Genomic DNA, 72,089 nt, shown 5'->3' on the forward strand with positions numbered 1-72,089 from the left:
CCCTTTGCCAATTCCACAAGAACAGCCTTAGCGAAAGGCTTCTTGAAGGGAAAGATGTAACTCTGTGAGATGAATTAACAGAACACAGAGCAGTTTCTCAGAAAGCTTCTTTCCAGTTTTGAACGGAAGATATTTCCTTTTTCACCATAGCCCTCTATGGGCTTCCAAATATCCCTTTGCCAATTCCACAAGAACAGCCTTAGCGAAAGGCTTCTTGAAGGGAAAGATGTAACTCTGTGAGATGAATTAACAGAACACAGAGCAGTTTCTCAGAAAGCTTCTTTCCAGTTTGGAACGGAAGATATTTCCTTTTTCACCATAGCCCTCTATGGGCTTCCAAATATCCCTTTGCCAATTCCACAAGAACAGCCTTAGCGAAAGGCTTCTTGAAGGGAAAGATGTAACTCTGTGAGATGAATTAAAAGAACACAGAGCAGTTTCTCAGAAAGCTTCTTTCCAGTTTTGAACGGAAGATATTTCCTTTTTCACCATAGCCCTCTATGGGCTTCCAAATATCCCTTTGCCAATTCCACAAGAACAGACTTAGCGAAAGGCTTCTTGAAGGGAAAGATATAACTCTGTGAGATGAATTAACAGAACACAGAGCTGATTCCCAGAAAGCTTCTTTCCAGTTTTGAATGGAAGATATTTCCTTTTTCACCATAGCCCTCTATGGGCTTCCAAATATCCCTTTTCCAATTCCACAAGAACAGCCTTAGCGAAAGGCTTCTTGAAGGGAAAGATGTAACTCTGTGAGATGAATTAACAGAACACAGAGCAGTTTCTCAGAAAGCTTCTTTCCAGTTTTGAACGGAAGATATTTCCTTTTTCACCATAGCCCTCTATTGGCTTCCAAATATCCCTTTGCCAATTCCACAAGAACAGCCTTAGCGAAAGGCTTCTTGAAGGGAAAGATGTAACTCTGTGAGATGAATTAACAGAACACAGAGCAGTTTCTCAGAAAGCTTCTTTCCAGTTTTGAACGGAAGATATTTCCTTTTTCACCAGAGCCCTCTATGGGCTTCCAAATATCCCTTTGCCAATTCCACAGGAACAGCCTTAGCGAAAGGCTTCTTGAAGGGAAAGATGTAACTCTGTGAGATGAATTAACAGAACACAGAGCAGTTTCTCAGAAAACTTCTTTCCAGTTTTGAACGGAAGATATTTCCTTTTTCACCATAGCCCTCTATGGGCTTCCAAATATCCCTTTGCCAATTCCACAAGAACAGCCTTAGCGAAAGGCTTCTTGAAGGGAAAGATGTAACTCTGTGAGATGAATTAACAGAACACAGAGCAGTTTCTCAGAAAGCTTCTTTCCAGGTTGGAAGGGAAGATATTTCCTTTTTCACCATAGCCCTCTATGGGCTTCCAAATATCCCTTTGCCAATTCCACAAGAACAGCCTTAGCGAAAGGCTTCTTGAAGGGAAAGATGTAACTCTGTGAGATGAGTTAACAGAACACAGAGCAGTTTCTCAGAAAGCTTCTTTCCAGTTTTGAACGGAAGATATTTCCTTTTTCACCATAGCCCTCTATGGGCTTCCAAATATCCCTTTGCCAATTCCACAAGAACAGCCTTAGCGAAAGGCTTCTTGAAGGGAAAGATGTAACTCTGTGAGATGAATTAACAGAACACAGAGCAGTTTCTCAGAAAGCTTCTTTCCAGTTTTGCACGGAAGATATTTCCTTTTTCACCATAGCCCTTTATGGGCTTCCAAATATCCCTTTGCCAATTCCACAAGAACAGCCTTAGCGAAAGGCTTCTTGAAGGGAAAGATGTAACTCTGTGAGATGAATTAACAGAACACAGAGCAGTTTCTCAGAATGCTTCTTTCCAGTTTTGAACTGAAGATATTTCCTTTTTCACCATAGCCCTCTATGGGCTTCCAAATATCCCTTTGCCAATTCCACAAGAACAGCCTTAGCGAAAGGCTTCTTGAAGGGAAAGATATAACTCTGTGAGATGAATTAACAGAACACAGAGCAGTTTCTCAGAAAGCTTCTTTCCAGTTTTGAACGGAAGATAATTCCTTTTTCACCATAGCCCTCTATGGGCTTCCAAATATCCCTTTGCCAATTCCACAAGAACAGCCTTAGCGAAAGGCTTCTTGAAGGGAAAGATGTAACTCTGTGAGATGAATTAACAGAACGCAGAGCAGTTTCTCAGAAAGCTTCTTTCCAGTTTTGAACGGAAGATATTTCCTTTTTCACCATAGCCCTTATGGGCTTCCAAATATCCTTTTGCCAATTCCACAAGAACAGCCTTAGCGAAAGGCTTCTTGAAGGGAAAGATGTAACTCTGTGAGATGAATTAACAGAACACAGAGCAGTTTCTCAGAAAGCTTCTTTCCAGTTTTGAACGGAAGATATTTCCTTTTTCACCATAGCCCTCTATGGGCTTCCAAATATCCCTTTGCCAATTCCACAAGAACAGCCTTAGCGAAAGGCTTCTTGAAGGGAAAGATGTAACTCTGTGAGATGAATTAACAGAACACAGAGCAGTTTCTCAGAAAGCTTCTTTAGAGTTTTGCACGGAAGATATTTCCTTTTTCACCATAGCCCTCTATGGGCTTCCAAATATCCCTTTGCCAATTCCACAAGAACAGCCTTAGCGAAAGGCTTCTTGAAGGGAAAGATGTAACTCTGTGAGATGAATTAACAGAACACAGAGCAGTTTCTCAGAAAACTTCTTTCCAGTTTTGAACGGAAGATATTTCCTTTTTCACCATAGCCCTCTATGGGCTTCCAAATATCCCTTTGCCAATTCCACAAGAACAGCCTTAGCGAAAGGCTTCTTGAAGGGAAAGATGTAACTCTGTGAGATGAATTAACAGAACACAGAGCAGTTTCTCAGAAAGCTTCTTTCCAGGTTGGAACGGAAGATATTTCCTTTTTCACCATAGCCCTCTATGGGCTTCCAAATATCCCTTTGCCAATTCCACAAGAACAGCCTTAGCGAAAGGCTTCTTGAAGGGAAAGATGTAACTCTGTGAGATGAATTAACAGAACACCGAGCAGTTTCTCAGAAAGCTTCTTTCCAGTTTTGAACGGAAGATATTTCCTTTTTCACCATAGCCCTCTATGGGCTTCCAAATATCCCTTTGCCAATTCCACAAGAACAGCCTTAGCGAAAGGCTTCTTGAAGGGAAAGATGTAACTCTGTGAGATGAATTAACAGAACACAGAGCAGATTCTCAGAAAGCTTCTTTCCAGTTTTGAATGGAAGATATTTCCTTTTTCACCATAGCCCTCTATGGGCTTCCAAATATCCCTTTGCCAATTCCACAAGAACAGCCTTAGCGAAAGGCTTCTTGAAGGGAAAGATGTAACTCTGTGAGATGAATTAACAGAACACAGAGCAGTTTCTCAGAAAGCTTCTTTCCAGTTTTGAACGGAAGATATTTCCTTTTTCACCATAGCCCTCTATGGGCTTCCAAATATCCCTTTGCCAATTCCACAAGAACAGCCTTAGCGAAAGGCTTCTTGAAGGGAAAGATGTAACTCTGTGAGATGAATTAACAGAACACAGAGCAGTTTCTCAGAAAGCTTCTTTAGAGTTTTGCACGGAAGATATTTCCTTTTTCACCATAGCCCTCTATGGGCTTCCAAATATCCCTTTGCCAATTCCACAAGAACAGCCTTAGCGAAAGGCTTCTTGAAGGGAAAGATGTAACTCTGTGAGATGAATTAACAGAACAGAGAGCAGTTTCTCAGAATGCTTCTTTCCAGTTTTGAACGGAAGATATTTCCTTTTTCACCATAGCCCTCTATGGGCTTCCAAATATCCCTTTGCCAATTCCACAAGAACAGCCTTAGCGAAAGGCTTCTTGAAGGGAAAGATGTAACTCTGTGAGATGAATTAACAGAACACAGAGCAGTTTCTCAGAATGCTTCTTTCCAGTTTTGAACGGAAGATATTTCCTTTTTCACCATAGCCCTCTATGGGCTTCCAAATATCCGTTTGCCAATTCCACAAGAACAGCCTTAGCGAAAGGCTTCTTGAAGGGAAAGATATAACTCTGTGAGATGAATTAACAGAACACAGAGCAGTTTCTCAGAAAGCTTCTTTCCAGTTTTGCACGGAAGATAATTCCTTTTTCACCATAGCCCTCTATGGGCTTCCAAATATCCCTTTGCCAATTCCACAAGAACAGCCTTAGCGAAAGGCTTCTTGAAGGGAAAGACGTAACTCTGTGAGATGAATTAACAGAACACAGAGCAGTTTCTCAGAAAGCTTCTTTCCAGTTTTGAACGGAAGATATTTCCTTTTTCACCATAGCCCTCTATGGGCTTCCAAATATCCCTTTGCCAATTCCACAAGAACAGCCTTAGCGAAAGGCTTCTTGAAGGGAAAGATGTAACTCTGTGAGATGAGTTAACAGAACACAGAGCAGTTTCTCAGAAAGCTTCTTTCCAGTTTTGAACGGAAGATATTTCCTTTTTCACCATAGCCCTCTATGGGCTTCCAAATATCCCTTTGCCAATTCCACAAGAACAGCCTTAGCGAAAGGCTTCTTGAAGGGAAAGATGTAACTCTGTGAGATGAATTAACAGAACACAGAGCAGTTTCTCAGAAAGCTTCTTTCCAGTTTTGCACGGAAGATATTTCCTTTTTCACCATAGCCCTTTATGGGCTTCCAAATATCCCTTTGCCAATTCCACAAGAACAGCCTTAGCGAAAGGCTTCTTGAAGGGAAAGATGTAACTCTGTGAGATGAATTAACAGAACAAAGAGCAGTTTCTCAGAAAGTTTCTTTCCAGTTTTGAACGGAAGATATTTCCTTTTTCACCAGAGCCCTCTATGGGCTTCCAAATATCCCTTTGCCAATTCCACAAGAACAGCCTTAGCGAAAGGCTTCTTGAAGGGAAAGACGTAACTCTGTGAGATGAATTAACAGAACACAGAGCAGTTTCTCAGAAAACTTCTTTCCAGTTTTGAACGGAAGATATTTCCTTTTTCACCATAGCCCTCTATGGGCTTCCAAATATCCCTTTGCCAATTCCACAAGAACAGCCTTAGCGAAAGGCTTCTTGAAGGGAAAGATGTAACTCTGTGAGATGAATTAACAGAACACAGAGCAGTTTCTCAGAAAGCTTCTTTCCAGTTTGGAACGGAAGATATTTCCTTTTTCACCATAGCCCTCTATGGGCTTCCAAATATCCCTTTGCCAATTCCACAAGAACAGACTTAGCGAAAGGCTTCTTGAAGGGAAAGATGTAACTCTGTGAGATGAATTAACAGAACACAGAGCAGATTCCCAGAAAGCTTCTTTCCAGTTTTGAATGGAAGATATTTCCTTTTTCACCATAGCCCTCTATGGGCTTCCAAATATCCCTTTTCCAATTCCACAAGAACAGCCTTAGCGAAAGGCTTCTTGAAGGGAAAGATGTAACTCTGTGAGATGAATTAACAGAACACAGAGCAGTTTCTCAGAAAGCTTCTTTCCAGTTTTGAACGGAAGATATTTCCTTTTTCACCATAGCCCTCTATTGGCTTCCAAATATCCCTTTGCCAATTCCACAAGAACAGCCTTAGCGAAAGGCTTCTTGAAGGGAAAGATGTAACTCTGTGAGATGAATTAACAGAACACAGAGCAGTTTCTCAGAAAGCTTCTTTCCAGTTTTGAACGGAAGATATTTCCTTTTTCACCAGAGCCCTCTATGGGCTTCCAAATATCCCTTTGCCAATTCCACAGGAACAGCCTTAGCGAAAGGCTTCTTGAAGGGAAAGATGTAACTCTGTGAGATGAATTAACAGAACACAGAGCAGTTTCTCAGAAAACTTCTTTCCAGTTTTGAACGGAAGATATTTCCTTTTTCACCATAGCCCTCTATGGGCTTCCAAATATCCCTTTGCCAATTCCACAAGAACAGCCTTAGCGAAAGGCTTCTTGAAGGGAAAGATGTAACTCTGTGAGATGAATTAACAGAACACAGAGCAGTTTCTCAGAATGCTTCTTTCCAGTTTTGAACGGAAGATATTTCCTTTTTCACCATAGCCCTCTATGGGCTTCCAAATATCCCTTTGCCAATTCCACAAGAACAGCCTTAGCGAAAGGCTTCTTGAAGGGAAAGATATAACTCTGTGAGATGAATTAACAGAACACAGAGCAGTTTCTCAGAAAGCTTCTTTCCAGTTTTGAACGGAAGATAATTCCTTTTTCACCATAGCCCTCTATGGGCTTCCAAATATCCCTTTGCCAATTCCACAAGAACAGCCTTAGCGAAAGGCTTCTTGAAGGGAAAGATGTAACTCTGTGAGATGAATTAACAGAACGCAGAGCAGTTTCTCAGAAAGCTTCTTTCCAGTTTTGAACGGAAGATATTTCCTTTTTCACCATAGCCCTCTATGGGCTTCCAAATATCCTTTTGCCAATTCCACAAGAACAGCCTTAGCGAAAGGCTTCTTGAAGGGAAAGATGTAACTCTGTGAGATGAATTAACAGAACACAGAGCAGTTTCTCAGAAAGCTTCTTTCCAGTTTTGAACGGAAGATATTTCCTTTTTCACCATAGCCCTCTATGGGCTTCCAAATATCCCTTTGCCAATTCCACAAGAACAGCCTTAGCGAAAGTCTTCTTGAAGGGAAAGATGTAACTCTGTGAGATGAATTAACAGAACAGAGAGCAGTTTCTCAGAAAGCTTCTTTAGAGTTTTGCACGGAAGATATTTCCTTTTTCACCATAGCCCTCTATGGGCTTCCAAATATCCCTTTGCCAATTCCACAAGAACAGCCTTAGCGAAAGGCTTCTTGAAGGGAAAGATGTAACTCTGTGAGATGAATTAACAGAACACAGAGCAGTTTCTCAGAAAACTTCTTTCCAGTTTTGAACGGAAGATATTTCCTTTTTCACCATAGCCCTCTATGGGCTTCCAAATATCCCTTTGCCAATTCCACAAGAACAGCCTTAGCGAAAGGCTTCTTGAAGGGAAAGATGTAACTCTGTGAGATGAATTAACAGAACACAGAGCAGTTTCTCAGAATGCTTCTTTCCAGTTTTGAACGGAAGATATTTCCTTTTTCACCATAGCCCTCTATGGGCTTCCAAATATCCCTTTGCCAATTCCACAAGAACAGCCTTAGCGAAAGGCTTCTTGAAGGGAAAGATGTAACTCTGTGAGATGAATTAACAGAACACAGAGCAGTTTCTCAGAATGCTTCTTTCCAGTTTTGAACGGAAGATATTTCCTTTTTCACCATAGCCCTCTATGGGCTTCCAAATATCCGTTTGCCAATTCCACAAGAACAGCCTTAGCGAAAGGCTTCTTGAAGGGAAAGATATAACTCTGTGAGATGAATTAACAGAACACAGAGCAGTTTCTCAGAAAGCTTCTTTCCAGTTTTGCACGGAAGATAATTCCTTTTTCACCATAGCCCTCTATGGGCTTCCAAATATCCCTTTGCCAATTCCACAAGAACAGCCTTAGCGAAAGGCTTCTTGAAGGGAAAGACGTAACTCTGTGAGATGAATTAACAGAACACAGAGCAGTTTCTCAGAAAGCTTCTTTCCAGTTTTGAACGGAAGATATTTCCTTTTTCACCATAGCCCTCTATGGGCTTCCAAATATCCCTTTGCCAATTCCACAAGAACAGCCTTAGCGAAAGGCTTCTTGAAGGGAAAGATGTAACTCTGTGAGATGAATTAACAGAACACAGAGCAGTTTCTCAGAAAGCTTCTTTCCAGGTTGGAACGGAAGATATTTCCTTTTTCACCATAGCCCTCTATGGGCTTCCAAATATCCCTTTGCCAATTCCACAAGAACAGCCTTAGCGAAAGGCTTCTTGAAGGGAAAGATGTAACTCTGTGAGATGAATTAACAGAACACCGAGCAGTTTCTCAGAAAGCTTCTTTCCAGTTTTGAACGGAAGATATTTCCTTTTTCACCATAGCCCTCTATGGGCTTCCAAATATCCCTTTGCCAATTCCACAAGAACAGCCTTAGCGAAAGGCTTCTTGAAGGGAAAGATGTAACTCTGTGAGATGAATTAACAGAACACAGAGCAGATTCTCAGAAAGCTTCTTTCCAGTTTTGAATGGAAGATATTTCCTTTTTCACCATAGCCCTCTATGGGCTTCCAAATATCCCTTTGCCAATTCCACAAGAACAGCCTTAGCGAAAGGCTTCTTGAAGGGAAAGATGTAACTCTGTGAGATGAATTAACAGAACACAGAGCAGTTTCTCAGAAAGCTTCTTTCCAGTTTTGAACGGAAGATATTTCCTTTTTCACCATAGCCCTCTATGGGCTTCCAAATATCCCTTTGCCAATTCCACAAGAACAGCCTTAGCGAAAGGCTTCTTGAAGGGAAAGATGTAACTCTGTGAGATGAATTAACAGAACACAGAGCAGTTTCTCAGAAAGCTTCTTTACAGTTTTGCACGGAAGATATTTCCTTTTTCACCATAGCCCTCTATGGGCTTCCAAATATCCCTTTGCCAATTCCACAAGAACAGCCTTAGCGAAAGGCTTCTTGAAGGGAAAGATGTAACTCTGTGAGATGAATTAACAGAACAGAGAGCAGTTTCTCAGAATGCTTCTTTCCAGTTTTGAACGGAAGATATTTCCTTTTTCACCATAGCCCTCTATGGGCTTCCAAATATCCCTTTGCCAATTCCACAAGAACAGCCTTAGCGAAAGGCTTCTTGAAGGGAAAGATGTAACTCTGTGAGATGAATTAACAGAACACAGAGCAGTTTCTCAGAATGCTTCTTTCCAGTTTTGAACGGAAGATATTTCCTTTTTCACCATAGCCCTCTATGGGCTTCCAAATATCCGTTTGCCAATTCCACAAGAACAGCCTTAGCGAAAGGCTTCTTGAAGGGAAAGATATAACTCTGTGAGATGAATTAACAGAACACAGAGCAGTTTCTCAGAAAGCTTCTTTCCAGTTTTGCACGGAAGATAATTCCTTTTTCACCATAGCCCTCTATGGGCTTCCAAATATCCCTTTGCCAATTCCACAAGAACAGCCTTAGCGAAAGGCTTCTTGAAGGGAAAGACGTAACTCTGTGAGATGAATTAACAGAACACAGAGCAGTTTCTCAGAAAGCTTCTTTCCAGTTTTGAACGGAAGATATTTCCTTTTTCACCATAGCCCTCTATGGGCTTCCAAATATCCCTTTGCCAATTCCACAAGAACAGCCTTAGCGAAAGGCTTCTTGAAGGGAAAGATGTAACTCTGTGAGATGAGTTAACAGAACACAGAGCAGTTTCTCAGAAAGCTTCTTTCCAGTTTTGAACGGAAGATATTTCCTTTTTCACCATAGCCCTCTATGGGCTTCCAAATATCCCTTTGCCAATTCCACAAGAACAGCCTTAGCGAAAGGCTTCTTGAAGGGAAAGATGTAACTCTGTGAGATGAATTAACAGAACACAGAGCAGTTTCTCAGAAAGCTTCTTTCCAGTTTTGCACGGAAGATATTTCCTTTTTCACCATAGCCCTTTATGGGCTTCCAAATATCCCTTTGCCAATTCCACAAGAACAGCCTTAGCGAAAGGCTTCTTGAAGGGAAAGATGTAACTCTGTGAGATGAATTAACAGAACACAGAGCAGTTTCTCAGAATGCTTCTTTCCAGTTTTGAACGGAAGATATTTCCTTTTTCACCATAGCCCTCTTTGGGCTTCCAAATATCCCTTTGCCAATTCCACAAGAACAGCCTTAGCGAAAGGCTTCTTGAAGGGAAAGATATAACTCTGTGAGATGAATTAACAGAACACAGAGCAGTTTCTCAGAAAGCTTCTTTCCAGTTTTCAACGGAAGATAATTCCTTTTTCACCATAGCCCTCTATGGGCTTCCAAATATCCCTTTGCCAATTCCACAAGAACAGCCTTAGCGAAAGGCTTCTTGAAGGGAAAGATGTAACTCTGTGAGATGAATTAACAGAACGCAGAGCAGTTTCTCAGAAAGCTTCTTTCCAGTTTTGAACGGAAGATATTTCCTTTTTCACCATAGCCCTCTATGGGCTTCCCAATATCCTTTTGCCAATTCCACAAGAACAGCCTTAGCGAAAGGCTTCTTGAAGGGAAAGATGTAACTCTGTGAGATGAATTAACAGAACACAGAGCAGTTTCTCAGAAAGCTTCTTTCCAGTTTTGAACGGAAGATATTTCCTTTTTCACCATAGCCCTCTATGGGCTTCCAAATATCCCTTTGCCAATTCCACAAGAACAGCCTTAGCGAAAGGCTTCTTGAAGGGAAAGATGTAACTCTGTGAGATGAATTAACAGAACAAAGAGCAGTTTCTCAGAAAGCTTCTTTCCAGTTTTGAACGGAAGATATTTCCTTTTTCACCAGAGCCCTCTATGGGCTTCCAAATATCCCTTTGCCAATTCCACAAGAACAGCCTTAGCGAAAGGCTTCTTGAAGGGAAAGATGTAACTCTGTGAGATGAATTAACAGAACACAGAGCAGTTTCTCAGAAAACTTCTTTCCAGTTTTGAACGGAAGATATTTCCTTTTTCACCATAGCCCTCTATGGGCTTCCAAATATCCCTTTGCCAATTCCACAAGAACAGCCTTAGCGAAAGGCTTCTTGAAGGGAAAGATGTACCTCTGTGAGATGAATTAACAGAACACAGAGCAGTTTCTCAGAAAGCTTCTTTCCAGGTTGGAACGGAAGATATTTCCTTTTTCACCATAGCCCTCTATGGGCTACCAAATATCCCTTTGCCAATTCCACAAGAACAGCCTTAGCGAAAGGCTTCTTGAAGGGAAAGATGTAACTCTGTGAGATGAATTAACAGAACACCGAGCAGTTTCTCAGAAAGCTTCTTTCCAGTTTTGAACGGAAGATATTTCCTTTTTCACCATAGCCCTCTATGGGCTTCCAAATATCCCTTTGCCAATTCCACAAGAACAGCCTTAGCGAAAGGCTTCTTGAAGGGAAAGATGTAACTCTGTGAGATGAATTAACAGAACACAGAGCAGATTCTCAGAAAGCTTCTTTCCATTTTTGAATGGAAGATATTTCCTTTTTCACCATAGCCCTCTATGGGCTTCCAAATATCCCTTTGCCAATTCCACAAGAACAGCCTTAGCGAAAGGCTTCTTGAAGGGAAAGATGTAACTCTGTGAGATGAATTAACAGAACACAGAGCAGTTTCTCAGAAAGCTTCTTTCCAGTTTTGAACGGAAGATATTTCCTTTTTCACCATAGGCCTCTATGGGCTTCCAAATATCCCTTTGCCAATTCCACAAGAACAGCCTTAGCGAAAGGCTTCTTGGAGGGAAAGATGTAACTCTGTGAGATGAATTAACAGAACACAGAGCAGTTTCTCAGAAAGCTTCTTTACAATTTTGCACGGAAGATATTTCCTTTTTCACCATAGCCCTCTATGGGCTTCCAAATATCCCTTTGCCAATTCCACAAGAACAGCCTTAGCGAAAGGCTTCTTGAAGGGAAAGATGTAACTCTGTGAGATGAATTAACAGAACAGAGAGCAGTTTCTCAGAATGCTTCTTTCCAGTTTTGAACGGAAGATATTTCCTTTTTCACCATAGCCCTCTATGGGCTTCCAAATATCCCTTTGCCAATTCCACAAGAACAGCCTTAGCGAAAGGCTTCTTGAAGGGAAAGATGTAACTCTGTGAGATGAATTAACAGAACACAGAGCAGTTTCTCAGAATGCTTCTTTCCAGTTTTGAACGGAAGATATTTCCTTTTTCACCATAGCCCTCTATGGGCTTCCAAATATCCCTTTGCCAATTCCACAAGAACAGCCTTAGCGAAAGGCTTCTTGAAGGTAAAGATATAACTCTGTGAGATGAATTAACAGAACACAGAGCAGTTTCTCAGAAAGCTTCTTTCCAGTTTTGCACGGAAGATAATTCCTTTTTCACCATAGCCCTCTATGGGCTTCCAAATATCCCTTTGCCAATTCCACAAGAACAGCCTTAGCGAAAGGCTTCTTGAAGGGAAAGATGTAACTCTGTGAGATGAATTAACAGAACACAGAGCAGTTTCTCAGAAAGCTTCTTTCCAGTTTTGAACGGAAGATATTTCCTTTTTCACCATAGCCCTCTATGGGCTTCCAAATATCCCTTTGCCAATTCCACAAGAACAGCCTTAGCGAAAGGCTTCTTGAAGGGAAAGATGTAACTCTGTGAGATGAATTAACAGAACACAGAGCAGTTTCTCAGAAAGCTTCTTTCCAGTTTTGAACGGAAGATATTTCCTTTTTTACCATAGCCCTCTATGGGCTTCCAAATATCCCTTTGCCAATTCCACAAGAACAGCCTTAGCGAAAGGCTTCTTGAAGGGAAAGATGTAACTCTGTGAGATGAATTAACAGAACGCAGAGCAGTTTCTCAGAAAGCTTCTTTCCAGTTTTGAACGGAAGATATTTCCTTTTTCACCATAGCCCTCTATGGGCTTCAAAATATCCCTTTGCCAATTCCACAAGAACAGCCTTAGCGAAAGGCTTCTTGAAGGGAAAGATGTAACTCTGTGAGATGAATTAACAGAACGCAGAGCAGTTTCTCAGAAAGCTTCTTTCCAGTTTTGAACGGAAGATATTTCCTTTTTCACCATAGCCCTCTATGGGCTTCCAAATATCCTTTTGCCAATTCCACAAGAACAGCCTTAGCGAAAGGCTTCTTGAAGGGAAAGATGTAACTCTGTGAGATGAATTAACAGAACACAGAGCAGTTTCTCAGAAAGCTTCTTTCCAGTTTTGAACGGAAGATATTTCCTTTTTCACCATAGCCCTCTATGGGCTTCCAAATATCCCTTTGCCAATTCCACAAGAACAGCCTTAGCGAAAGGCTTCTTGAAGGGAAAGATGTAACTCTGTGAGATGAATTAACAGAACACAGAGCAGTTTCTCAGAAAGCTTCTTTCCAGTTTTGAACGGAAGATATTTCCTTTTTCACCATAGCCCTCTATGGGCTTCCAAATATCCCTTTGCCAATTCCACAAGAACAGCCTTAGCGAAAGGCTTCTTGAAGGGAAAGATGTAACTCTGTGAGATGAATTAACAGAACACAGAGCAGTTTCTCAGAAAGCTTCTTTAGAGTTTTGCACGGAAGATATTTCCTTTTTCACCATAGCCCTCTATGGCCTTCCAAATATCCCTTTGCCAATTCCACAAGAACAGCCTTAGCGAAAGGCTTCTTGAAGGGAAAGATGTAACTCTGTGAGATGAATTAACAGAACAGAGAGCAGTTTCTCAGAATGCTTCTTTCCAGTTTTGAACGGAAGATATTTCCTTTTTCACCATAGCCCTCTATGGGCTTCCAAATATCCCTTTGCCAATTCCACAAGAACAGCCTTAGCGAAAGGCTTCTTGAAGGGAAAGATGTAACTCTGTGAGATGAATTAACAGAACACAGAGCAGTTTCTCAGAATGCTTCTTTCCAGTTTTGAACGGAAGATATTTCCTTTTTCACCATAGCCCTCTATGGGCTTCCAAATATCCGTTTGGCAATTCCACAAGAACAGCCTTAGCGAAAGGCTTCTTGAAGGGAAAGATATAACTCTGTGAGATGAATTAACAGAACACAGAGCAGTTTCTCAGAAAGCTTCTTTCCAGTTTTGCACGGAAGATAATTCCTTTTTCACCATAGCCCTCTATGGGCTTCCAAATATCCCTTTGCCAATTCCACAAGAACAGCCTTAGCGAAAGGCTTCTTGAAGGGAAAGACGTAACTCTGTGAGATGAATTAACAGAACACAGAGCAGTTTCTCAGAAAGCTTCTTTCCAGTTTTGAACGGAAGATATTTCCTTTTTCGCCATAGCCCTCTAGGGGCTTCCAAATATCCCTTTGCCAATTCCACAAGAACAGCCTTAGCGAAAGGCTTCTTGAAGGGAAAGATGTAACTCTGTGAGATGAATTAACAGAACACAGAGCAGATTCTCAGAAAGCTTCTTTCCAGTTTTGAATGGAAGATATTTCCTTTTTCACCATAGCCCTCTATTGGCTTCCAAATATCCCTTTGCCAATTCCACAAGAACAGCCTTAGCGAAAGGCTTCTTGAAGGGAAAGATGTAACTCTGTGAGATGAGTTAACAGAACACAGAGCAGTTTCTCAGAAAGCTTCTTTCCAGTTTTGAACGGAAGATATTTCCTTTTTCACCATAGCCCTCTATGGGCTTCCAAATATCCCTTTGCCAATTCCACAAGAACAGCCTTAGCGAAAGGCTTCTTGAAGGGAAAGATGTAACTCTGTGAGATGAATTAACAGAACACAGAGCAGTTTCTCAGAAAGCTTCTTTCCAGTTTTGAACGGAAGATATTTCCTTTTTCACCATAGCCCTTTATGGGCTTCCAAATATCCCTTTGCCAATTCCACAAGAACAGCCTTAGCGAAAGGCTTCTTGAAGGGAAAGATGTAACTCTGTGAGATGAATTAACAGAACACAGAGCAGTTTCTCAGAATGCTTCTTTCCAGTTTTGAACGGAAGATATTTCCTTTTTCACCATAGCCCTCTTTGGGCTTCCAAATATCCCTTTGCCAATTCCACAAGAACAGCCTTAGCGAAAGGCTTCTTGAAGGGAAAGATATAACTCTGTGAGATGAATTAACAGAACACAGAGCAGTTTCTCAGAAAGCTTCTTTCCAGTTTTGAACGGAAGATAATTCCTTTTTCACCATAGCCCTCTATGGGCTTCCAAATATCCCTTTGCCAATTCCACAAGAACAGCCTTAGCGAAAGGCTTCTTGAAGGGAAAGATGTAACTCTGTGAGATGAATTAACAGAACGCAGAGCAGTTTCTCAGAAAGCTTCTTTCCAGTTTTGAACGTAAGATATTTCCTTTTTCACCATAGCCCTCTATGGGCTTCCAAATATCCTTTTGCCAATTCCACAAGAACAGCCTTAGCGAAAGGCTTCTTGAAGGGAAAGATGTAACTCTGTGAGATGAATTAACAGAACACAGAGCAGTTTCTCAGAAAGCTTCTTTCCAGTTTTGAACGGAAGATATTTCCTTTTTCACCATAGCCCTCTATGGGCTTCCAAATATCCCTTTGCCAATTCCACAAGAACAGCCTTAGCGAAAGGCTTCTTGAAGGGAAAGATGTAACTCTGTGAGATGAATTAACAGAACACAGAGCAGTTTCTCAGAAAGCTTCTTTCCAGTTTTGAACGGAAGATATTTCCTTTTTCACCAGAGCCCTCTATGGGCTTCCAAATATCCCTTTGCCAATTCCACAAGAACAGCCTTAGCGAAAGGCTTCTTGAAGGGAAAGATGTAACTCTGTGAGATGAATTAACAGAACACAGAGCAGTTTCTCAGAAAGCTTCTTTCCAGTTTTGAACGGAAGATATTTACTTTTTCACCATAGCCCTCTATGGGCTTCCAAATATCCCTTTGCCAATTCCACAAGAACAGCCTTAGCGAAAGGCTTCTTGAAGGGAAAGATGTAACTCTGTGAGATGAATTAACAGAACACAGAGCAGTTTCTCAGAAAGCTTCTTTCCAGGTTGGAACGGAAGATATTTCCTTTTTCACCATAGCCCTCTATGGGCTTCCAAATATCCCTTTGCCAATTCCACAAGAACAGCCTTAGCGAAAGGCTTCTTGAAGGGAAAGATGTAACTCTGTGAGATGAATTAACAGAACACCGAGCAGTTTCTCAGAAAGCTTCTTTCCAGTTTTGAACGGAAGATATTTCCTTTTTCACCATAGCCCTCTATGGGCTTCCAAATATCCCTTTGCCAATTCCACAAGAACAGCCTTAGCGAAAGGCTTCTTGAAGGGAAAGATGTAACTCTGTGAGATGAATTAACAGAACACAGAGCAGATTCTCAGAAAGCTTCTTTCCATTTTTGAACGGAAGATATTTCCTTTTTCACCATAGCCCTCTATGGGCTTCCAAATATCCCTTTGCCAATTCCACAAGAACAGCCTTAGCGAAAGGCTTCTTGAAGGGAAAGATGTAACTCTGTGAGATGAATTAACAGAACACAGAGCAGTTTCTCAGAAAGCTTCTTTCCAGTATTGAACGGAAGATATTTCCTTTTTCACCATAGCCCTCTATGGGCTTCCAAATATCCCTTTGCCAATTCCACAAGAACAGCCTTAGCGAAAGGCTTCTTGAAGGGAAAGATGTAACTCTGTGAGATGAATTAACAGAACACAGAGCAGTTTCTCAGAAAGCTTCTTTACAGTTTTGCACGGAAGATATTTCCTTTTTCACCATAGCCCTCTATGGGCTTCCAAATATCCCTTTGCCAATTCCACAAGAACAGCCTTAGCGAAAGGCTTCTTGAAGGGAAAGATGTAACTCTGTGAGATGAATTAACAGAACAGAGAGCAGTTTCTCAGAATGCTTCTTTCCAGTTTTGAACGGAAGATATTTCCTTTTTCACCATAGCCCTCTATGGGCTTCTAATATCCCTTTGCCAATTCCACAAGAACAGCCTTAGCGAAAGGCTTCTTGAAGGGAAAGATGTAACTCTGTGAGATGAATTAACAGAACACAGAGCAGTTTCTCAGAATGCTTCTTTCCAGTTTTGAACGGAAGATATTTCCTTTTTCACCATAGCCCTCTATGGGCTTCCAAATATCCCTTTGCCAATTCCACAAGAACAGCCTTAGCGAAAGGCTTCTTGAAGGGAAAGATATAACTCTGTGAGATGAATTAACAGAACACAGAGCAGTTTCTCAAAAAGCTTCTTTCCAGTTTTGCACGGAAGATAATTCCTTTTTCACCATAGCCCTCTATGGGCTTCCAAATATCCCTTTGCCAATTCCACAAGAACAGCCTTAGCGAAAGGCTTCTTGAAGGGAAAGATGTAACTCTGTGAGATGAATTAACAGAACACAGAGCAGTTTCTCAGAAAGCTTCTTTCCAGTTTTGAACGGAAGATATTTCCTTTTTCACCATAGCCCTCTATGGGCTTCCAAATATCCCTTTGCCAATTCCACAAGAACAGCCTTAGCGAAAGGCTTCTTGAAGGGAAAGATGTAACTCTGTGAGATGAATTAACAGAACACAGAGCAGTTTCTCAGAAAGCTTCTTTCCAGTTTTGAACGGAAGATATTTCCTTTTTTACCATAGCCCTCTATGGGCTTCCAAATATCCCTTTGCCAATTCCACAAGAACAGCCTTAGCGAAAGGCTTCTTGAAGGGAAAGATGTAACTCTGTGAGATGAATTAACAGAACACAGAGCAGTTTCTCAGAAAGCTTCTTTCCAGTTTTGCACGGAAGATATTTCCTTTTTCACCATAGCCCTTTATGGGCTTCCAAATATCCCTTTGCCAATTCCACAAGAACAGCCTTAGCGAAAGGCTTCTTGAAGGGAAAGATGTAACTCTGTGAGATGAATTAACAGAACGCAGAGCAGTTTCTCAGAATGCTTCTTTCCAGTTTTGAACGGAAGATATTTCCTTTTTCACCATAGCCCTCTTTGGGCTTCCAAATATCCCTTTGCCAATTCCACAAGAACAGCCTTAGCGAAAGGCTTCTTGAAGGGAAAGATATAACTCTGTGAGATGAATTAACAGAACACAGAGCAGTTTCTCAGAAAGCTTCTTTCCAGTTTTGAACGGAAGATAATTCCTTTTTCACCATAGCCCTCTATGGGCTTCCAAATATCCCTTTGCCAATTCCACAAGAACAGCCTTAGCGAAAGGCTTCTTGAAGGGAAAGATGTAACTCTGTGAGATGAATTAACAGAACGCAGAGCAGTTTCTCAGAAAGCTTCTTTCCAGTTTTGAACGGAAGATATTTCCTTTTTCACCATAGCCCTCTATGGGCTTCCAAATATCCTTTTGCCAATTCCACAAGAACAGCCTTAGCGAAAGGCTTCTTGAAGGGAAAGATGTAACTCTGTGAGATGAATTAACAGAACACAGAGCAGTTTCTCAGAAAGCTTCTTTCCAGTTTTGAACGGAAGATATTTCCTTTTTCACCATAGCCCTCTATGGGCTTCCAAATATCCCTTTGCCAATTCCACAAGAACAGCCTTAGCGAAAGGCTTCTTGAAGGGAAAGATGTAACTCTGTGAGATGAATTAACAGAACAAAGAGCAGTTTCTCAGAAAGCTTCTTTCCAGTTTTGAACGGAAGATATTTCCTTTTTCACCAGAGCCCTCTATGGGCTTCCAAATATCCCTTTGCCAATTCCACAAGAACAGCCTTAGCGAAAGGCTTCTTGAAGGGAAAGATGTAACTCTGTGAGATGAATTAACAGAACACAGAGCAGTTTCTCAGAAAACTTCTTTCCAGTTTTGAACGGAAGATATTTACATTTTCACCATAGACCTCTATGGGCTTCCAAATATCCCTTTGCCAATTCCACAAGAACAGCCTTAGCGAAAGGCTTCTTGAAGGGAAAGATGTAACTCTGTGAGATGAATTAACAGAACACAGAGCAGTTTCTCAGAAAGCTTCTTTCCAGGTTGGAACGGAAGATATTTCCTTTTTCACCATAGCCCTCTATGGGCTTCCAAATATCCCTTTGCCAATTCCACAAGAACAGTTTAGCGAAAGGCTTCTTGAAGGGAAAGATGTAACTCTGTGAGATGAATTAACAGAACACCGAGCAGTTTCTCAGAAAGCTTCTTTCCAGTTTTGAACGGAAGATATTTCCTTTTTCACCATAGCCCTCTATGGGCTTCCAAATATCCCTTTGCCAATTCCACAAGAACAGCCTTAGCGAAAGGCTTCTTGAAGGGAAAGATGTAACTCTGTGAGATGAATTAACAGAACACAGAGCAGATTCTCAGAAAGCTTCTTTCCATTTTTGAATGGAAGATATTTCCTTTTTCACCATAGCCCTCTATGGGCTTCCAAATATCCCTTTGCCAATTCCACAAGAACAGCCTTAGCGAAAGCTTCTTGAAGGGAAAGATGTAACTCTGTGAGATGAATTAACAGAACACAGAGCAGTTTCTCAGAAAGCTTCTTTCCAGTTTTGAACGGAAGATATTTCCTTTTTCACCATAGCCCTCTATGGGCTTCCAAATATCCCTTTGCCAATTCCACAAGAACAGCCTTAGCGAAAGGCTTCTTGAAGGGAAAGATGTAACTCTGTGAGATGAATTAACAGAACACAGAGCAGTTTCTCAGAAAGCTTCTTTCCAGTTTTGCACGGAAGATATTTCCTTTTTCACCATAGCCCTCTATGGGCTTCCAAATATCCCTTTGCCAATTCCACAAGAACAGCCTTAGCGAAAGGCTTCTTGAAGGGAAAGATGTAACTCTGTGAGATGAATTAACAGAACAGAGAGCAGTTTCTCAGAATGCTTCTTTCCAGTTTTGAACGGAAGATATTTCCTTTTTCACCATAGCCCTCTATGGGCTTCCAAATATCCCTTTGCCAATTCCACAAGAACAGCCTTAGCGAAAGGCTTCTTGAAGGGAAAGATGTAACTCTGTGAGATGAATTAACAGAACACAGAGCAGTTTCTCAGAATGCTTCTTTCCAGTTTTGAACGGAAGATATTTCCTTTTTCACCATAGCCCTCTATGGGCTTCCAAATATCCCTTTGCCAATTCCACAAGAACAGCCTTAGCGAAAGGCTTCTTGAAGGGAAAGATATAACTCTGTGAGAAGAATTAACAGAACACAGAGCAGTTTCTCAGAAAGCTTCTTTCCAGTTTTGCACGGAAGATAATTCCTTTTTCACCATAGCCCTCTATGGGCTTCCAAATATCCCTTTGCCAATTCCACAAGAACAGCCTTAGCGAAAGGCTTCTTGAAGGGAAAGATGTAACTCTGTGAGATGAATTAACAGAACACAGAGCAGTTTCTCAGAAAGCTTCTTTCCAGTTTTGAACGGAAGATATTTCCTTTTTCACCATAGCCCTCTATGGGCTTCCAAATATCCCTTTGCCAATTCCACAAGAACAGCCTTAGCGAAAGGCTTCTTGAAGGGAAAGATGTAACTTTGTGAGATGAATTAACAGAACACAGAGCAGTTTCTCAGAAAGCTTCTTTCCAGTTTTGAACGGAAGATATTTCCTTTTTTACCATAGCCCTCTATGGGCTTCCAAATATCCCTTTGCCAATTCCACAAGAACAGCCTTAGCGAAAGGCTTCTTGAAGGGAAAGATGTAACTCTGTGATATGAATTAACAGAACGCAGAGCAGTTTCTCAGAAAGCTTCTTTCCAGTTTTGAACGGAAGATATTTCCTTTTTCACCATAGCCCTCTATGGGCTTCAAAATATCCCTTTGCCAATTCCACAAGAACAGCCTTAGCGAAAGGCTTCTTGAAGGGAAAGATGTAACTCTGTGAGATGAATTAACAGAACGCAGAGCAGTTTCTCAGAAAGCTTCTTTCCAGTTTTGAACGGAAGATATTTCCTTTTTCACCATAGCCCTCTATGGGCTTCCAAATATCCTTTTGCCAATTCCACAAGAACAGCCTTAGCGAAAGGCTTCTTGAAGGGAAAGATGTAACTCTGTGAGATGAATTAACAGAACACAGAGCAGTTTCTCAGAAAGCTTCTTTCCAGTTTTGAACGGAAGATATTTCCTTTTTCACCATAGCCCTCTATGGGCTTCCAAATATCCCTTTGCCAATTCCACAAGAACAGCCTTAGCGAAAGGCTTCTTGAAGGGAAAGATGTAACTCTGTGAGATGAATTAACAGAACACAGAGCAGTTTCTCAGAAAGCTTCTTTCCAGTTTTGAACGGAAGATATTTCCTTTTTCACCATAGCCCTCTATGGGCTTCCAAATATCCCTTTGCCAATTAAACAAGAACAAGTTTAGCGAAAGGCTTCTTGAAGGGAAAGATGTAACTCTGTGAGATGAATTAACAGAACACAGAGCAGTTTCTCAGAAAGCTTCTTTCCAGTTTGGAACGGAAGATATTTCCTTTTTCACCATAGCCCTCTATGGGCTTCCAAATATCCCTTTGCCAATTCCACAAGAACAGCCTTAGCGAAAGGCTTCTTGAAGGGAAAGATGTAACTCTGTGAGATGAATTAACAGAACACAGAGCAGTTTCTCAGAAAGCTTCTTTCCAGTTTTGCACGGAAGATATTTCCTTTTTCACCATAGCCCTCTATGGGCTTCCAAATATCCCTTTGCCAATTCCACAAGAACAGCCTTAGCGAAAGGCTTCTTGAAGGGAAAGATGTAACTCTGTGAGATGAATTAACAGAACACAGAGCAGTTTCTCAGAAAGCTTCTTTCCAGTTTTGAACGGAAGATATTTCCTTATTCACCATAGCCCTCTATGGGCTTCCAAATATCCCTTTGCCAATTCCACAAGAACAGCCTTAGCGAAAGGCTTCTTGAAGGGAAAGATGTAACTCTGTGAGATGAATTAACAGAACACAGAGCAGTTTCTCAGAAAGCTTCTTTCCAGTTTTGAACGGAAGATATTTCCTTTTTCACCATAGCCCTCTATGGGCTTCCAAATATCCCTTTGCCAATTCCACAAGAACAGCCTTAGCGAAAGGCTTCTTGAAGGGAAAGATATAACTCTGTGAGATGAATTAACAGAACACAGAGCAGTTTCTCAGAAAGCTTCTTTCCAGTTTTGCACGGAAGATAATTCCTTTTTCACCATAGCCCTCTATGGGCTTCCAAATATCCCTTTGCCAATTCCACAAGAACAGCCTTAGCGAAAGGCTTCTTGAAGGGAAAGATGTAACTCTGTGAGATGAATTAACAGAACACAGAGCAGTTTCTCAGAAAGCTTCTTTCCAGTTTTGAACGGAAGATATTTCCTTTTTCACCATAGCCCTCTATGGGCTTCCAAATATCCCTTTGCCAATTCCACAAGAACAGCCTTAGCGAAAGGCTTCTTGAAGGGAAAGATGTAACTCTGTGAGATGAATTAACAGAACACAGAGCAGTTTCTCAGAAAGCTTCTTTCCAGTTTTGAACGGAAGATATTTCCTTTTTTACCATAGCCCTCTATGGGCTTCCAAATATCCCTTTGCCAATTCCACAAGAACAGCCTTAGCGAAAGGCTTCTTGAAGGGAAAGATGTAACTCTGTGAGATGAATTAACAGAACGCAGAGCAGTTTCTCAGAAAGCTTCTTTCCAGTTTTGAACGGAAGATATTTCCTTTTTCACCATAGCCCTCTATGGGCTTCAAAATATCCCTTTGCCAATTCCACAAGAACAGCCTTAGCGAAAGGCTTCTTGAAGGGAAAGATGTAACTCTGTGAGATGAATTAACAGAACGCAGAGCAGTTTCTCAGAAAGCTTCTTTCCAGTTTTGAACGGAAGATATTTCCTTTTTCACCATAGCCCTCTATGGGCTTCCAAATATCCTTTTGCCAATTCCACAAGAACAGCCTTAGCGAAAGGCTTCTTGAAGGGAAAGATGTAACTCTGTGAGATGAATTAACAGAACACAGAGCAGTTTCTCAGAAAGCTTCTTTCCAGTTTTGAACGGAAGATATTTCCTTTTTCACCATAGCCCTCTATGGGCTTCCAAATATCCCTTTGCCAATTCCACAAGAACAGCCTTAGCGAAAGGCTTCTTGAAGGGAAAGATGTAACTCTGTGAGATGAATTAACAGAACACAGAGCAGTTTCTCAGAAAGCTTCTTTCCAGTTTTGAACGGAAGATATTTCCTTTTTCACCATAGCCCTCTATGGGCTTCCAAATATCCCTTTGCCAATTCCACAAGAACAAGTTTAGCGAAAGGCTTCTTGAAGGGAAAGATGTAACTCTGTGAGATGAATTAACAGAACACAGAGCAGTTTCTCAGAAAGCTTCTTTCCAGTTTGGAACGGAAGTTATTTCCTTTTTCACCATAGCCCTCTATGGGCTTCCAAATATCCCTTTGCCAATTCCACAAGAACAGCCTTAGCGAAAGGCTTCTTGAAGGGAAAGATGTAACTCTGTGAGATGAATTAACAGAACACAGAGCAGTTTCTCAGAAAGCTTCTTTCCAGTTTGGAACGGAAGATATTTCCTTTTTCACCATAGCCCTCTATGGGCTTCCAAATATCCCTTTGCCAATTCCACAAGAACAGCCTTAGCGAAAGGCTTCTTGAAGGGAAAGATGTAACTCTGTGAGATGAATTAACAGAACACAGAGCAGTTTCTCAGAAAGCTTCTTTCCAGTTTTGAACGGAAGATATTTCCTTATTCACCATAGCCCTCTATGGGCTTCCAAATATCCCTTTGCCAATTCCACAAGAACAGCCTTAGCGAAAGGCTTCTTGAAGGGAAAGATGTAACTCTGTGAGATGAATTAACAGAACACAGAGCAGTTTCTCAGAAAGCTTCTTTCCAGTTTTGAACGGAAGATATTTCCTTTTTCACCATAGCCCTCTAGGGGCTTCCAAATATTCCTTTGCCAATTCCACAAGAACAGCCTTAGCGAAAGGCTTCCTGAAGGGGAAGATGTAACTCTGTGAGATGAATTAACAGAACACAGAGCAGTTTCTCAGAAAGCTTCTTTCCAGATTGGAACGGAAGGTATTTCCTTTTTCACCATAGCCCTCTATGGGCTTCCCAATATCCCTTTGACAATTCCACAAGAACAGCCTTAGCGAAAGGCTTCTTGAAGGGAAAGATGTAACTCTGTGAGATGAATTAACAGAACACAGAGCAGTTTCTCAGAAAGCTTCTTTCCAGTTTTGAACGGAAGATATTTCCTTTTTCACCATAGCCCTCTTTGGGCTTCCAAATATCCCTTTGCCAATTCCACAAGAACAGCCTTAGCGAAAGGCTTCTTGAAGGGAAAGATGTAACTCTGTGAGATGAATTAACAGAACGCAGAGCAGTTTCTCAGAAAGCTTCTTTCCAGTTTTGAACGGAAGATATTTCCTTTTTCACCATAGCCCTCTATGGGCTTCCAAATATCCTTTTGCCAATTCCACAAGAACAGCCTTAGCGAAAGGCTTCTTGAAGGGAAAGATGTAACTCTGTGAGATGAATTAACAGAACACAGAGCAGTTTCTCAGAAAGCTTCTTTCCAGTTTGGAACGGAAGATATTTCCTTTTTCACCATAGCCCTCTATGGGCTTCCAAATATCCCTTTGCCAATTCCACAAGAACAGCCTTAGCGAAAGGCTTCTTGAAGGGAAAGATGTAACTCTGTGAGATGAATTAACAGAACACAGAGCAGTTTCTCAGAAAGCTTCTTTCCAGTTTGGAACGGAAGATATTTCCTTTTTCACCATAGCCCTCTATGGGCTTCCAAATATCCCTTTGCCAATTCCACAAGAACAGCCTTAGCGAAAGGCTTCTTGAAGGGAAAGATGTAACTCTGTGAGATGAATTAACAGAACACAGAGCAGTTTCTCAGAAAGCTTCTTTCCAGTTTTGAACGGAAGATATTTCCTTTTTCACCATAGCCCTCTATGGGCTTCCAAATATCCCTTTGCCAATTCCACAAGAACAGCCTTAGCGAAAGGCTTCTTGAAGGGAAAGATGTAACTCTGTGAGATGAATTAACAGAACACAGAGCAGTTTCTCAGAAACTTCTTTCCAGTTTTGAACGGAAGATATTTCCTTTTTCACCATAGCCCTCTAGGGGCTTCCAAATATTCCTTTGCCAATTCCACAAGAACAGCCTTAGCGAAAGGCTTCCTGAAGGGGAAGATGTAACTCTGTGAGATGAATTAACAGAACACAGAGCAGATTCTCAGAAAGCTTCTTTCCAGATTGGAACGGAAGGTATTTCCTTTTTCACCATAGCCCTCTATGGGCTTCCAAATATCCCTTTGACAATTCCACAAGAACAGCCTTAGCGAAAGGCTTCTTGAAGGGAAAGATGTAACTCTGTGAGATGAATTAACAGAACACAGAGCAGTTTCTCAGAAAGCTTCTTTCCAGTTTTGAACGGAAGATATTTCCTTTTTCACCATAGCCCTCTATGGGCTTCCAAATATCCCTTTGCCAATTCCACAGGAACAGCCTTAGCGAAAGGCTTCTTGAAGGAAAAGATGTAACTCTGTGAGATGAATTAACAGAACACAGAGCAGTTTCTCAGAAAGCTTCTTTCCAGTTTTGAACGGAAGATATTTCCTTTTTCACCATAGCCCTCAATGGGCTTCCAAATATCCCTTTGCCAATTAAACAAGAACAAGTTTAGCGAAAGGCTTCTTGAAGGGAAAGATGTAACTCTGTGAGATGAATTAACAGAACACAGAGCAGTTTCGCAGAAAGCTTCTTTCCAGTTTTGAACGGAAGATATTTCCTTTTTCACCATAGCCCTCTATGGGCTTCCAAATATCCCTTTGCCAATTCCCCAAGAACAGCCTTAGCGAAAGGCTTCTTGAAGGGAAAGATGTAACTCTGTGAGATGAATTAACAGAACACAGAGCAGTTTCTCAGAAAGCTTCTTTCCAGTTTTGAACGGAAGATATTTCCTTTTTCACCATAGCCCTCAATGGGCTTCCAAATATCCCTTTGCCAATTAAACAAGAACAAGTTTAGCGAAAGGCTTCTTGAAGGGAAAGATGTAACTCTGTGAGATGAATTAACAGAACACAGAGCAGTTTCGCAGAAAGCTTCTTTCCAGTTTTGAACGGAAGATATTTCCTTTTTCACCATAGCCCTCTATGGGCTTCCAAATATCCCTTTGCCAATTCCCCAAGAACAGCCTTAGCGAAAGGCTTCTTGAAGGGAAAGATGTAACTCTGTGAGATGAATTAACAGAACACAGAGCAGTTTCTCAGAAAGCTTCTTTCCAGTTTTGAACGGAAGATATTTCCTTTTTCACCATAGCCCTCTTTGGGCTTCCAAATATCCCTTTGCCAATTCCACAAGAACAGCCTTAGCGAAAGGCTTCTTGAAGGGAAAGATGTAACTCTGTGAGATGAATTAACAGAACGCAGAGCAGTTTCTCAGAAAGCTTCTTTCCAGTTTTGAACGGAAGATATTTCCTTTTTCACCATAGCCCTCTATGGGCTTCCAAATATCCTTTTGCCAATTCCACAAGAACAGCCTTAGCGAAAGGCTTCTTGAAGGGAAAGATGTAACTCTGTGAGATGAATTAACAGAACACAGAGCAGTTTCTCAGAAAGCTTCTTTCCAGTTTGGAACGGAAGATATTTCCTTTTTCACCATAGCCCTCTATGGGCTTCCAAATATCCCTTTGCCAATTCCACAAGAACAGCCTTAGCGAAAGGCTTCTTGAAGGGAAAGATGTAACTCTGTGAGATGAATTAACAGAACACAGAGCAGTTTCTCAGAAAGCTTCTTTCCAGTTTGGAACGGAAGATATTTCCTTTTTCACCATAGCCCTCTATGGGCTTCCAAATATCCCTTTGCCAATTCCACAAGAACAGCCTTAGCGAAAGGCTTCTTGAAGGGAAAGATGTAACTCTGTGAGATGAATTAACAGAACACAGAGCAGTTTCTCAGAAAGCTTCTTTCCAGTTTTGAACGGAAGATATTTCCTTTTTCACCATAGCCCTCTATGGGCTTCCAAATATCCCTTTGCCAATTCCACAAGAACAGCCTTAGCGAAAGGCTTCTTGAAGGGAAAGATGTAACTCTGTGAGATGAATTAACAGAACACAGAGCAGTTTCTCAGAAACTTCTTTCCAGTTTTGAACGGAAGATATTTCCTTTTTCACCATAGCCCTCTAGGGGCTTCCAAATATTCCTTTGCCAATTCCACAAGAACAGCCTTAGCGAAAGGCTTCCTGAAGGGGAAGATGTAACTCTGTGAGATGAATTAACAGAACACAGAGCAGATTCTCAGAAAGCTTCTTTCCAGATTGGAACGGAAGGTATTTCCTTTTTCACCATAGCCCTCTATGGGCTTCCCAATATCCCTTTGACAATTCCACAAGAACAGCCTTAGCGAAAGGCTTCTTGAATGGAAAGATGTAACTCTGTGAGATGAATTAACAGAACACAGAGCAGTTTCTCAGAAAGCTTCTTTCCAGTTTTGAACGGAAGATATTTCCTTTTTCACCATAGCCCTCTATGGGCTTCCAAATATCCCTTTGCCAATTCCACAGGAACAGCCTTAGCGAAAGGCTTCTTGAAGGGAAAGATGTAACTCTGTGAGATGAATTAACAGAACACAGAGCAGTTTCTCAGAAAGCTTCTTTCCAGTTTTGAACGGAAGATATTTCCTTTTTCACCATAGCCCTCAATGGGCTTCCAAATATCCCTTTGCCAATTAAACAAGAACAAGTTTAGCGAAAGGCTTCTTGAAGGGAAAGATGTAACTCTGTGAGATGAATTAACAGAACACAGAGCAGTTTCGCAGAAAGCTTCTTTCCAGTTTTGAACGGAAGATATTTCCTTTTTCACCATAGCCCTCTATGGGCTTCCAAATATCCCTTTGCCAATTCCCCAAGAACAGCCTTAGCGAAAGGCTTCTTGAATGGAAAGATGTAACTCTGTGAGATGAATTAACAGAACACAGAGCAGTTTCTCAGAAAGCTTCTTTCCAGTTTGGAACGGAAGATATTTCCTTTTTCACCATAGCCCTCTATGGGCTTCCAAATATCCCTTTGCCAATTCCACAAGAACAGCCTTAGCGAAAGGCTTCTTGAAGGGAAAGATGTAACTCTGTGAGATGAATTAACAGAACACAGAGCAGTTTCTCAGAAAGCTTCTTTCCAGTTTTGAACGGAAGATATTTCCTTTTTCACCATAGCCCTCTATGGGCTTCCAAATATCCGTTTGCCAATTCCACAAGAACAGACTTAGCGAAAGGCTTCTTGAAGGGAAAGATATAACTCTGTGAGATGAATTAACAGAACACAGAGCAGATTCCCAGAAAGCTTCTTTCCAGTTTTGAATGGAAGATATTTCCTTTTTCACCATAGCCCTCTATGGGCTTCCAAATATCCCTTTGCCAATTCCACAAGAACAGCCTTAGCGAAAGGCTTCTTGAAGGGAAAGATGTAACTCTGTGAGATGAATTAACAGAACACAGAGCGGTTTCTCAGAAAGCTTCTTTCCAGTTTTGAACGGAAGATATTTCCTTTTTCACCATAGCCCTCTATGGGCTTCCAAATATCCCTTTGCCAATTCCACAAGAACAGCCTTAGCGAAAGGCTTCTTGAAGGGAAAGATGTAACTCTGTGAGATGAATTAACAGAACACAGAGCAGTTTCTCAGAAAGCTTCTTTCCAGTTTTGAACGGAAGATATTTCCTTTTTCACCATAGCCCTCTATGGGCTTCCAAATATCCCTTTGCCAATTCCACAAGAACAGCCTTAGCGAAAGGCTTCTTGAAGGGAAAGATGTAACTCTGTGAGATGAATTAGCAGAACACAGAGCAGTTTCTCAGAATGCTTCTTTCCAGTTTTGAACGGAAGATATTTCCTTTTTCACCATAGCCCTCTATGGGCTTCCAAATATCCCTTTGCCAATTCCACAAGAACAGCCTTAGCGAAAGGCTTCTTAAAGGGAAAGATATAACTCTGTGAGATGAATTAACAGAACACAGAGCAGTTTCTCAGAAAGCTTCTTTCCAGTTTTGAACGGAAGATATTTCCTTTTTCACCATAGCCCTCTAAGGGCTTCCAAATATCCCTTTGCCAATTCCACAAGAACAGCCTTAGCGAAAGGCTTCTTGAAGGGAAAGATGTAACTCTGTGAGATGAATTAACAGAACACAGAGCAGTTTCTCAGAAAGCTTCTTTCCAGTTTTGAACGGAAGATATTTCCTTTTTCACCATAGCCCTCTATGGGCTTCCAAATATCCCTTTGCCAATTCCACAAGAACAGCCTTAGCGAAAGGCTTCTTGAAGGGAAAGATGTAATTCTGTGAGATGAATTAACAGAACACAGAGCAGTTTCTCAGAAAGCTTCTTTCCAGTTTTGAAAGGAAGATATTTCCTTTTTCACCATAGCCCTCTATGGGCTTCCAAATATCCCTTTGCCAATTCCACAAGAACAGACTTAGCGAAAGGCTTCTTGAAGGGAAAGATGTAACTCTGTGAGATGAATTAACAGAACACAGAGCAGTTTCTCAGAAAGCTTCTTTCCAGTTTTGAACGGAAGATATTTCCTTTTTCACCATAGCCCTCTATGGGCTTCCAAATATCCCTTTGCCAATTCCACAAGAAGAGCCTTAGCGAAAGGCTTCCTGAGGGGAAGATGTAACTCTGTGAGATGAATTAACAGAACACAGAGCAGTTTCTCAGAAAGCTTCTTTCCAGTTTGGAACGGAAGATATTTCCTTTTTCACCATAGCCCTCTAAGGGCTTCCAAATATCCCTTTGCCAATTCCACAAGAACAGGTTTAGCGAAAGGCTTCTTGAAGGGATAGATGTAACTCTGTGAGATGAATTAACAGAACACAGAGCAGTTTCTCAGAAAGCTTCTTTCCAGTTTTGAACGGAAGATATTTCCTTTTCCACCATAGCCCTCTATGGGCTTCCAAATATCCCTTTGCCAATTCCACAAGAACAGCCTTAGCGAAAGGCTTCTTGAAGGGAAAGATGTAACTCTGTGAGATGAATTAACAGAACACAGAGCAGTTTCTCAGAAAGCTTCTTTCCAGTTTTGAACGGAAGATAATTTCTTTTTCACCATAGCCCTCTATGGGCTTCCAAATATCCCTTTGCCAATTCCACAAGAACAGCCTTCGCGAAAGGCTTCTTGAAGGGAAAGATGTAACTCTGTGAGATGAATTAACAGAACACAGAGCAGTTTCTCAGAAAGCTTCTTTCCAGTTTTGAAAGGAAGATATTTCCTTTTTCACCATAGCCCTCTATGGGCTTCCAAATATCCCTTTGCCAATTCCACAAGAACAGACTTAGCGAAAGGCTTCTTGAAGGGAAAGATGTAACTCTGTGAGATGAATTAACAGAACACAGAGCAGTTTCTCAGAAAGCTTCTTTCCAGTTTTGAATGGAAGATATTTCCTTTTTCACCATAGCCCTCTATGGGTTTCCAAATATCCCTTTGCCAATTCCACAAGAACAGCCTTAGCGAAAGGCTTCTTGAAGGGGAAGATGTAACTCTGTGAGATGAATTAACAGAACACAGAGCAGTTTCTCAGAAAGCTTCTTTCCAGTTTGGAACGGAAGATATTTCCTTTTTCACCGTAGCCCTCTATGGGCATCCAAATATCCCTTTGCCAATTCCACAAGAACAGGTTTAGCGAAAGGCTTCTTGAAGGGATAGATGTAACTCTGTGAGATGAATTAACAGAACACAGAACAGTTTCTCAGAAAGCTTCTTTCCAGTTTTGAACGGAAGATATTTCCTTTTTCACCATAGCCCTCTATGGGCTTCCAAATACCCCTTTGCCAATTCCACAAGAACAGCCTTAGCGAAAGGCTTCTTGAAGGGAAAGATGTAACTCTGTGAGATGAATTAACAGAACACAGAGCAGTTTCTCAGAAAGCTTCTTTCCAGTTTTGAACGGAAGATATTTCCTTTTTCACCATAGCCCTCTATGGGCTTCCAAATATCCCTTTGCCAATTCCACAAGAACATCCTTAGCAAAAGGCTTCTTGAAGGGAAAGATGTAACTCTGTGAGATGAATTAACAGAACACAGAGCAGTTTCTCAGAAAGCTTCTTTCCAGTTTTGAACGGAAGATATTTCCTTTTTCACCATAGCCCTCTATGGGCTTCCAAATATCCCTTTGCCAATTAAACAAGAACAAGTTTAGCGAAAGGCTTCTTGAAGGGAAAGATGTAACTCTGTGAGATGAATTAACAGAACACAGAGCAGTTTCTCAGAAAGCTTCTTTCCAGTTTGGAACGGAAGATATTTCCTTTTACACCATAGCCCTCTATGGGCTTCCAAATATCCCTTTGCCAATTCCACAAGAACAGCCTTAGCGAAAGGCTTCTTGAAGGGAAAGATGTAACTCTGTGAGATGAATTAACAGAACACAGAGCAGTTTCTCAGAAAGCTTCTTTCCAGTTTTGCACGGAAGATATTTCCTTTTTCACCATAGCCCTCTATGGGCTTCCAAATATCCCTTTGCCAATTCCACAAGAACAGCCTTAGCGAAAGGCTTCTTGAAGGGAAAGATGTAACTCTGTGAGATGAATTAACAGAACACAGAGCAGTTTCTCAGAAAGCTTCTTTCCAGTTTTGAACGGAAGATATTTCCTTATTCACCATAGCCCTCTATGGGCTTCCAAATATCCCTTTGCCAATTCCACAAGAACAGCCTTAGCGAAAGGCTTCTTGAAGGGAAAGATGTAACTCTGTGAGATGAATTAACAGAACACAGAGCAGTTTCTCCGAAAGCTTCTTTCCAGTTTTGAACGGAAGATATTTCCTTTTTCACCATAGCCCTCTATGGGCTTCCAAATATCCCTTTGCCAATTCCACAAGAACAGCCTTAGCGAAAGGCTTCTTGAAGGGAAAGATATAACTCTGTGAGATGAATTAACAGAACACAGAGCAGTTTCTCAGAAAGCTTCTTTCCAGTTTTGCACGGAAGATAATTCCTTTTTCACCATAGCCCTCTATGGGCTTCCAAATATCCCTTTGCCAATTCCACAAGAACAGCCTTAGCGAAAGGCTTCTTGAAGGGAAAGATGTAACTCTGTGAGATGAATTAACAGAACACAGAGCAGTTTCTCAGAAAGCTTCTTTCCAGTTTTGAACGGAAGATATTTCCTTTTTCACCATAGCCCTCTATGGGCTTCCAAATATCCCTTTGCCAATTCCACAAGAACAGCCTTAGCGAAAGGCTTCTTGAAGGGAAAGATGTAACTCTGTGAGATGAATTAACAGAACACAGAGCAGTTTCTCAGAAAGCTTCTTTCCAGTTTTGAACGGAAGATATTTCCTTTTTTACCATAGCCCTCTATGGGCTTCCAAATATCCCTTTGCCAATTCCACAAGAACAGCCTTAGCGAAAGGCTTCTTGAAGGGAAAGATGTAACTCTGTGAGATGAATTAACAGAACGCAGAGCAGTTTCTCAGAAAGCTTCTTTCCAGTTTTGAACGGAAGATATTTCCTTTTTCACCATAGCCCTCTATGGGCTTCAAAATATCCCTTTGCCAATTCCACAAGAACAGCCTTAGCGAAAGGCTTCTTGAAGGGAAAGATGTAACTCTGTGAGATGAATTAACAGAACGCAGAGCAGTTTCTCAGAAAGCTTCTTTCCAGTTTTGAACGGAAGATATTTCCTTTTTCACCATAGCCCTCTATGGGCTTCCAAATATCCTTTTGCCAATTCCACAAGAACAGCCTTAGCGAAAGGCTTCTTGAAGGGAAAGATGTAACTCTGTGAGATGAATTAACAGAACACAGAGCAGTTTCTCAGAAAGCTTCTTTCCAGTTTTGAACGGAAGATATTTCCTTTTTCACCATAGCCCTCTATGGCTTCCAAATATCCCTTTGCCAATTCCACAAGAACAGCCTTAGCGAAAGGCTTCTTGAAGGGAAAGATGTAACTCTGTGAGATGAATTAACAGAACACAGAGCAGTTTCTCAGAAAGCTTCTTTCCAGTTTTGAACGGAAGATATTTCCTTTTTCACCATAGCCCTCTATGGGCTTCCAAATATCCCTTTGCCAATTCCACAAGAACAAGTTTAGCGAAAGGCTTCTTGAAGGGAAAGATGTAACTCTGTGAGATGAATTAACAGAACACAGAGCAGTTTCTCAGAAAGCTTCTTTCCAGTTTGGAACGGAAGTTATTTCCTTTTTCACCATAGCCCTCTATGGGCTTCCAAATATCCCTTTGCCAATTCCACAAGAACAGCCTTAGCGAAAGGCTTCTTGAAGGGAAAGATGTAACTCTGTGAGATGAATTAACAGAACACAGAGCAGTTTCTCAGAAAGCTTCTTTCCAGTTTGGAACGGAAGATATTTCCTTTTTCACCATAGCCCTCTATGGGCTTCCAAATATCCCTTTGCCAATTCCACAAGAACAGCCTTAGCGAAAGGCTTCTTGAAGGGAAAGATGTAACTCTGTGAGATGAATTAACAGAACACAGAGCAGTTTCTCAGAAAGCTTCTTTCCAGTTTTGAACGGAAGATATTTCCTTATTCACCATAGCCCTCTATGGGCTTCCAAATATCCTTTTGCCAATTCCACAAGAACAGCCTTCGCGAAAGGCTTCTTGAAGGGAAAGATGTAACTCTGTGAGATGAATTAACAGAACACAGAGCAGTTTCTCAGAAAGCTTCTTTCCAGTTTTGAAAGGAAGATATTTCCTTTTTCACCATAGCCCTCTATGGGCTTCCAAATATCCCTTTGCCAATTCCACAAGAACAGACTTAGCGAAAGGCCTCTTGAAGGGAAAGATGTAACTCTGTGAGATGAATTAACAGAACACAGAGCAGTTTCTCAGAAAGCTTCTTTCCAGTTTTGAATGGAAGATATTTCCTTTTTCACCATAGCCCTCTATGGGTTTCCAAATATCCCTTTGCCAATTCCACAAGAACAGCCTTAGCGAAAGGCTTCTTGAAGGGGAAGATGTAACTCTGTGAGATGAATTAACAGAACACAGAGCAGTTTCTCAGAAAGCTTCTTTCCAGTTTGGAACGGAAGATATTTCCTTTTTCACCATAGCCCTCTATGGGCTTCCAAATATCCCTTTGCCAATTCCACAAGAACAGGTTTAGCGAAAGGCTTCTTGAAGGGATAGATGTAACTCTGTGAGATGAATTAACAGAACACAGAACAGTTTCTCAGAAAGCTTCTTTCCAGTTTTGAACGGAAGATATTTCCTTTTTCACCATAGCCCTCTATGGGCTTCCAAATACCCCTTTGCCAATTCCACAAGAACAGCCTTAGCGAAAGGCTTCTTGAAGGGAAAGATGTAACTCTGTGAGATGAATTAACAGAACACAGAGCAGTTTCTCAGACAGCTTCTTTCCAGTTTGGAACGGAAGATATTTCCTTTTTCACCATAGCCCTCTATGGGCTTCCAAATATCCCTTTGCCAATTCCACAAGAACAGCCTTAGCGAAAGGCTTCCTGAAGGGGAAGATGTAACTCTTTGAGATGAATTAACAGAACACAGAGCAGTTTCTCAGAAAGCTTCTTTCCAGATTGGAACGGAAGATATTTCCTTTTTCACCATAGCCCTCTATGGGCTTCCAAATATCCCTTTGACAATTCCACAAGAACAGCCTTAGCGAAAGGCTTCTTGAAGGGAAAGATGTAACTCTGTGAGATGAATTAACAGAACACAGAGCAGTTTCTCGGAAAGCTTCTTACCAGATTTGAACGGAAGATATTTCGTTTTTCACCATAGCCCTCTATGGGCTTCCAAATATCCCTTTGCCAATTCCACAAGAACAGCCTTAGCGAAAGGCTTCTTGAAGGGAAAGATGTAACTCTGTGAGATGAATTAACAGAACACAGAGCAGTTTCTCAGAAAGCTTCTTTCCAGTTTTGAACGGAAGATATTTCCTTTTTCACCATAGCCCTCTATGGGCTTCCAAATATCCCTTTGCCAATTCCACAAGAACATCCTTAGCAAAAGGCTTCTTGAAGGGAAAGATGTAACTCTGTGAGATGAATTAACAGAACACAGAGCAGTTTCTCAGAAAGCTTCTTTCCAGTTTTGAACGGAAGATACTTTCTTTTTCACCATAGCCCTCTATGGGCTTCCAAATATCCCTATGCCAATTCCACAAGAACAGCCTTAGCGAAAGGCTTCTTGAAGGGAAAGATGTAACTCTGTGAGATGAATTAACAGAACTCAGAGCAGTTTCTCAGAAAGCTTCTTTCCAGTTTTGAACGGAAGATATTTCCTTTTTCACCATAGCCCTCTATGGGCTTCCAAATATCCCTTTGCCAATTAAACAAGAACAAGTTTAGCGAAAGGCTTCTTGAAGGGAAAGATGTAACTCTGTGAGATGAATTAACAGAACACAGAGCAGTTTCTCAGAAAGCTTCTTCCCAGTTTGGAACGGAAGATATTTCCTTTTTCACCATAGCCCTCTATGGGATTCCAAATATCCCTTTGCCAATTCCACAAGAACAGCCTTAGCGAAAGGCTTCTTGAAGGGAAGGATGTAACTCTGTGAGATGAATTAAGAGAACACATAGCAGTTTCTCCGAAAGCTTCTTTCCAGTTTTGAACGGATGATATTTACTTTTTCACCATAGCCCTCTACGGGCTTCCAAATATCCCTTTGCCAATTCCACAAGAACAGCCTTAGCAAAAGGCTTCTTGAAGGGAAAGATGTAACTCTGTGAGATGAATTAACAGAACACAGAGCAGTTTCTCAGAAAGCTTCTTTCCAGTTTTGAACGGAAGATATTTCCTTTTTCACCGTAGCCCTCTATGGGCTTCCAAATATCCCTTTGCCAATTCCACAAGAAAAGCCTTAGCGAAAGGCTTCTTGAAGGGAAAGATGTAACTCTGTGAGATGAATTAACAGAACACAGAGCAGTTTCTCAGAAAACTTCTTTCCAGTTTTGAACGGAAGATATTTCCTTTTTCACCATAGCCCTCTATGGGCTTCCAAATATCCCTTTGCCAATTCCACAAGAACAGCCTTAGCGAAAGGCTTCTTGAAGGGAAAGATGTAACTCTGTGAGATGAATTAACAGAACACAGAGCAGTTTCTCAGAAAGCTTCTTTCCAGGTTGGAACGGAAGATATTTCCTTTTTCACCATAGCCCTCTATGGGCTTCCAAATATCCCTTTGCCAATTCCACAAGAACAGCCTTAGCGAAAGGCTTCTTGAAGGGAAAGATGTAACTCTGTGAGATGAATTAACAGAACACCGAGCAGTTTCTCAGAAAGCTTCTTTCCAGTTTTGAAAGGAAGATATTTCCTTTTTCACCATAGCCCTCTATGGGCTTCCAAATATCCCTTTGCCAATTCCACAAGATCAGCCTTAGCGAAAGGCTTCTTGAAGGGAAAGATGTAACTCTGTGAGATGAATTAACAGAACACAGAGCAGATTCTCAGAAAGCTTCTTTCCAATTTTGAATGGAAGATATTTCCTTTTTCACCATAGCCGTCTATGGGCTTCCAAATATCCCTTTGCCAATTCCACAAGAACAGCCTTAGCGAAAGGCTTCTTGAAGGGAAAGATGTAACTCTGTGAGATGAATTAACAGAACACAGAGCAGTTTCTCAGAAAGCTTCTTTCCAGTTTTGAACGGAAGATATTTCCTTTTTCACCATAGCCCTCTATGGGCTTCCAAATATCCCTTTGCCAATTCCACAAGAACAGCCTTAGCGAAAGGCTTCTTGAAGGGAAAGATGTAACTCTGTGAGATGAATTAATAGAACACAGAGCAGTTTCTCAGAAAGCTTCTTTACAGTTTTGCACGGAAGATATTTCCTTTTTCACCATAGCCCTCTATGGGCTTCCAAATATCCCTTTGCCAATTCCACAAGAACAGCCTTAGCGAAAGGCTTCTTGAAGGGAAAGATGTAACTCTGTGAGATGAATTAACAGAACAGAGAGCAGTTTCTCAGAATGCTTCTTTCCAGTTTTGAACGGAAGATATTTCCTTTTTCACCATAGCCCTCTATGGGCTTCCAAATATCCCTTTGCCAATTCCACAAGAACAGCCTTAGCGAAAGGCTTCTTGAAGGGAAAGATGTAACTCTGTGAGATGAATTAACAGAACACAGAGCAGTTTCTCAGAATGCTTCTTTCCAGTTTTGAACGGAAGATATTTCCTTTTTCACCATAGCCCTCTATGAGCTTCCAAATATCCCTTTGCCAATTCCACAAGAACAGCCTTAGCGAAAGGCTTCTTGAAGGGAAAGATATAACTCTGTGAGATGAATTAACAGAACACAGAGCAGTTTCTCAGAAAGCTTCTTTCCAGTTTTGCACGGAATATAATTCCTTTTTCACCATAGCCCTCTATGGGCTTCCAAATATCCCTTTGCCAATTCCACAAGAACAGCCTTAGCGAAAGGCTTCTTGAAGGGAAAGATGTAACTCTGTGAGATGAATTAAGAGAACACAGAGCAGTTTCTCAGAAAGCTTCTTTCCAGTTTTGAACGGAAGATATTTCCTTTTTCACCATAGCCCTCTATGGGCTTCCAAATATCCCTTTGCCAATTTCACAAGAACAGCCTTAGCGAAAGGCTTCTTGAAGGGAAAGATGTAACTCTGTGAGATGAATTAACAGAACACAGAGCAGTTTCTCAGAAAGCTTCTTTCCAGTTTTGAACGGAAGATACTTTCTTTTTCACCATAGCCCTCTATGGGCTTCCAAATATCCCTATGCCAATTCCACAAGAACAGCCTTAGCGAAAGGCTTCTTGAAGGGAAAGATGTAACTCTGTGAGATGAATTAACAGAACGCTGAGCAGTTTCTCAGAAAGCTTCTTTCCAGTTTTGAACGGAAGATATTTCCTTTTTCACCATAGCCCTCTATGGGCTTCCAAATATCCCTTTGCCAATTCCACAAGAACAGCCTTAGCGAAAGGCTTCTTGAAGGGAAAGATGTAACTCTGTGAGATGAATTAACAGAACACAGAGCAGTTTCTCAGAAAGCTTCTTTCCAGTTTTGAACGGAAGATATTTCCTTTTTCACCATAGCCCTCTATGGGCTTCCAAATATCCCTTTGCCAATTAAACAGGAACAAGTTTAGCGAAAGGCTTCTTGAAGGGAAAGATGTAGCTCTGTGAGATGAATTAACAGAACACAGAGCAGTTTCTCAGAAAGCTTCTTTCCAGTTTTGAACGGAAGATATTTCCTTTTTCACCATAGCCCTCTATGGGCTTCCAAATATCCCTTTGCCAATTCCACAAGAACAGCCTTAGCGAAAGGCTTCTTGAAGGGAAAGATGTAACTCTGTGAGATGAATTAACAGAACTCAGAGCAGTTTCTCAGAAAGCTTCTTTCCAGTTTTGAACGGAAGATATTTCCTTTTTCACCATAGCCCTCTATGGGCTTCCAAATATCCCTTTGCCAATTAAACAAGAACAAGTTTAGCGAAAGGCTTCTTGAAGGGAAAGATGTAACTCTGTGAGATGAATTAACAGAACACAGAGCAGTTTCTCAGAAAGCTTCTTCCCAGTTTGGAACGGAAGATATTTCCTTTTTCACCATAGCCCTCTATGGGCTTCCAAATATCCCTTTGCCAATTCCACAAGAACAGCCTTAGCGAAAGGCTTCTTGAAGGGAAGGATGTAACTCTGTGAGATGAATTAAGAGAACACAGAGCAGTTTCTCCGAAAGCTTCTTTCCAGTTTTGAACGGATGATATTTACTTTTTCACCATAGCCCTCTACGGGCTTCCAAATATCCCTTTGCCAATTCCACAAGAACAGCCTTAGCGAAAGGCTTCTTGAAGGGAAAGATGTAACTCTGTGAGATGAATTAACAGAACACAGAGCAGTTTCTCAGAAAGCTTCTTTCCAGTTTTGAACGGAAGATATTTCCTTTTTCACCGTAGCCCTCTATGGGCTTCCAAATATCCCTTTGCCAATTCCACAAGAAAAGCCTTAGCGAAAGGCTTCTTGAAGGGAAAGATGTAACTCTGTGAGATGAATTAACAGAACACAGAGCAGTTTCTCAGAAAGCTTCTTTCCAGTTTTGAACGGAAGATATTTCCTTTTTCACCATAGCCCTCTATGGGCTTCCAAATATCCCTTTGCCAATTCCACAAGAACAGCCTTAGCGAAAGGCTTCTTGAAGGGAAAGATGTAACTCTGTGAGATGAATTAACAGAACAAAGAGCAGTTTCTCAGAAAGCTTCTTTCCAGTTTTGAACGGAAGATATTTCCTTTTTCACCAGAGCCCTCTATGGGCTTCCAAATATCCCTTTGCCAATTCCACAAGAACAGCCTTAGCGAAAGGCTTCTTGAAGGGAAAGATGTAACTCTGTGAGATGAATTAACAGAACACAGAGCAGTTTCTCAGAAAGCTTCTTTCCAGGTTGGAACGGAAGATATTTCCTTTTTCACCATAGCCCTCTATGGGCTTCCAAATATCCCTTTGCCAATTCCACAAGAACAGCCTTAGCGAAAGGCTTCTTGAAGGGAAAGATGTAACTCTGTGAGATGAATTAACAGAACACCGAGCAGTTTCTCAGAAAGCTTCTTTCCAGTTTTGAACGGAAGATATTTCCTTTTTCACCATAGCCCTCTATGGGCTTCCAAATATCCCTTTGCCAATTCCACAAGATCAGCCTTAGCGAAAGGCTTCTTGAAGGGAAAGATGTAACTCTGTGAGATGAATTAACAGAACACAGAGCAGATTCTCAGAAAGATTCTTTCCAGTTTTGAATGGAAGATATTTCCTTTTTCACCATAGCCGTCTATGGGCTTCCAAATATCCCTTTGCCAATTCCACAAGAACAGCCTTAGCGAAAGGCTTCTTGAAGGGAAAGATGTAACTCTGTGAGATGAATTAACAGAACACAGAGCAGTTTCTCAGAAAGCTTCTTTCCAGTTTTGAACGGAAGATATTTCCTTTTTCACCATAGCCCTCTATGGGCTTCCAAATATCCCTTTGCCAATTCCACAAGAACAGCCTTAGCGAAAGGCTTCTTGAAGGGAAAGATGTAACTCTGTGAGATGAATTAACAGAACACAGAGCAGTTTCTCAGAAAGCTTCTTTCCAGTTTTGAACGGAAGATATTTCCTTTTTCACCATAGCCCTCTATGGGCTTCCAAATATCCCTTTACCAATTCCACAAGAACAGCCTTAGCGAAAGGCTTCTTGAAGGGAAAGATGTAACTCTGTGAGATGAATTAACAGAACAGAGAGCAGTTTCTCAGAATGCTTCTTTCCAGTTTTGAACGGAAGATATTTCCTTTTTCACCATTGCCCTCTATGGGCTTCCAAATATCCCTTTGCCAATTCCACAAGAACAGCCTTAGCGAAAGGCTTCTTGAAGGGAAAGATGTAACTCTGTGAGATGAATTAACAGAACACAGAGCAGTTTCTCAGAATGCTTCTTTCCAGTTTTGAACGGAAGATATTTCCTTTTTCACCATAGCCCTCTATGAGCTTCCAAATATCCCTTTGCCAATTCCACAAGAACAGCCTTAGCGAAAGGCTTCTTGAAGGGAAAGATATAACTCTGTGAGATGAATTAACAGAACACAGAGCAGTTTCTCAGAAAGCTTCTTTCCAGTTTTGCACGGAATATAATTCCTTTTTCACCATAGCCCTCTATGGGCTTCCAAATATCCCTTTGCCAATTCCACAAGAACAGCCTTAGCGAAAGGCTTCTTGAAGGGAAAGATGTAACTCTGTGAGATGAATTAAGAGAACACAGAGCAGTTTCTCAGAAAGCTTCTTTCCAGTTTTGAACGGAAGATATTTCCTTTTTCACCATAGCCCTCTATGGGCTTCCAAATATCCCTTTGCCAATTCCACAAGAACAGCCTTAGCGAAAGGCTTCTTGAAGGGAAAGATGTAACTCTGTGAGATGAATTAACAGAACACAGAGAAGTTTCTCAGAAAGCTTCTTTCCAGTTTTGAACGGAAGATATTTCCTTTTTCACCATAGCCCTCTATGGGCTTCAAAATATCCCTTTGCCAATTCCACAAGAACAGCCTTAGTGAAAGGCTTCTTGAAGGGAAAGATGTAACTCTGTGAGATGAATTAACAGAACGCAGAGCAGTTTCTCAGAAAGCTTCTTTCCAGTTTTGAACGGAAGATATTTCCTTTTTCACCATAGCCCTCTATGGGCTTCCAAATATCCTTTTGCCAATTCCACAAGAACAGCCTTAGCGAAAGGCTTCTTGAAGGGAAAGATGTAACTCTGTGAGATGAATAAACAGAACACAGAGCAGTTTCTCAGAAAGCTTCTTTCCAGTTTTGAACGGAAGATATTTCCTTTTTCTCCGTAGCCCTCTATGGGCTTCCAAATATCCCTTTGCCAATTCCACAAGAACAGCCTTAGCGAAAGGCTTCTTGAAGGGAAAGATGTAACTCTGCGAGATGAATTAACAGAACACAGAGCAGTTTCTCACAAAGCTTCTTTCCAGTTTTGAACGGAAGATATTTCCTTTTTCACCATAGCCCTCTATGGGCTTCCAAATATCCCTTTGCCAATTAAACAAGAACAAGTTTAGCGAAAGGCTTCTTGAAGGGAAAGATGTAGCTCTGTGAGATGAATTAACAGAACACAGAGCAGTTTCTCAGAAAGCTTCTTTCCAGTTTTGAACGGAAGATATTTCCTTTTTCACCATAGCCCTCTATGGGCTTCCAAATATCCCTTTGCCAATTCCACAAGAACAGCCTTAGCGAAAGGCTTCTTGAAGGGAAAGATGTAACTCTGTGAGATGAATTAACAGAACACAGAGCAGTTTCTCAGAAAGCTTCTTTCCAGTTTTGAACGGAAGATATTTCCTTTTTCACCATAGCCCTCTATGGGCTTCCAAATATCCCTTTGCCAATTCCACAAGAACAGCCTTAGCGAAAGGCTTCTTGAAGGGAAAGATGTAACTCTGTGAGATGAATTAACAGAACACAGAGCAGTTTCTGAGAAAGCTTCTTCCCAGTTTGGAACGGAAGGTATTTCCTTTTTCACCATAGCCCTCTATGGGCTTCCAAATATCCCTTTGCCAATTCCACAAGAACAGCCTTAGCGAAAGGCTTCTTGAAGGGAAGGATGTAACTCTGTGAGATGAATTAAGAGAACACAGAGCAGTTTCTCCGAAAGCTTCTTTCCAGTTTTGAACGGATGATATTTACTTTTTCACCATAGCCCTCTACGGGCTTCCAAATATCCCTTTGCCAATTCCACAAGAACAGCCTTAGCGAAAGGCTTCTTAAAGGGAAAGATGTAACTCTGTGAGATGAATTAACAGAACACAGAGCAGTTTCTCAGAAAGCTTCTTTCCAGTTTTGAACGGAAGATATTTCCTTTTTCACCGTAGCCCTCTATGGGCTTCCAAATATCCCTTTGCCAATTCCACAAGAAAAGCCTTAGCGAAAGGCTTCTTGAAGGGAAAGATGTAACTCTGTGAGATGAATTAACAGAACACAGAGCAGTTTCTCAGAAAGCTTCTTTCCAGTTTTGAACGGAAGATATTTCCTTTTTCACCATAGCCCTCTATGGGCTTCCAAATATCCCTTTGCCAATTCCACAAGAACAGCCTTAGCGAAAGGCTTCTTGAAGGGAAAGATGTAACTCTGTGAGATGAATTAACAGAACAAAGAGCAGTTTCTCAGAAAGCTTCTTTCCAGTTTTGAACGGAAGATATTTCCTTTTTCACCAGAGCCCTCTATGGGCTTCCAAATATCCCTTTGCCAATTCCACAAGAACAGCCTTAGCGAAAGGCTTCTTGAAGGGAAAGATGTAACTCTGTGAGATGAATTAACAGAACACAGAGCAGTTTCTCAGAAAACTTCTTTCCAGTTTTGAACGGAAGATATTTCCTTTTTCACCATAGCCCTCTATGGGCTTCCAAATATCCCTTTGCCAATTCCACAAGAACAGCCTTAGCGAAAGGCTTCTTGAAGGGAAAGATGTAACTCTGTGAGATGAATTAACAGAACACAGAGCAGTTTCTCAGAAATCTTCTTTCCAGGTTGGAACGGAAGATATTTCCTTTTTCACCATAGCCCTCTATGGGCTTCCAAATATCCCTTTGCCTATTCCACAAGAACAGCCTTAGCGAAAGGCTTCTTGAAGGGAAAGATGTAACTCTGTGAGATGAATTAACAGAACACAGAGCAGTTTCTCAGAAAGCTTCTTTCCAGTTTTGAACGGAAGATATTTCCTTTTTCACCATAGCCCTCTATGGGCTTCCAAATATCCCTTTGCCAATTCCACAAGATCAGCCTTAGCGAAAGGCTTCTTGAAGGGAAAGATGTAACTCTGTGAGATGAATTAACAGAACACAGAGCAGATTCTCAGAAAGCTTCTTTCCAGTTTTGAATGGAAGACATTTCCTTTTTCACCATAGCCGTCTATGGGCTTCCAAATATCCCTTTGCCAATTCCACAAGAACAGCCTTAGCGAAAGGCTTCTTGAAGGGAAAGATGTAACTCTGTGAGATGAATTAACAGAACACAGAGCAGTTTCTCAGAAAGCTTCTTTCCAGTTTTGAACGGAAGATATTTCCTTTTTCACCATAGCCCTCTATGGGCTTCCAAATATCCCTTTGCCAATTCCACAAGAACAGCCTTAGCGAAAGGCTTCTTGAAGGGAAAGATGTAACTCTGTGAGATGAATTAACAGAACACAGAGCAGTTTCTCAGAAAGCTTCTTTACAGTTTTGCACGGAAGATATTTCCTTTTTCACCATAGCCCTCTATGGGCTTCCAAATATCCCTTTGCCAATTCCACAAGAACAGCCTTAGCGAAAGGCTTCTTGAAGGGAAAGATGTAACTCTGTGAGATGAATTAACAGAACAGAGAGCAGTTTCTCAGAATGCTTCTTTCCAGTTTTGAACGGAAGATATTTCCTTATTCACCATAGCCCTCTATGGGCTTCCAAATATCCCTTTGCCAATTCCACAAGAACAGCCTTAGCGAAAGGCTTCTTGAAGGGAAAGATGTAACTCTGTGAGATGAATTAACAGAACACAGAGCAGTTTCTCAGAATGCTTCTTTCCAGTTTTGAACGGAAGATATTTCCTTTTTCACCATAGCCCTCTATGAGCTTCCAAATGTCCCTTTGCCAATTCCACAAGAACAGCCTTAGCGAAAGGCTTCTTGAAGGGAAAGATATAACTCTGTGAGATGAATTAACAGAACACAGAGCAGTTTCTCAGAAAGCTTCTTTACAGTTTTGCACGGAACATAATTCCTTTTTCACCATAGCCCTCTATGGGCTTCCAAATATCCCTTTGCCAATTCCACAAGAACAGCCTTAGCGAAAGGCTTCTTGAAGGGAAAGATGTAACTCTGTGAGATGAATTAAGAGAACACAGAGCAGTTTCTCAGAAAGCTTCTTTCCAGTTTTGAACGGAAGATATTTCCTTTTTCACCATAGCCCTCTATGGGCTTCCAAATATCCCTTTGCCAATTCCACAAGAACAGCCTTAGCGAAAGGCTTCTTGAAGGGAAAGATGTAACTCTGTGAGATGAATTAACAGAACACAGAGCAGTTTCTCAGAAAGCTTCTTTCCAGTTTTGAACGGAAGATATTTCCTTTTTCACCATAGCCCTCTATGGGCTTCCAAATATCCCTTTGCCAATTCCACAAGAACAGCCTTAGCGAAAGGCTTCTTGAAGGGAAAGATGTAACTCTGTGAGATGAATTAACAGAACACAGAGCAGTTTCTCAGAAAGCTTCTTTACAGTTTTCAACGGAAGATATTTCCTTTTTCACCATAGCCCTCTATGGGCTTCCAAATATCCCTTTGCCAATTCCACAAGAACAGCCTTAGCGAAAGGCTTCTTGAAGGGAAAGATGTAACTCTGTGAGATGAATTAACAGAACGCAGAGCAGTTTCTCAGAAAGCTTCTTTCCAGTTTGGAACGGAAGATATTTCCTTTTTCACCATAGCCCTCTATGGGCTTCCAAATATCCCTTTGCCAATTCCACAAGAACAGCCTTAGTGAAAGGCTTCTTGAAGGGAAAGATGTAACTCTGTGAGATGAATTAACAGAACACAGAGCAGTTTCTCAGAAAGCTTCTTTCCAGTTTTGAACGGAAGATATTTCCTTTTTCACCATAACCCTCTATGGGCTTCCAAATATCCCTTTGCCAATTCCACAAGAACAGCCTTAGCGAAAGGCTTCTTGAAGGGAAAGATGTAACTCTGTGAGATGAATTAACAGAACGCAGAGCAGTTTCTCACACAGCTTCTTTCCAGTTTTGAACGGAAGATATTTCCTTTTTCACCATAGCCCTCTATGGGCTTCCAAATATCCTTTTGCCAATTCCACAAGAACAGCCTTAGCGAAAGGCTTCTTGAAGGGAAAGATGTAACTCTGTGAGATGAATTAACAGAACACAGAGCAGTTTCTCAGAAAGCTTCTTTCCAGTTTTGAACGGAAGATATTTCCTTTTTCACCATAGCCCTCTATGGGCTTCCAAATATCCCTTTGCCAATTCCACAAGAACAGCCTTAGCGAAAGGCTTCTTGAAGGGAAAGATGTAACTCTGTGAGATGAATTAACAGAACACAGAGCAGTTTCTCAGAAAGCTTCTTTCCAGTTTTGAACGGAAGATATTTCCTTTTTCACCATAGCCCTCTATGGGCTTCCAAATATCCCTTTGCCAATTAAACAAGAACAAGTTTAGCGAAAGGCTTCTTGAAGGGAAAGATGTAACTCTGTGAGATGAATTAACAGAACACAGAGCAGTTTCTCAGAAGGCTTCTTTCCAGTTTTGAACGGAAGATATTTCCTTTTTCACCCTAGCCCTCTAGGGGCTTTCAAATATCCCTTTGCCAATTCCACAAGAACAGCCTTAGCGAAAGGCTTCTTGAAGGGAAAGATGTAACTCTGTGAGATGAATTAACAGAACTCAGAGCAGTTTCTCAGAAAGCTTCTTTCCAGTTTTGAATGGAAGATATTTCCTTTTTCACCATAGCCCTCTATGGGCTTCCAAATATCCCTTTGCCAATTCCACAAGAACAGCCTTAGCGAAAGGCTTCCTGAGGGGAAGATGTAACTCTGTGAGATGAATTAACAGAACACAGAGCAGTTTCTCAGAAAGCTTCTTTCCAGTTTTGAAAGGAAGATATTTCCTTTTTCACCATAGCCCTCTATGGGCTTCCAAATATCCCTTTGCCAATTCCACAAGAACAGACTTAGCGAAAGGCTTCTTGAAGGGAAAGATGTAACTCTGTGAGATGAATTAACAGAACACAGAGCAGTTTCTCAGAAAGCTTCTTTCCAGTTTTGAACGGAAGATATTTCCTTTTTCACCATAGCCCTCTATGGGCTTCCAAATATCCCTTTGCCAATTCCACAGGAACAGCCTTAGCGAAAGGCTTCTTGAAGGGAAAGATGTAACTCTGTCAGATGAATTAACAGAACACAGAGCAGTTTCTCAGAAAGCTTCTTTCCCGTTTTGCACGGAAGTTATTTAGTTTTTCACCATAGCCCTCTATGGGCTTCCAAATATCCCTTTGCCAATTCCACAAGAACAGCCTTAGCGAAAGGCTTCTTGAAGGGAAAGATATAACTCTGTGAGATGAATTAACAGAACACAGAGCAGTTTCTCAGAAAGCTTCTTTCCAGTTTGGAACGGAAGACATTTCCTTTTTCAACATAGCCCTCTATGGGCTTCCAAATATCCCTTTGCCAATTCCACAAGAACAGCCTTAGCGAAAGGCTTCTTGAAAGGAAAGATGTAACTCTGTGTGATGAATTAACAGAACACAGAGCAGTTTCTCAGAAAGCTTCTTTCCAGTTTTGAACGGAAGATATTTCCTTTTTCACCATAACCCTCTATGGGCTTCCAAATATCCCTTTGCCATTTAAACAAGAACAAGTTTAGCGAAAGGCTTCTTGAAGGGAAAGATGTAACTCTGTGAGATGAATTAACAGAACACAGAGCAGTTTCTCAGAAAGCTTCTTTCCAGTTTGGAACGGAAGATATTTCCTTTTTCACCATAGCCCTCTATGGGCTTCCAAATATCCCTTTGCGAATTCCACAAGAACAGCCTTAGCGAAAGGCTTCTTGAAGGGAAAGATGTAACTCTGTGAGATGAATTAACAGAACACAGAGCAGTTTCTCAGAAAGCTTCTTTCCAGTTTGGAACGGAAGATATTTCCTTTTTCACCATAGCCCTCTATGGGCTTCCAAATATCCCTTTGGAATTCCACAAGAACAGCCTTAGCGAAAGGCTCCTTGAAGGGAAAGATGTAACTCTGTGAGATGAATTAACAGAACACAGAGCAGTTTCTCAGAAAGCTTCTTTCCAGTTTTGAACGGAAGATATTTCCTTTTTCACCATAGCCCTCTATGGGCTTCCAAATATGCCTTTGCCAATTCCACAAGAACAGACTTAGCGAAAGGCTTCTTGAAGGGAAAGATGTAACTCTGTGAGATGAATTAACAGAACACAGAGCAGATTCCCAGAAAGCTTCTTTCCAGTTTTGAATGGAAGATATTTCCTTTTTCACCATAGCCCTCTATGGGCTTCCAAATATCCCTTTGCCAATTCCACAAGAACAGCCTTAGCGAAAGGCTTCTTGAAGGGAAAGATGTAACTCTGTGAGATGAATTAACAGAACACAGAGCAGTTTCTCAGAAAGCTTCTTTCCAGTTTGGAACGGAAGATATTTCCTTTTCACCATAGCCCTCTATGGGCTTCCAAATATCCCTTTGCCAATTCCACAAGAACAGCTTTAGCGAAAGGCTTCTTGAAGGGAAAGATGTAACTCTGTGAGATGAATTAACAGAACACAGAGCAGTTTCTCAGAAAGCTTCTTTCCTGTTTTGAACGGAAGATATTTCCTTTTTCACCATAGCCCTCTATGGGCTTCCAAATATCCCTTTGCCAATTCCACAAGAACAGCCTTAGCGAAAGGCTTCTGGAAGGGAAAGATGTAACTCTGTGAGATGAATTAGCAGAACACAGAGCAGTTTCTCAGAATGCTTCTTTCCAGTTTTGAACGGAAGATATTTCCTTTTTCACCATAGCCCTCTATGGGCTTCCAAATATCCCTTTGCCAATTCCACAAGAACAGCCTTAGCGAAAGGCTTCTTAAAGGGAAAGATATAACTCTGTTAGATGAATTAACAGAACACAGAGCAGTTTCTCAGAAAGCTTCTTTCCAGTTTTGAACGGAAGATATTTCCTTTTTCACCATAGCCCTCTAAGGGCTTCCAAATATCCCTTTGCCAATTCCACAAGAACAGCCTTAGCGAAAGGCTTCTTGAAGGGAAAGATGTAACTCTGTGAGATGAATTAACAGAACACAGAGCAGTTTCTCAGAAAGCTTCTTTCCAGTTTTGAACGGAAGATATTTCCTTTTTCACCATAGCCCTCTATGGGCTTCCAAATATCCCTTTGCCAATTCCACAAGAACAGCCTTAGCGAAAGGCTTCTTGAAGGGAAAGATGTAACTCTGTGAGATGAATTAACAGAACACAGAGCAGTTTCTCAGAAAGCTTCTTTCCAGTTTTGAAAGGAAGATATTTCCTTTTTCACCATAGCCCTCTATGGGCTTCCAAATATCCCTTTGCCAGTTCCACAAGAACAGGCTTAGCGAAAGGCTTCTTGAAGGGAAAGATAGAACTCTGTGAGATGAATTAACAGAACACAGAGCAGTTTCTCAGAAAGCTTCTTTCCAGTTTTGAACGGAAGATATTTCCTTTTTCACCATAGCCCTCTATGGGCTTCCAAATATCCCTTTGCCAATTCCACAAGAACAGCCTTAGCGAAAGGCTTCCTGAGGGGAAGATGTAACTCTGTGAGATGAATTAACAGAACACAGAGCAGTTTCTCAGAAAGCTTCTTTCCAGTTTTGAACGGAAGATATTTCCTTTTTCACCTTAGCCCTCTAAGGGCTTCCAAATATCCCTTTGCCAATTACACAAGAACAGGTTTAGCGAAAGGCTTCTTGAAGGGATAGATGTAACTCGGTGAGATGAATTAACAGAACACAGAGCAGTTTCTCAGAAAGCTTCTTTCCAGTTTTGAACGGAAGATATTTCCTTTTTCACCATAGCCCTCTATGGGCTTCCAAATATCCCTTAGCCAATTCCACAAGAACAGCCTTAGCGAAAGGCTTCTTGAAGGGAAAGATGTAACTCTGTGAGATGAATTAACAGAACACAGAGCAGTTTCTCAGAAAGCTTCTTTCCAGTTTTGAACGGAAGATATTTTCTTTTTCACCATAGCCCTCTATGGGCTTCCAAATATCCCTTTGCCAATTCCACAAGAACAGCCTTCGCGAAAGGCTTCTTGAAGGGAAAGATGTAACTCTGTGAGATGAATTAACAGAACACAGAGCAGTTTCTCAGAAAGCTTCTTTCCAGTTTTGAAAGGAAGATATTTCCTTTTTCACCATAGCCCTCTATGGGCTTCCAAATATCCCTTTGCCAATTCCACAAGAACAGACTTAGCGAAAGGCTTCTTGAAGGGAAAGATGTAACTCTGTGAGATGAATTAACAGAACACAGAGCAGTTTCTCAGAAAGCTTCTTTCCAGTTTTGAATGGAAGATATTTCCTTTTTCACCATAGCCCTCTGTGGGCTTCCAAATATCCCTTTGCCAATTCCACAAGAACAGCCTTAGCGAAAGGCTTCTTGAAGGGGAAGATGTAACTCTGTGAGATGAATTAACAGAACACAGAGCAGTTTCTCAGAAAGCTTCTTTCCAGTTTGGAACGGAAGATATTTCCTTTTTCACCATAGCCCTCTATGGGCTTCCAAATATCCCTTTGCCAATTCCACAAGAACAGGTTTAGCGAAAGGCTTCTTGAAGGGATAGATGTAACTCTGTGAGATGAATTAACAGAACACAGAGCAGTTTCTCAGAAAGCTTCTTTCCAGTTTTGAACGGAAGATATTTCCTTTTTCACCATAGCCCTCTATGGGCTTCCAAATATCCCTTTGCCAATTCCACAAGAACAGCCTTAGCGAAAGGCTTCTTGAAGGGAAAGATGTAACTCTGTGAGATGAATTAACAGAACACAGAGCAGTTTCTCAGAAAGCTTCTTACCAGATTTGAACGGAGGATATTTCGTTTTTCACCATAGCCCTCTATGGGCTTCCAAATATCCCTTTGCCAATTCCACAAGAACAGCCTTAGCGAAAGTCTTCTTGAAGGGAAAGATGTAACTCTGTGAGATGAATTAACAGAACACAGAGCAGTTTCTCAGAAAGCTTCTTTCCAGTTTTGAACGGAAGATATTTCCTTTTTCACCATAGCCCTCTATGGGCTTCCAAATATCCCTTTGCCAATTCCACAAGAACATCCTTAGCGAAAGGCTTCTTGAAGGGAAAGATGTAACTCTGTGAGATGAATTAACAGAACACAGAGCAGTTTCTCAGAAAGCTTCTTTCCAGTTTTGAACGGAAGATACTTTCTTTTTCACCATAGCCCTCTATGGGCTTCCAAATATCCCTTTGCCAATTCCACAAGAACAGCCTTAGCGAAAGGCTTCTTGAAGGGAAAGATGTAACTCTGTGAGATGAATTAACAGAACAAAGAGCAGTTTCTCAGAAAGCTTCTTTCCAGTTTTGAACGGAAGATATTTCCTTTTTCACCATAGCCCTCTATGGGCTTCCAAATATCCCTTTGCCAATTCCACAAGAACAGCCTTAGCGAAAGGCTTCCTGAGGGGAAGATGTAACTCTGTGAGATGAATTAACAGAACACAGAGCAGTTTCTCAGAAATCTTCTTTCCAGTTTTGAAAGGAAGATATTTCCTTTTTCACCATAGCCCTCTATGGGCTTCCAAATATCCCTTTGCCAATTCCACAAGAACAGCCTTAGCGAAAGGCTTCTTGAAGGGAAAGATGTAACTCTGTGAGATGAATTAACAGAACACAGAGCAGTTTCTCAGAAAGCTTCTTTCCAGTTTTGAACGGAAGATATTTCCTTTTTCACCATAGCCCTCTATGGGCTTCCAAATATCCCTTTGCCAATTCCACAAGAACAGCCTTAGCGAAAGGCTTCCTGAGGGGAAGATGTAACTCTGTGAGATGAATTAACAGAACACAGAGCAGTTTCTCAGAAAGCTTCTTTCCAGTTTTGAACGGAAGATATTTCCTTTTTCACCATAGCCCTCTATGGGCTTCCAAATATCCCTTTGCCAATTCCACAAGAACAGCCTTAGCGAAAGGCTTCTTAAAGGGAAAGATGTAACTCTGTGAGATGAATTAACAGAACACAGAGCAGTTTCTCAGAAAGCTTCTTTCCAGTTTTGAACGGAAGATATTTCCTTTTTCACCATAGCCCTCTATGGGCTTCCAAATATCCCTTTGCCAATTCCACAAGAACAGCCTTAGCGAAAGGCTTCTTGAAGGGAAAGATGTAACTCTGTGAGATGAATTAGCAGAACACAGAGCAGTTTCTCAGAATGCTTCTTTCCAGTTTTGAACGGAAGATATTTCCTTTTTCACCATAGCCCTCTATGGGCTTCCAAATATCCCTTTGCCAATTCCACAAGAACAGCCTTAGCGAAAGGCTTCTTAAAGGGAAAGATATAACTCTGTGAGATGAATTAACAGAACACAGAGCAGTTTCTCAGAAAGCTTCTTTCCAGTTTTGAACGGAAGAGATTTCCTTTTTCACCATAGCCCTCTAAGGGCTTCCAAATATCCCTTTGCCAATTCCACAAGAACAGCCTTAGCGAAAGGCTTCTTGAAGGGAAAGATGTAACTCTGTGAGATGAATTAACAGAACACAGAGCAGTTTCTCAGAAAGCTTGTTTCCAGTTTTGAACGGAAGATATTTCCTTTTTCACCATAGCCCTCTATGGGCTTCCAAGTATCCCTTTGCCAATTCCACAAGAACAGCCTTAGCGAAAGGCTTCTTGAAGGGAAAGATGTAGCTCTGTGAGATGAATTAACAGAACACAGAGCAGTTTCTCAGAAAGCTTCTTTCCAGTTTTGAAAGGAAGATATTTCCTTTTTCACCATAGCCCTCTATGGGCTTCCAAATATCCCTTTGCCAATTCCACAAGAACAGCCTTAGCGAAAGGCTTCTTGAAGGGAAAGATGTAACTCTGTGAGATGAATTAACAGAACACAGAGCAGTTTCTCAGAAAGCTTCTTTCCAGTTTTGAACGGAAGATATTTCCTTTTTCACCATAGCCCTCTATGGGCTTCCAAATATCCCTTTGCCAATTCCACAAGAACAGCCTTAGCGAAAGGCTTCCTGAGGGGAAGATGTAACTCTGTGAGATGAATTAACAGAACACAGAGCAGTTTCTCAGAAAGCTTCTTTCCAGTTTTGAAAGGAAGATATTTCCTTTTTCACCATAGCCCTCTATGGGCTTCCAAATATCCCTTTGCCAATTCCACAAGAACAGCCTTAGCGAAAGGCTTCTTGAAGGGAAAGATGTAACTCTGTGAGATGAATTAACAGAACACAGAGCAGTTTCTCAGAAAGCTTCTTTCCAGTTTTGAACGGAAGACATTTCCTTTTTCACCATAGCCCTCTATGGGCTTCCAAATATCCCTTTGCGAATTCCACAAGAACAGCCTTAGCGAAAGGCTTCCTGAGGGGAAGATGTAACTCTGTGAGATGAATTAACAGAACACAGAGCAGTTTCTCAGAAAGCTTCTTTCCAGTTTTGAACGGAAGATATTTCCTTTTTCACCATAGCCCTCTATGGGCTTCCAAATATCCTTTTGCCAATTCCACAAGAACAGGTTTAGCGAAAGGCTTCTTGAAGGGATAGATGTAACTCTGTGAGATGAATTAACAGAACACAGAGCAGTTTCTCAGAAAGCTTCTTTCCAGTTTTGAACGGAAGTTATTTCCTTTTTCACCATAGCCCTCTATGGGCTTCCAAATATCCCTTTGCCAATTCCACAAGAACAGCCTTAGCGAAAGGCTTCTTGAAGGGAAAGATGTAACTCTGTGAGATGAATTAACAGAACACAGAGCAGTTTCTCAGAAAGCTTCTTTCCAGTTTTGAACGGAAGATATTTTCTTTTTTACCATAGCCCTCTATGGGCTTCCAAATATCCCTTTGCCAATTCCACAAGAACAGCCTTCGCGAAAGGCTTCTTGAAGGGAAAGATGTAACTCTGTGAGATGAATTAACACAACACAGAGCAGTTTCTCAGAAAGCTTCTTTCCAGTTTTGAAAGGAAGATATTTCCTTTTTCACCATAGCCCTCTATGGGCTTCCTAATATCCCTTTGACAATTCCACAAGAACAGACTTAGCGAAAGGCTTCTTGAAGGGAAAGATGTAACTCTGTGAGATGAATTAACAGAACACAGAGCAGTTTCTCAGAAAGCTTCTTTCCAGTTTTGAATGGAAGATATTTCCTTTTTCACCAGAGCCCTCTATGGGCTTCCAAATATCCCTTTGCCAATTCCACAAGAACAGCCTTAGCGAAAGGCTTCTTGAAGGGGAAGATGTAACTCTGTGAGATGAATTAACAGAACACAGAGCAGTTTCTGAGAAAGCTTCTTTCCAGTTTGGAACGGAAGATATTTCCTTTTTCACCATAGCCCTCTATGGGCTTCCAAATATCCCTTTGCCAATTCCACAAGAACAGGTTTAGCGAAAGGCTTCTTGAAGGGATAGATGTAACTCTGTGAGATGAATTAACAGAACACAGAGCAGTTTCTCAGAAAGCTTCTTTCCAGTTTTGAACGGAAGATATTTCCTTTTTCACCATAGCCCTCTATGGGCTTCCAAATATCCCTTTGCCAATTCCACAAGAACAGCCTTAGCGAAAGGCTTCTTGAAGGGAAAGATGTAACTCTGTGAGATGAATTAACAGAACACAGAGGAGTTTCTCAGAAAGCTTCTTTCCAATTTTGAACGGAAGATATTTCCTTTTTCACCATAGCCCTCTATGGGCTTCCAAATATCCCTTTGCCAATTCCACAAGAACAGCCTTAGCGAAAGGCTTCCTGAAGGGGAAGATGTAACTCTGTGAGATGAATTAACAGAACACAGAGCAGTTTCTCAGAAAGCTTCTTTCCAGATTGGAACGGAAGATATTTCCTTTTTCACCATAGCCCTCTATGGGCTTCCCAATATCCCTTTGACAATTCCACAAGAACAGCCTTAGCGAAAGGCTTCTTGAAGGGAAAGATGTAACTCTGTGAGATGAATTAACAGAACACAGAGCAGTTTCTCAGAAAGATTCTTACCAGATTTGAACGGAAGATATTTCGTTTTTCACCATAGCCCTCTATGGGCTTCCAAATATCCCTTTGCCAATTCCACAAGAACAGCCTTAGCGAAAGGCTTCTTGAAGGGAAAGATGTAACTCTGTGAGATGAATTAACAGAACACAGAGCAGTTTCTCAGAAAGCTTCTTGCCAGTTTTGAACGGAAGATATTTCCTTTTTCACCATAGCCCTCTATGGGCTTCCAAATATCCCTTTTCCAATTCCACAAGAACATCCTTAGCGAAAGGCTTCTTGAAGGGAAAGATGTAACTCTGTGAGATGAATTAACAGAACACAGAGCAGTTTCTCAGAAAGCTTCTTTCCAGTTTTGAACGGAAGATACTTCCTTTTTCACCATAGCCCTCTATGGGCTTCCAAATATCCCTTTGCCAATTCCACAAGAACAGCCTTAGCGAAAGGCTTCTTGAAGGGAAAGATGTAACTCTGTGAGATGAATTAACAGAACGCTGAGCAGTTTCTCAGAAAGCTTCTTTCCAGTTTTGAACGGAAGATATTTCCTTTTTCACCATAGCCCTCTATGGGCTTCCAAATATCCCTTTGCCAATTCCACAAGAACAGCCTTAGCGAAAGGCTTCTTGAAGGGAAAGATGTAACTCTGTGAGATGAATTAACAGAACACAGAGCAGTTTCTCAGAAAGCTTCTTTCCAGTTTTGAACGGAAGATCTTTCCTTTTTCACCATAGCCCTCTATGGGCTTCCAAATATCCCTTTGCCAATTGCACAAGAACAGCCTTAGCGAAAGGCTTCTTGAAGGGAAAGATGTAACTCTGTGAGATGAATTAACAGAACACAGAGCAGTTTCTCAGAAAGCTTCTTTCCAGTTTTGAACGGAAGATATTTCCTTTTTCACCATAGCCCTCTATGGGCTTCCAAATATCCCTTTGCCAATTCCACAAGAACAGCCTTAGCGAAAGGCTTCTTGAAGGGAAAGATGTAACTCTGTGAGATGAATTAACAGAACACAGAGCAGTTTCTCAGAAAGCTTCTTTCCAGTTTTGAACGGAAGATATTTCCTTTTTCACCATAGCCCTCTAAGGGTTTCCAAATATCCCTTTGCCAATTCCACAAGAACAGCCTTAGCGAAAGGCTTCTTGAAGGGAAAGATGTAACTCTGTGAGATGAATTAACAGAACACAGAGCAGTTTCTCAGAAAGCTTCTTTCCAGTTTTGAACGGAAGATATTTCCTTTTTCACCATAGCCCTCTATGGGCTTCCAAATATCCCTTTGCCAATTCCACAAGAACAGCCTTAGCGAAAGGCTTCTTGAAGGGAAAGATGTAACTCTGTGAGATGAATTAGCAGAACACAGAGCAGTTTCTCAGAAAGCTTCTTTCCAGTTTTGAACGGAAGATATTTCCTTTTTCACCATAGCCCTCTATGGGCTTCCAAATATCCCTTTGCCAATTCCACAAGAACAGCCTTAGCGAAAGGCTTCTTGAAGGGAAAGATGTAACTCTGTGAGATGAATTAACAGAACACAGAGCAGTTTCTCAGAAAGCTTCTTTCTAGTTTTGAAAGGAAGATATTTCCTTTTTCACCATAGCCCTCTATGGGCTTCCAAATATCCCTTTGCCAATTCCACAAGAACAGACTTAGCGAAAGGCTTCTTGAAGGGAAAGATGTAACTCTGTGAGATGAATTATCAGAACACAGAGCAGTTTCTCAGAAAGCTTCTTTCCAGTTTGGAACGGAAGATATTTCCTTTTTCACCATAGCCCTCTATGGGCTTCCAAATATCCCTTTGCCAATTCCACAAGAAGAGCCTTAGCGAACGGCTTCCTGAAGGGGATGATGTAACTCTGTGAGATGAATTAACAGAACACAGAGCAGTTTCTCAGAAAGCTTCTTTCCAGTTTGGAACGGAAGATATTTCCTTTTTCACCATAGCCCTCTATGTGCTTCCAAATATCCCTTTGCCAATTCCACAAGAACAGCCTTAGCGAAAGGCTTCTTGAAGGGAAAGATGTAACTCTGTGAGATGAATTAACAGAACACAGAGCAGTTTCTCAGAAAGCTTCTTTCCAGTTTGGAACGGAAGATATTTCCTTTTTCACCATTGCCCTCTATGGGCTTCCAAATATCCCTTTGCCAATTCCACAAGAACAGCCTTAGCGAAAGGCTTCCTGAAGGGGAAGATGTAACTCTGTGAGATGTATTAACAGAACACAGAGCAGTTTCTCAGAAAGCTTCTTTCCAGATTTGAACGGAAGATATTTCCTTTTTCACCATAGCCCTCTCTGGGATTCGAAATATCCCTTTGCCAATTCCACAAGAACAGCCTTAGCGAACGGCTTCTTGAAGGGAAAGATGTAACTCTGTGAGATGAATTAACAGAACACAGAGCAGTTTCTCAGAAAGCTTCTTTCCAGTTTGGAACGGAAGATATTTCCTTTTTCACCATAGCCCTCTATGGGCTTCCAAATATCCCTTTGCCAATTCCACAAGAACAGCCTTAGCGAAAGGCTTCCTGAAGGGGAAGATGTAACTCTGTGAGATGAATTAACAGAACACAGAGCAGTTTCTCAGAAAGCTTCTTTCCAGTTTTGAACGGAAGATATTTCCTTTTTCACCATAGCCCTCTATGGGCTTCCAAATATCCCTTTCCCAATTCCACAAGAACAGCCTTAGCGAAAGGCTTCTTGAAGGGAAAGATGTAACTCTGTGAGATGAATTAACAGAACACAGAGCTGTTTCTCAGAAAGCTTCTTTCCAGTTTTGAACGGAAGATATTTCCTTTTTCACCATAGCCCTCTATGGGCTTCCAAATATCCCTTTGCCAATTAAACAAGAACAAGTTTAGCGAAAGGCTTCTTGAAGGGAAAGATGTAACTCTGTGAGATGAATTAACAGAACACAGAGCAGTTTCTCAGAAAGCTTCTTTCCAGTTTGGAACGGAAGATATTTCCTTTTTCACCATAGCCCTCTATGGGCTTCCAAATATCCCTTTGCCAATTCCACAAGAACAGCCTTAGCGAAAGGCTTCTTGAAGGGAAAGATGTAACTCTGTGAGATGAATTAACAGAACACAGAGCAGTTTCTCAGAAAGCTTCTTTCCAGTTTTGAACGGAAGATATTTCCTTATTCACCATAGCCCTCTATGGGCTTCCAAATATCCCTTTGCCAATTCCACAAGAACAGCCTTAGCGAAAGGCTTCTTGAAGGGAAAGATGTAACTCTGTGAGATGAATTAACAGAACACAGAGCAGTTTCTCAGAAAGCTTCTTTCCAGTTTTGAACGGAAGATATTTCCTTTTTCACCATAGCCCTCTATGGGCTTCCAAATATCCATTTGCCAATTCCACAAGAACAGACTTAGCGAAAGGCTTCTTGAAGGGAAAGATGTAACTCTGTGAGATGAATTAACAGAACACAGAGCAGTTTCTCAGAAAGCTTCTTTCCAGTTTTTAACGGAAGATATTTCCTTTTTCACCATAGCCCTCTATGGGCTTCCAAATATCCCTTTGCCAATTCCACAAGAACAGTCTTAGCGAAAGGCTTCTTGAAGGGAAAGATGTAACTCTGTGAGATCAATTAGCAGAACACAGAGCAGTTTCTCAGAAAGCTTCTTTCCAGTTTTGAACGGAAGATATTTCCTTTTTCACCATAGCCCTCTATGGGCTTCCAAATATCCCTTTGCCAATTCCACAAGAACAGCCTTAGCGAAAGGCTTCCTGAGGGGAAGATGTAACTCTGTGAGATGAATTAACAGAACACAGAGCAGTTTCTCAGAAAGCTTCTTTTCAGTTTGGAACGGAAGATATTTCCTTTTTCACCATAGCCCTCTATGGGCTTCCAAATATCCCTTTGCCAATTCCACAAGAACAGGTTTAGCGAAAGGCTTCTTGAAGGGATAGATGTAACTCTGTGAGATGAATTAACAGAACACAGAACAGTTTCTCAGAAAGCTTCTTTCCAGTTTTGAACGGAAGATATTTCCTTTTTCACCATAGCCCTCTATGAGCTTCCAAATATCCCTTTGCCAATTGCACAAGAACAGCCTTAGCGAAAGGCTTCTTGAAGGGAAAGATGTAACTCTGTGAGATGAATTAACAGAACACAGAGCAGTTTCTCAGAAAGCTTCTTTCCAGTTTTGAACGGAAGAGATTTCCTTTTTCACCATAGCCCTCTATGGGCTTCCAAATATCCCTTTGCCAATTCCACAAGAACAGCCTTCGCGAAAGCCTTCTTGAAGGGAAAGATGTAACTCTGTGAGATGAATTAACAGAACACAGAGCAGTTTCTCAGAAAGCTTCTTTCCAGTTTTGAAAGGAAGGTATTTCCTTTTTCACCATAGCCCTCTATGGGCTTCCAAATATCCCTTTGCCAATTCCTCAAGAACAGACTTAGCGAAAGGCTTCTTGAAGGGAAAGATGTACTCTGTGAGATGAATTAACAGAACACAGAGCAGTTTCTCAGAAAGCTTCTTTCCAGTTTGGAACGGAAGATATTTCCTTTTTCACCAAAGCCCTCTAAGGGCTTCCAAATATCCCTTTGCCAATTCCACAAGAACAGCCTTAGCGAAAGGCTTCTTGAAGGGAAAGATGTAACTCTGTGAGATGAATTAACAGAACACAGAGCAGTTTCTCAGAAAGCTTCTTTCCAGTTTTGAACGGAAGATATTTCCTTTTTCACCATAGCCTTCTATGGGCTTCCAAATATCCCTTTGCCAATTCCACAAGAACAGCCTTAGCGAAAGGCTTCCTGAAAGGGAAGATGTAACTCTGTGAGATGAATTAACAGAAAGCAGAGCAGTTTCTCAGAAAGCTTCTTTCCGGTTTTGAACGGAAGATATTTCCTTTTTCACCATAGCCCTCTATGGGCTTAAAATATCCCTTTGCCAATTCCACAAGAACAGCCTTAGCGAAAGGCTTCTTGAAGGGAAAGATGTAACTCTGTGAGATGAATTAACAGAACACAGAGCAGTTTCTCAGAAAGCTTCTTTCCAGTTTTGAACGGAAGATATTTCCTTTTTCACCATAGCCCTCTATGGGCTTCCAAATATCCCTTTGCCAATTCCACAAGAACAGCCTTAGCGAAAGGCTTCTTGAAGGGAAAGATGTAACTCTGTGAGATGAATTAACAGAACACAGAGCAGTTTCTCAGAAAGCTTCTTTCCAGTTTTGAACGGAAGATATTTCCTTTTTCACCATAGCCCTCTATGGGCTTCCAAATATCCCTTTGCCAATTCCACAAGAACAGCCTTAGCGAAAGGCTTCCTGAAGGGGAAGATGTAACTCTGTGAGATGAATTAACAGAACACAGAGCAGTTTCTCAAAAAGCTTCTTTCCAGTTTGGAACGGAAGATATTTCCTTTTTCACCATAGCCCTCTATGGGCTTCCAAATATCCCTTTGCCAATTCCACAAGAACAGCCTTAGCGAAAGGCTTCTTGAAGGGAAAGATGTAACTCTGTGAGATGAATTAACAGAACAAAGAGCAGTTTCTCAGAAAGCTTCTTTCCAGTTTTGAACGGAAGATATTTCCTTTTTCACCAGAGCCCTCTATGGGCTTCCAAATATCCCTTTGCCAATTCCACAAGAACAGCCTTAGCGAAAGGCTTCTTGAAGGGAAAGATGTAACTCTGTGAGATGAATTAACAGAACACAGAGCAGTTTCTCAGAAAACTTCTTTCCAGTTTTGAACGGAAGATATTTCCTTTTTCACCATAGCCCTCTATGGGCTTCCAAATATCCCTTTGCCAATTCCACAAGAACAGCCTTAGCGAAAGGCTTCTTGAAGGGAAAGATGTAACTCTGTGAGATGAATTAACAGAACACAGAGCAGTTTCTCAGAAAGCTTCTTTCCAGGTTGGAACGGAAGATATTTCCTTTTTCACCATAGCCCTCTATGGGCTTCCAAATATCCCTTTGCCAATTCCACAAGAACAGCCTTAGCGAAAGGCTTCTTGAAGGGAAAGATGTAACTCCGTGAGATGAATTAACAGAACACCGAGCAGTTTCTCAGAAAGCTTCTTTCCAGTTTTGAACGGAAGATATTTCCTTTTTCACCATAGCCCTCTATGGGCTTCCAAATATCCCTTTGCCAATTCCACAAGATCAGCCTTAGCGAAAGGCTTCTTGAAGGGAAAGATGTAACTCTGTGAGATGAATTAACAGAACACTGAGCAGATTCTCAGAAAGCTTCTTTCCAGTTTTGAATGGAAGATATTTCCTTTTTCACCATAGCCGTCTATGGGCTTCCAAATATCCCTTTGCCAATTCCACAAGAACAGCCTTAGCGAAAGGCTTCTTGAAGGGAAAGATGTAACTCTGTGAGATGAATTAACAGAACACAGAGCAGTTTCTCAGAAAGCTTCTTTCCAGTTTTGAACGGAAGATATTTCCTTTTTCACCACAGCCCTCTATGGGCTTCCAAATATCCCTTTGCCAATTCCACAAGAACAGCCTTAGCGAAAGGCTTCTTGAAGGGAAAGATGTAACTCTGTGAGATGAATTAACAGAACACAGAGCAGTTTCTCAGAAAGCTTCTTTACAGTTTTGCACGGAAGATATTTCCTTTTTCACCATAGCCCTCTATGGGCTTCCAAATATCCCTTTGCCAATTCCACAAGAACAGCCTTAGCGAAAGGCTTCTTGAAGGGAAAGATGTAACTCTGTGAGATGAATTAACAGAACACAGAGCAGTTTCTCAGAAAGCTTCTTTCCAGTTTTGAACGGAAGATATTTCCTTTTTCACCATAGCCCTCTATGAGCTTCCAAATATCCCTTTGCCAATTCCACAAGAACAGCCTTAGCGAAAGGCTTCTTGAAGGGAAAGATGTAACTCTGTGAGATGAATTAACAGAACACAGAGCAGTTTCTCAGAAAGCTTCTTTCCAGTTTTGAACGGAAGATATTTCCTTTTTCACCATAGCCCTCTATGGGCTTCAAAATATCCCTTTGCCAATTCCACAAGAACAGCCTTAGCGAAAGGCTTCTTGAAGGGAAAGATGTAACTCTGTGAGATGAATTAACAGAACGCAGAGCAGTTTCTCAGAAAGCTTCTTTCCAGTTTTGAACGGAAGATATTTCCTTTTTCACCATAGCCCTCTATGGGCTTCCAAATATCCTTTTGGCAATTCCACAAGAACAGCCTTAGCGAAAGGCTTCTTGAAGGGAAAGATGTAACTCTGTGAGATGAATAAACAGAACACAGAGCAGTTTCTCAGAAAGCTTCTTTCCAGTTTTGAACGGAAGATATTTCCTTTTTCACAGTAGCCCTCTATGGGCTTCCAAATATCCCTTTGCCAATTCCACAAGAACAGCCTTAGCGAAAGGCTTCTTGAAGGGAAAGATGTAACTCTGTGAGATGAATTAACAGAACACAGAGCAGATTCTCAGAAAGCTTCTTTCCAGTTTTGAATGGAAGATATTTCCTTTTTCACCATAGCCCTCTATGGGCTTCCAAATATCCCTTTGCCAATTCCACAAGAACAGCCTTAGCGAAAGGCTTCTTGAAGGGAAAGATGTAACTCTGTGAGATGAATTAACAGAACACAGAGCAGTTTCTCAGAAAGCTTCTTTCCAGTTTTGCACGGAAGATATTTCCTTTTTCACCATAGCCCTTTATGGGCTTCCAAATATCCCTTTGCCAATTCCACAAGAACAGCCTTAGCGAAAGGCTTCTTGAAGGGAAAGATGTAACTCTGTGAGATGAATTAACAGAACACAGAGCAGTTTCTCAGAATGCTTCTTTCCAGTTTTGAACGGAAGATATTTCCTTTTTCACCATAGCCCTCTATGGGCTTCCAAATATCCCTTTGCCAATTCCACAAGAACAGGCTTAGCGAAAGGCTTCTTGAAGGGAAAGATGTAACTCTGTGAGATGAATTAACAGAACACAGAGCAGATTCTCAGAAAGCTTCTTTCCAGTTTTGAACGGAAGATATTTCCTTTTTCACCATAGCCCTCTATGGGCTTCCAAATATGCCTTTGCCAATTCCACAAGAACAGCCTTCGCGAAAGGCTTCTTGAAGGGAAAGATGTAACTCTGTGAGATGAATTAACAGAACACAGAGCAGTTTCTCAGAAAGCTTCTTTACAGTTTTGAACGGAAGATATTTCCTTTTTCACCATAGCCCTCTATGGGCTTCCAAATATCCCTTTGCCAATTCCACAAGAACAGCCTTAGCGAAAGGCTTCTTGAAGGGAAAGATGTAACTCTGTGAGATGAATTAACAGAACGCAGAGCAGTTTCTCAGAAAGCTTCTTTCCAGTTTGGAACGGAAGATATTTCCTTTTTCACCATAGCCCTCTATGGGCTTCCAAATATCCCTTTGCCAATTCCACAAGAACAGCCTTAGTGAAAGGCTTCTTGAAGGGAAAGATGTAACTCTGTGAGATGAATTAACAGAACACAGAGCAGTTTCTCAGAAAGCTTCTTTCCAGTTTTGAACGGAAGATATTTCCTTTTTCACCATAGCCCTCTATGGGCTTCCAAATATCCCTTTGCCAATTCCACAAGAACAGCCTTAGCGAAAGGCTTCTTGAAGGGAAAGATGTAACTCTGTGAGATGAATTATCAGAACGCAGAGCAGTTTCTCACACAGCTTCTTTCCAGTTTGGAACGGAAGATATTTCCTTTTTCACCATAGCCCTCTATGGGCTTCCAAATATCCCTTTGCCAATTCCACAAGAACAGCCTTAGCGAAAGGCTTCTTGAAGGGAAAGATGTAACTCTGTGAGATGAATTAACAGAACACAGAGCAGTTTCTCAGAAAGCTTCTTTCCAGTTTTGAACGGAAGATATTTCCTTTCTCACCATAGCCCTCTATGGGCTTCCAAATATCCCTTTGCCAATTCCACAAGAACAGCCTTAGCGAAAGGCTTCTTGAAGGGAAAGATGTAACTCTGTGAGATGAATTAACAGAACACAGAGCAGTTTCTCAGAAAGCTTCTTTCCAGTTTTGAACGGAAGATATTTCCTTTTTCACCATAGCCCTCTATGGGCTTCCAAATATCCCTTTGCCAATTAAACAAGAACAAGTTTAGCGAAAGGCTTCTTGAAGGGAAAGATGTAACTCTGTGAGATGAATTAACAGAACACAGAGCAGTTTCTCAGAAGGCTTCTTTCCTGTTTGGAACGGAAGATATTTCCTTTTTCACCATAGCCCTCTAGGGGCTTTCAAATATCCCTTTGCCAATTCCACAAGAACAGCCTTAGCGAAAGGCTTCTTGAAGGGAAAGATGTAACTCTGTGAGATGAATTAACAGAACTCAGAGCAGTTTCTCAGAAAGCTTCTTTCCAGTTTTGAACGGAAGATATTTCCTTTTTCACCATAGCCCTCTATGGGCTTCCAAATATCCCTTTGCCAATTCCACAAGAACAGCCTTAGCGAAAGGCTTCCTGAGGGGAAGATGTAACTCTGTGAGATGAATTAACAGAACACAGAGCAGTTTCTCAGAAAGCTTCTTTCCAGTTTTGAAAGGAAGATATTTCCTTTTTCACCATAGCCCTCTATGGGCTTCCAAATATCCCTTTGCCAATTCCACAAGAACAGCCTTAGCGAAAGGCTTCTTGAAGGGAAAGATGTAACTCTGTGAGATGAATTAACAGAACACAGAGCAGTTTCTCAGAAAGCTTCTTTCCAGTTTTGAACGGAAGATATTTCCTTTTTCACCATAGCCCTCTATGGGCTTCCAAATATCCCTTTGCCAATTCCACAGGAACAGCCTTAGCGAAAGGCTTCTTGAAGGGAAAGATGTAACTCTGTCAGATGAATTAACAGAACACAGAGCAGTTTCTCAGAAAGCTTCTTTCCCGTTTTGCACGGAAGATATTTAGTTTTTCACCATAGCCCTCTATGGGCTTCCAAATATCCCTTTGCCAATTCCACAAGAACAGCCTTAGCGAAAGGCCTCTTGAAGGGAAAGATGTAACTCTGTGAGATGAATTAACAGAACACAGAGCAGTTTCTCAGAATGCTTCTTTCCAGTTTTGAACGGAAGATATTTCCTTTTTCACCATAGCCCTCTATGGGCTTCCAAATATCCCTTTGCCAATTCCACAAGAACAGCCTTAGCGAAAGGCTTCTTGAAGGGAAAGATATAACTCTGTGAGATGAATTAACAGAACACAGAGCAGTTTCTCAGAAAGCTTCTTTCCAGTTTGGAACGGAAGACATTTCCTTTTTCAACATAGCCCTCTATGGGCTTCCAAATATCCCTTTGCCAATTCCACAAGAACAGCCTTAGCGAAAGGCTTCTTGAAAGGAAAGATGTAACTCTGTGTGATGAATTAACAGAACACAGAGCAGTTTCTCAGAAAGCTTCTTTCCAGTTTTGAACGGAAGATATTTCCTTTTTCACCATAACCCTCTATGGGCTTCCAAATATCCCTTTGCCATTTAAACAAGAACAAGTTTAGCGAAAGGCTTCTTGAAGGGAAAGATGTAACTCTGTGAGATGAATTAACAGAACACAGAGCAGTTTCTCAGAAAGCTTCTTTACAGTTTGGAACGGAAGATATTTCCTTTTTCACCATAGCCCTCTATGGGCTTCCAAATATCCCTTTGCCAATTCCACAAGAACAGCCTTAGCGAAAGGCTTCTTGAAGGGAAAGATGTAACTCTGTGAGATGAATTAACAGAACACAGAGCAGTTTCTCAGAAAGCTTCTTTCCAGTTTGGAACGGAAGATATTTCCTTTTTCACCATAGCCCTCTATGGGCTTCCAAATATCCCTTTGCCAATTCCACAAGAACAGCCTTAGCGAAAGGCTTCTTGAAGGGAAAGATGTAACTCTGTGAGATGAATTAACAGAACACAGAGCAGTTTCTCAGAAAGCTTCTTTCCAGTTTTGAACGGAAGATATTTCCTTTCTCACCATAGCCCTCTATGGGCTTCCAAATATCCCTTTGCCAATTCCACAAGAACAGCCTTAGCGAAAGGCTTCTTGAAGGGAAAGATGTAACTCTGTGAGATGAATTAACAGAACACAGAGCAGTTTCTCAGAAAGCTTCTTTCCAGTTTTGAACGGAAGATATTTCCTTTTTCACCATAGCCCTCTATGGGCTTCCAAATATCCCTTTGCCAATTAAACAAGAACAAGTTTAGCGAAAGGCTTCTTGAAGGGAAAGATGTAACTCTGTGAGATGAATTAACAGAACACAGAGCAGTTTCTCAGAAGGCTTCTTTCCTGTTTGGAACGGAAGATATTTCCTTTTTCACCATAGCCCTCTAGGGGCTTTCAAATATCCCTTTGCCAATTCCACAAGAACAGCCTTAGCGAAAGGCTTCTTGAAGGGAAAGATGTAACTCTGTGAGATGAATTAACAGAACTCAGAGCAGTTTCTCAGAAAGCTTCTTTCCAGTTTTGAACGGAAGATATTTCCTTTTTCACCATAGCCCTCTATGGGCTTCCAAATATCCCTTTGCCAATTCCACAAGAACAGCCTTAGCGAAAGGCTTCCTGAGGGGAAGATGTAACTCTGTGAGATGAATTAACAGAACACAGAGCAGTTTCTCAGAAAGCTTCTTTCCAGTTTTGAAAGGAAGATATTTCCTTTTTCACCATAGCCCTCTATGGGCTTCCAAATATCCCTTTGCCAATTCCACAAGAACAGCCTTAGCGAAAGGCTTCTTGAAGGGAAAGATGTAACTCTGTGAGATGAATTAACAGAACACAGAGCAGTTTCTCAGAAAGCTTCTTTCCAGTTTTGAACGGAAGATATTTCCTTTTTCACCATAGCCCTCTATGGGCTTCCAAATATCCCTTTGCCAATTCCACAGGAACAGCCTTAGCGAAAGGCTTCTTGAAGGGAAAGATGTAACTCTGTCAGATGAATTAACAGAACACAGAGCAGTTTCTCAGAAAGCTTCTTTCCCGTTTTGCACGGAAGATATTTAGTTTTTCACCATAGCCCTCTATGGGCTTCCAAATATCCCTTTGCCAATTCCACAAGAACAGCCTTAGCGAAAGGCCTCTTGAAGGGAAAGATGTAACTCTGTGAGATGAATTAACAGAACACAGAGCAGTTTCTCAGAATGCTTCTTTCCAGTTTTGAACGGAAGATATTTCCTTTTTCACCATAGCCCTCTATGGGCTTCCAAATATCCCTTTGCCAATTCCACAAGAACAGCCTTAGCGAAAGGCTTCTTGAAGGGAAAGATATAACTCTGTGAGATGAATTAACAGAACACAGAGCAGTTTCTCAGAAAGCTTCTTTCCAGTTTGGAACGGAAGACATTTCCTTTTTCAACATAGCCCTCTATGGGCTTCCAAATATCCCTTTGCCAATTCCACAAGAACAGCCTTAGCGAAAGGCTTCTTGAAAGGAAAGATGTAACTCTGTGTGATGAATTAACAGAACACAGAGCAGTTTCTCAGAAAGCTTCTTTCCAGTTTTGAACGGAAGATATTTCCTTTTTCACCATAACCCTCTATGGGCTTCCAAATATCCCTTTGCCATTTAAACAAGAACAAGTTTAGCGAAAGGCTTCTTGAAGGGAAAGATGTAACTCTGTGAGATGAATTAACAGAACACAGAGCAGTTTCTCAGAAAGCTTCTTTACAGTTTGGAACGGAAGATATTTCCTTTTTCACCATAGCCCTCTATGGGCTTCCAAATATCCCTTTGCCAATTCCACAAGAACAGCCTTAGCGAAAGGCTTCTTGAAGGGAAAGATGTAACTCTGTGAGATGAATTAACAGAACACAGAGCAGTTTCTCAGAAAGCTTCTTTCCAGTTTGGAACGGAAGATATTTCCTTTTTCACCATAGCCCTCTATGGGCTTCCAAATATCCCTTTGCCAATTCCACAAGAACAGCCTTAGCGAAAGGCTCCTTGAAGGGAAAGATGTAACTCTGTGAGATGAATTAACAGAACACAGAGCAGTTTCTCAGAAAGCTTCTTTCCAGTTTTGAACGGAAGATATTTCCTTTTTCACCATAGCCCTCTATGGGCTTCCAAATATGCCTTTGCCAATTCCACAAGAACAGACTTAGCGAAAGGCTTCTTGAAGGGAAAGATGTAACTCTGTGAGATGAATTAACAGAACACAGAGCAGATTCCCAGAAAGCTTCTTTCCAGTTTTGAATGGAAGATATTTCCTTTTTCACCATAGCCCTCTATGGGCTTCCAAATATCCCTTTGCCAATTCCACAAGAACAGCCTTAGCGAAAGGCTTCTTGAAGGGAAAGATGTAACTCTGTGAGATGAATAAACAGAACACAGAGCAGTTTCTCAGAAAGCTTCTTTCCAGTTTGGAACGGAAGATATTTCCTTTTTCACCATAGCCCTCTATGGGCTTCCAAATATCCCTTTGCCAATTCCACAAGAACAGCTTTAGCGAAAGGCTTCTTGAAGGGAAAGATGTAACTCTGTGAGATGAATTAACAGAACACAGAGCAGTTTCTCAGAAAGCTTCTTTCCTGTTTTGAACGGAAGATATTTCCTTTTTCACCATAGCCCTCTATGGGCTTCCAAATATCCCTTTGCCAATTCCACAAGAACAGCCTTAGCGAAAGGCTTCTGGAAGGGAAAGATGTAACTCTGTGAGATGAATTAGCAGAACACAGAGCAGTTTCTCAGAATGCTTCTTTCCAGTTTTGAACGGAAGATATTTCCTTTTTCACCATAGCCCTCTATGGGCTTCCAAATATCCCTTTGCCAATTCCACAAGAACAGCCTTAGCGAAAGGCTTCTTAAAGGGAAAGATATAACTCTGTGAGATGAATTAACAGAACACAGAGCAGTTTCTCAGAAAGCTTCTTTCCAGTTTTGAACGGAAGATATTTCCTTTTTCACCATAGCCCTCTAAGGGCTTCCAAATATCCCTTTGCCAATTCCACAAGAACAGCCTTAGCGAAAGGCTTCTTGAAGGGAAAGATGTAACTCTGTGAGATGAATTAACAGAACACAGAGCAGTTTCTCAGAAAGCTTCTTTCCAGTTTTGAACGGAAGATATTTCCTTTTTCACCATAGCCCTCTATGGGCTTCCAAATATCCCTTTGCCAATTCCACAAGAACAGCCTTAGCGAAAGGCTTCTTGAAGGGAAAGATGTAACTCTGTGAGATGAATTAACAGAACACAGAGCAGTTTCTCAGAAAGCTTCTTTCCAGTTTTGAAAGGAAGATATTTCCTTTTTCACCATAGCCCTCTATGGGCTTCCAAATATCCCTTTGCCAATTCCACAAGAACAGACTTAGCGAAAGGCTTCTTGAAGGGAAAGATAAAACTCTGTGAGATGAATTAACAGAACACAGGGCAGTTTCTCAGAAAGCTTCTTTCCAGTTTTGAACGGAAGATATTTCCTTTTTCACCATAGCCCTCTATGGGCTTCCAAATATCCCTTTGCCAATTCCACAAGAACAGCCTTAGCGAAAGGCTTCCTGAGGGGAAGATGTAACTCTGTGAGATGAATTAACAGAACACAGAGCAGTTTCTCAGAAAGCTTCTTTCCAGTTTTGAACGGAAGATATTTCCTTTTTCACCATAGCCCTCTAAGGGCTTCCAAATATCCCTTTGCCAATTACACAAGAACAGGTTTAGCGAAAGGCTTCTTGAAGGGATAGATGTAACTCGGTGAGATGAATTAACAGAACACAGAGCAGTTTCTCAGAAAGCTTCTTTCCAGTTTTGAACGGAAGATATTTCCTTTTTCACCATAGCCCTCTATGGGCTTCCAAATATCCCTTTGCCAATTCCACAAGAACAGCCTTAGCGAAAGGCTTCTTGAAGGGAAAGATGTAACTCTGTGAGATGAATTAACAGAACACAGAGCAGTTTCTCAGAAAGCTTCTTTCCAGTTTTGAACGGAAGATATTTTCTTTTTCACCATAGCCCTCTATGGGCTTCCAAATATCCCTTTGCCAATTCCACAAGAACAGCCTTCGCGAAAGGCTTCTTGAAGGGAAAGATGTAACTCTGTGAGATGAATTAACAGAACACAGAGCAGTTTCTCAGAAAGCTTCTTTCCAGTTTTGAAAGGAAGATATTTCCTTTTTCACCATAGCCCTCTATGGGCTTCCAAATATCCCTTTGCCAATTCCACAAGAACAGACTTAGCGAAAGGCTTCTTGAAGGGAAAGATGTAACTCTGTGAGATGAATTAACAGAACACAGAGCAGTTTCTCAGAAAGCTTCTTTCCAGTTTGGAACGGAAGATATTTCCTTTTTCACCATAGCCCTCTAAGGGCTTCCAAATATCCCTTTGCAAATTCCACAAGAACAGCCTTAGCGAAAGGCTTCTTGAAGGGAAAGATGTAACTCTGTGAGATGAATTAACAGAACACAGAGCAGTTTCTCAGAAAGCTTCTTACCAGATTTGAACGGAGGATATTTCCTTTTTCACCATAGCCCTCTATGGGCTTCCAAATATCCCTTTGCCAATTCCACAAGAACAGCCTTAGCGAAAGTCTTCTTGAAGGGAAAGATGTAACTCTGTGAGATGAATTAACAGAACACAGAGCAGTTTCTCAGAAAGCTTCTTTCCAGTTTTGAACGGAAGATATTTCCTTTTTCACCATAGCCCTCTATGGGCTTCCAAATATCCCTTTGCCAATTCCACAAGAACAGCCTTAGCGAAAGGCTTCCTGAGGGGAAGATGTAACTCTGTGAGATGAATTAACAGAACACAGAGCAGTTTCTCAGAAAGCTTCTTTCCAGTTTTGAACGGAAGATATTTCCTTTTTCACCATAGCCCTCTAAGGGCTTCCAAATATCCCTTTGCCAATTACACAAGAACAGGTTTAGCGAAAGGCTTCTTGAAGGGATAGATGTAACTCGGTGAGATGAATTAACAGAACACAGAGCAGTTTCTCAGAAAGCTTCTTTCCAGTTTTGAACGGAAGATATTTCCTTTTTCACCATAGCCCTCTATGGGCTTCCAAATATCCCTTTGCCAATTCCACAAGAACAGCCTTAGCGAAAGGCTTCTTGAAGGGAAAGATGTAACTCTGTGAGATGAATTAACAGAACACAGAGCAGTTTCTCAGAAAGCTTCTTTCCAGTTTTGAACGGAAGATATTTTCTTTTTCACCATAGCCCTCTATGGGCTTCCTAATATCCCTTTGCCAATTCCACAAGAACAGACTTAGCGAAAGGCTTCTTGAAGGGAAAGATGTAACTCTGTGAGATGAATTAACAGAACACAGAGCAGTTTCTCAGAAAGCTTCTTTCCAGTTTTGAAAGGAAGATATTCCCTTTTTCACCATAGCCCTCTATGGGCTTCCAAATATCCCTTTGCCAATTCCACAAGAACAGCCTTAGCGAAAGGCTTCTTGAAGGGAAAGATGTAACTCTGTGTGATGAATTAACAGAACACAGAGCAGTTTCTCAGAAAGCTTCTTTCCAGTTTTGAACGGAAGATATTTCCTTTTTCACCATAGCCCTCTATGGGCTTCCAAATATCCCTTTGCCAATTCCTCAAGAACAGCCTTAGCGAAAGGCTTCTTGAAGGGAAAGATGTAACTCTGTGAGATGAATTAGCAGAACACAGAGCAGTTTCTCAGAATGCTTCTTTCCAGTTTTGAACGGAAGATATTTCCTTTTTCACCATAGCCCTCTATGGGCTTCCAAATATCCCTTTGCCAATTCCACAAGAACAGCCTTAGCGAAAGGCTTCTTAAAGGGAAAGATATAACTCTGTGAGATGAATTAACAGAACACAGAGCAGTTTCTCAGAAAGCTTCTTTCCAGTTTTGAACGGAAGATATTTCCTTTTTCACCATAGCCCTCTAAGGGCTTCCAAATATCCCTTTGCCAATTCCGCAAGAACAGCCTTAGCGAAAGGCTTCTTGAAGGGAAAGATGTAACTCTGTGAGATGAATTAACAGAACACAGAGCAGTTTCTCAGAAAGCTTCTTTCCAGTTTTGAACGGAAGATATTTCCTTTTTCACCATAGCCCTCTATGGGCTTCCAAGTATCCCTTTGCCAATTCCACAAGAACAGCCTTCGCGAAAGGCTTCTTGAAGGGAAAGATGTAACTCTGTGAGATGAATTAACAGAACACAGAGCAGTTTCTCAGAAAGCTTCTTTCCAGTTTTGAAAGGAAGATATTTCCTTTTTCACCATAGCCCTCTATGGGCTTCCTAATATCCCTTTGACAATTCCACAAGAACAGACTTAGCGAAACGCTTCTTGAAGGGAAAGATGTAACTCTGTGAGATGAATTAACAGAACACAGAGCAGTTTCTCAGAAAGCTTCTTTCCAGTTTTGAATGGAAGATATTTCCTTTTTCACCAGAGCCCTCTATGGGCTTCCAAATATCCCTTTGCCAATTCCACAAGAACAGCCTTAGCGAAAGGCTTCTTGAAGGGGAAGATGTAACTCTGTGAGATGAATTAGCAGAACACAGAGCAGTTTCTCAGAATGCTTCTTTCCAGTTTTGAACGGAAGATATTTCCTTTTTCACCATAGCCCTCTAAGGGCTTCCAAATATCCCTTTGCCAATTCCACAAGAACAGCCTTAGCGAAAGGCTTCTTGAAGGGAAAGATGTAACTCTGTGAGATGAATTAACAGAACACAGAGCAGTTTCTCAGAAAGCTTCTTTCCAGTTTTGAACGGAAGATATTTCCTTTTTCACCATAGCCCTCTATGGGCTTCCAAGTATCCCTTTGCCAATTCCACAAGAACAGCCTTCGCGAAAGGCTTCTTGAAGGGAAAGATGTAACTCTGTGAGATGAATTAACAGAACACAGAGCAGTTTCTCAGAAAGCTTCTTTCCAGTTTTGAAAGGAAGATATTTCCTTTTTCACCATAGCCCTCTATGGGCTTCCTAATATCCCTTTGACAATTCCACAAGAACAGACTTAGCGAAACGCTTCTTGAAGGGAAAGATGTAACTCTGTGAGATGAATTAACAGAACACAGAGCAGTTTCTCAGAAAGCTTCTTTCCAGTTTTGAATGGAAGATATTTCCTTTTTCACCAGAGCCCTCTATGTGCTTCCAAATATCCCTTTGCCAATTCCACAAGAACAGCCTTAGCGAAAGGCTTCTTGAAGGGGAAGATGTAACTCTGTGAGATGAATTAACAGAACACAGAGCAGTTTCTCAGAAAGCTTCTTTCCAGTTTGGAACGGAAGATATTTCCTTTTTCACCGTAGCCCTCTATGGGCTTCCAAATATCCCTTTGCCAATTCCACAAGAACAGGTTTAGCGAAAGGCTTCTTGAAGGGATAGATGTAACTCTGTGAGATGAATTAACAGAACACAGAGCAGTTTCTCAGAAAGCTTCTTTCCAGTTTTGAACGGAAGATATTTCCTTTTTCACCATAGCCCTCTATGGGCTTCCAAATATCCCTTTGCCAATTCCACAAGAACAGCCTTAGCGAAAGGCTTCTTGAAGGGAAAGATGTAACTCTGTGAGATGAATTAACAGAACACAGAGGAGTTTCTCAGAAAGCTTCTTTCCAGTTTTGAACGGAAGATATTTCCTTTTTCACCATAGCCCTCTATGGGCTTCCAAATATCCCTTTGCCAATTCCACAAGAACAGCCTTAGCGAAAGGCTTCCTGAAGGGGAAGATGTAACTCTGTGAGATGAATTAACAGAACACAGAGCAGTTTCTCAGAAAGCTTCTTTCCAGATTGGAACGGATGATATTTCCTTTTTCACCATAGCCCTCTATGGGCTTCCAAATATCCCTTTGCCAATTCCACAAGAACAGCCTTAGCGAAAGGCTTCTT

The sequence above is a fragment of the Chlorocebus sabaeus genome, chromosome 13 (assembly GCF_047675955.1).
Source record: "Chlorocebus sabaeus isolate Y175 chromosome 13, mChlSab1.0.hap1, whole genome shotgun sequence".
NCBI classification, from domain to species: Eukaryota; Metazoa; Chordata; class Mammalia; order Primates; family Cercopithecidae; genus Chlorocebus; species Chlorocebus sabaeus.